This window comes from Rana temporaria, chromosome 7 (genome assembly GCF_905171775.1).
Source record: "Rana temporaria chromosome 7, aRanTem1.1, whole genome shotgun sequence".
Taxonomy (NCBI): domain Eukaryota; kingdom Metazoa; phylum Chordata; class Amphibia; order Anura; family Ranidae; genus Rana; species Rana temporaria.
Genome location: NC_053495.1, coordinates 124,466,250 through 124,538,338, shown reverse-complemented (window position 1 = coordinate 124,538,338; position 72,089 = coordinate 124,466,250). Strand labels below are relative to the sequence as shown.

The 72,089-nt window shown below is 46.3% G+C and overlaps 1 long non-coding RNA gene across 1 annotated transcript; it reads left to right on the top strand.

Annotated features, from left to right (window-relative positions):
• Window positions 1-36,960: 36,960 nt before the first annotated feature.
• Window positions 36,961-37,994, top strand: LOC120944845. The gene is made up of 3 exons (XR_005750503.1): window positions 36,961-37,021; window positions 37,126-37,240; window positions 37,898-37,994. It is a non-coding gene; the product is annotated as an uncharacterized LOC120944845 (long non-coding RNA).
• The last annotated feature ends 34,095 nt before the right edge of the window (window positions 37,995-72,089 follow it).

Here is a 72,089-nt window from a genome sequence, read left to right as displayed (position 1 = left end):
TCCGAGGTAAGCTGGCCAAGATGAGGACTCATGCCAGTGGCACTGGAGGGGGACCAGCCACTACTCTGATGCTCACTCCTGATGAGCAGGTGGTTGCCCAGTGTCTCCACAGGCATCAAGTGGAGGGAGTGGACGGCTTTGACTCCATTGAGGATGCCTTGAGGACAGGTAAGTGTGTTTTATCTCCTATCTGGTGTGTAGCATGTGTGGGGGTGGAAGGGAACATGTGACAAGTGTGTGGCTCCACCAACATGTGAATGTTTTGTGTCATCCACAGATGTGGAGGAGGGAGCTGGGCCATCTGCTGCCGGTGGCCATTCCACACCATCCCCCGAACATCAGTCTGAGTCTGACCCCCTGGGAAGCCGTGAGTCATTGGTGGAGAGGAGTGGCCACACCTCTCCTTAGGAGGTGGTTGAGGAGGAGACGGTGACCAGTGACAATGTGGTTTGCCTCTACTTGGAGGAGTCTCCCCCTTTGGCCGGGACCACTCAGACCTCCACCTCCATCAGAGGTAGCCCCTCAGGGTCCTCCCCCAACAGGTCTACCCTCTCAAGGGGCTCCCCTTATAGATGGTCCCAAGCCTCTCCTGGCCCCAGGAAGGCTACCAGACCCGACATCTGGGTGAGGTTGCCGTCCAGATGCGGCGAGTGGCAGACAGCATGGCCTCCTCTGCCAACATCACTGACAGTCTCCAGGATGTCAACGCCAACTGTGCTGCTGTGGTCACCTGCCTGGGGGATCTGCAGGCCACCACAGCAGGCCTCGTGGCAGAGGTCCAGACCCTGGCAGAGGCCGTACAGGACGATACTGCTGCCATCCAGGCGGAGGGGAGGCAATCAAGGCTGCTGCAGGCCGAGACCTATGCGGTCCTCACCCGCATCGCCCTGGCATTGGAGAGCAGGCAGCCAGCCAGGGAGAGACCAGGGGATGCTCCTCCTCCTCCTGGTTCACCCCCCCATCTGATGCTCCTACCATGCAGTTAAGGAGCCGGGGCCGTGGCACCAGACGTGGGCCACGACAGGGCTGATGAGTACTTTTTTTTTGTTGGATGCTCAGGTTATGAGTTTTTTTTGTTTGTAGACCCAGCACACGGTCAGTAGTGCAGGCTACAGTGTGACTGGTGTGTGAATGTGGGGGTGACACTCCTGCCGGCAAAGGGGTGTCACCCTCGGTCGTCGGGGAGAAGTTATCCCCATGACCGTGTGAATGTGGTATGAATGGTCAGCGACATAATTGGAGCCTTGGCGTGGCGTTGCTGCTCCCAAGTCCTGCATGGTGGAATTGGGCTAATCCAATGTGATGAGGATGTGGGGACAACCTGGTGCACACATCTGCTCATGGAGGATTGTGCCATCCCAGACACGACTCCACTTGTACGCTGAAAAGATACACTGGCGAGAAAATGCAGTGTTGCCAGTACCTTGACCAGTGGCTGCACTGCATGTGAGCAATCTGTCTGGCTGGTGAGGTCATCATGCAGGGCTGTGGCTAATTCCAGGATGGCATCAGGGCTGAATCTGAAGATGCGATACACCTCCGATTCACCCATGCCAAAGACGTTCATGCGCGTTCGGTATATCCTCTCCCGTGCCCTCCTCCTACGCGCCTGTGAAGACAGTAGTATAGCTATGACCATGGCTGCCCCTGGCATGTTGGCATACAGATGTGTTGTCCTGCAAGTGTGGATGCTCAGCTCGTCCATAACGGTGCTGCTGCAGCTGCCCTCCGGCTGACCTGTGCATGTCTGCTGCTGACTTACCCCTGCTTTATGAGGGGTAACTTTAGGCCGGACGTACAGCTTACGCGGGGCGCGCGTACCAGGCGCCGAGCGCACGTATGTTCGTGGATCGCCGTATCTCCCTCATTTGCATATTTGAATAGGAAATCAATAGGAGCGCCAGATGCGTCCAGCGTATATATGCGCCTACGCTGCACCAGCGTAGGAAAGTTACATCGGTCGGAAGAAGCCTAATTTCAGACGTATCTAGTTCTATGGATACGGCGCATAGTTACGCCGGCGCTTAAATACACTTACGACGTGCATCTTGAGATACGCCGGCTTAAGTGCTTTTTTTCACTCATTGATTATACTCAGTCAGCAAAAATACCAATTTGCCTTCTCTCTGTTGATGCAGAGAAGGCATTTGATCGGGTAGGGTGGCCGTTTTTGGAACACACTCTGATTTAAATAGGACTAGGACCAATCCTGTTACAGAAAATCCTGGCACTGTATACTCAGGCCCCATACACACGATAGAATCCATCCGCTGAAAAATCCCAGCGAATGGGTTTCAGCGGATAGATCCTATGGTGTGTAAAATCCAGCGGATCTGTTTCCGCGGATTTTTCTCCCATGCGATGGATTTCCAGCAGATAAATATTTGAAGACATGTCTTCAAATCTATCTGCTGGAATCCATCCCAACGGATTGATCCGCTGGTCTGTACAGACTCACCGGATCAATCCGTCCAAAGGGATCCCCCGCATGCGTCGTAATGATTCGACGCATGCGTGGAATTCCTTATATGACTGCGTCGCGCACGTTGCCGCGTCATCATCGCGGCGACGGCGCGACACGTCATCGCCAGAGGATTTCGGCGCGGATTTCGATTCGATGGTGAGTACACTCCATCGCATCAAAATCCGCGCAAATCCTCGAGAGGATTTATCCGTGGAAACGCTCCGCTGGACCGTATCCGCGGATAAATCCTCTCGTGTGTATGGGGCCTAAGCCAAGAGCAAGAATACGGATTAATCAATTGTTATCTTCTAACTTTCCTATTCAAAATGATACGTGTCAGGGATTTCCGCTATCTCCCCTCCTGTTCCTTCTAGTAATGGAACATCAGCTCTTAGACAGTTGTCAGAATTTGCTGACGATCTGTTACTTTACGTTACCAACCCACATGTCTCCATGCCATCTATTCTCTATGAATTTCAGCGTTTTGGAGCCCTGAGTAATTTCAAAGTAAATTTGTCCAAATCAGAAATTCTTAATATCTCTATCACCACATCAAGTCCAGGCTCTTGGGAATAATTTCCCATTTAAGACCTGTACTTCGACACTTAAGTATTTGGGTATAAAAACTCCACAAGATCTTAATAGGCTATATATAGAAAATGATTACCCTCTTATGCAGCGTACAATACAAGATCTTAAAAAGTACAATCAAGCCCAGTATTCCTGGTTTAGGAGGATCAATATTTTGAAAATGGATATAGTACCGCGTTTTCTCTATCTTTTTCAAACTATACCTATAGTGGCCCCCTGTTCCTTTTTTGTTACTCTACAATCTGCTTTTACAGGGTTTTTATGGGGTTCCAATAGACCTAGACTGCAAAGGAGAATTTTATCCCTCCCTAAAGTAAAGGGGGGTGTGGGGGAACCAGACCTATATTATTACCATGTTGCAGCGGTATTAACTAGACTAGTAAACTGGTTCCATCATTCTCACCTTAAACAATGGGTACATACAGAACAGTTAAGTACCCCTTTTGATCTCCAGGCATTTCCCTGGTTAGATATCTCTGTCCGGGGTCCAGTTTCTTCTTTGTCTTTTCTTACAGCACATTTATTGCGTACTTGGGATAAATTACAAACTCCCCTAAAGTGGGATTAATGACACCCCTGTTTGGTAATCCAGGGTTCCCTCCGGCAGTGGCACGGAGAAATTTTTTGGTATGGAATAAGGAGTCAAATCGTTGAATATCTCAAACTCTTTGTCAGGAAAATTTTCCATTGCTATCAAATTTGATTCCTATACATCAGCAATCAATTAAACACTGTCTGATAGTTAGGGTTAGGGGTTAGGGTTAGGGCTTAGGGGTTAGGGTTGGGCTTAGGGTTTGGGGTTAGGGTTAGGGTTTTGGTTAGGGTTTCCCATTGAAGAATATGGCTAGGACTCAGGAATTGGAACAGGGACCTCCCCCAAAGGTCAAAGGTCAGAAGGCGGGTTCCCAGGGGTCAAAGGTCACAGGGTGTGGCTGACCCACCAGCACCAAAGTGTACCGCCTACCCCAACTAAGTCGGGGAATGAACAAGTCGGGGAATGAACAAGTCGGGGAAAGCGTCTTAATTCCTTTCCTGTCAAGGATGTATTTAGAGAGCCATATACCTTTTGAGTCTCTTCTATTATAAGAAAATGTACCAGAACACATTTTGTCTGCAGTGTATAGGGTTCCTATTCTTAGAATCCAACCATGTCTCCCAGAGTTTGCCAATAAGTGGAATACGGACTTGAATGTCCAAATTAAATCAAAGGAATGGTAAAAAGCGTTTATCCTTGCACATAGTATGTCATTAGCAACTAAGGCACATGAGACAAATTTCAAACTTCTTTCTCGGTGGTATAGATGCCTGTTGTTGCTCCACCGCATATATCCAAATGTCTCAGACCTGTGTTGGCGCTATCATTCTGCTATGGGTTCACTATTGCATATTTGGTGGGAATGTCCTTCTGTGCATAATTTTGGGGATATGATACTTCAGCTTCATACTCGACTGGTGTAACTATTCCCAACACACCACAAATTACTTTGCTATCCATTTTACCCAGCTCTTATAAAAGCATTAAAAAAGACCTTTTGAGACATTGGTTGACAGCTGCAAGAGCAGTTATACCGCGCTACTGGCGGTCAGTATATGCTCCATCGTTGATTGATTGGGTGTCAGAGATAGACAATCTTGAGAGGATGGAGATTCTTTTGTCGCAGGAATTGGACACATATGAACAATGTTGCCAAAATTGGTGCCCTTGGAAGGTACTAAGGTAATCCCTTGAATTACGGAATCATATATGGGTTAGAGGGAGGACGTGAAAATGGTTCAGAGTTAGGTTGAGTCAGAACATTTCAGTTTGAGTAGCTATTTCTGGCAGTTTTATTTATTTGTTAAAAATATATAATTTTTCTTTTTTTTCCTCTTTTTTTTTATGTTTTGTATGTTGTGTGTGATATATCTAACACTACTGTGGGAGTTGAAGATAGGGGGCCAGATCCACAAAAGAGATACGAAGGAGTAACTGCTGTTACTCCATCGTATCCCTTGTCCTAACTTTGGAACTGATCCACAGAAGCAGTTTTCCAAAGTTAGGCAGAAGATCCGGCATGTGTAATTGAATTACACTGCCGAATCTTAGGATGCAGTACCGCATCCGCCGCTGGGGGCATTTCGAGTCGAAATGCCGTTTCTAGTATGCAAATTAGCACTTAAGGCGATCCACAAAGCTTTCCAGCTTCTTTTTTTCGCCGTAAGTTTTAGTTTGCAAGTGTAAAACTAGGGCTGGTGTTACAAAGTGTAAACTAGTCACACCATGTAAAAGCCCATTCCAGCGACGGCATTTGGTATGCATTCCCGAGGGAGAACTCCACGGCAATTTGTAAAAACAAAACCGGCATGGGTTCCCCCCCAGGAGCATACCAGGCCCTTAGGTCTGGTATGGGTTGTAAGGAGACCCCCCCACGCCGAAAAATCGACGTAGGGGGTCCCCCTACAATCCATACCAGACCCGTATCCAAAGCACGCTACCCGGCCGGTCAGGAAAGGAGTGGGGACGAGCGAGCGTCCCCCCCCTCCTGAGCCGTGCCAGGCCGCATGCCCTCAACATGGGGGGGTTGGGTGCTCTGGGGCAGGGGGGCGCACTGCGGGCCCCCCCACCTCAGAGCACCCTGTCCCCATGTTGATGAGGACAGGACCTCTTCCCGACAACCCTTGCCGTTGGTTGTCGGGGTCTGCGGGCGGGGGCTTATAGGAATCTGGGAGTCCCCTCAAATAAGGGGGCCCCCAGATACCGGCCCCCCACCCTAAGTGAATGGATATGGGGTACATCGTACCCCTATCCATTCACCTGTAGGCAAAAAGTAAAAGTTAGTAAACACACAACACAAGGGTTTTTAAAATAATTTATTATTCTGCTCCGGAGGCCCCCCCTGTCTTCTTTATTAGCTCTATTACCAGGGGGGGCTTCTTCTTCCACTCTCCGGGGGTCTTCTTCCACTCTCCGGGGGGAGGTTTCTTCTTCCACTCTCCGGGGGGGGTCTTCTCCGCTCTCCGGGGGTCTTCTTCTATCTCCGCCGCTCTCCGCTGTTGACTCGGCGAACCCCGGTTCTTCTGCAGATGTCCGGTGCCTTCTTCTTCAGCGCTGGCTGCCTGCTATCTTTGTGTGTTAGCTCAATTACGAGCAGGCAGCCAGCGCGGTCTTCTGTGACGTCATCTTCTTCTCTTCTGTTCTTCTCCCCTCTTCCGATGTTGCCTCGTCGCCTCTTGTCGCTGTAATGATGGAAGCGCGCCTTGCATCCCATTTATATAGGCATCACCGTCCCATCATGCTCCGGCAGGTACCCATACCAGACCTAAGGGCCGGGTATGCTCCTGGGGGGGGGAACCCATGCCGGTTTTTTCTTTGAAAATTGGCATGGAGTTCTCCCTCAGGAATGCATGCCGAGCGACGCTGTCATTTTTTTTTTTTTTCCCGACGCAACTTTTTTAAGCCGGCGCGATCCACAAAACTCGGCGTAACGTAACTTCGCGCATGCGCAGTACGGCCGGCGCGGGAGCGCGCCTCATTTAAATGGGACTCGCCCCATTTGAATAGGAACGCCTTGCGCCGGCGGAATTTTAGTTACACGGCTTGAAATTTCTAGATAAGTGCTTTGTGGATCGGGCACTTAGGTAGAAATTTTAAGGCAGTGTAACTTAAATGGGATTTTTTAAGTTACGCCAGGTTTTTGTGGATCTGGCCCAGTGAGTAGGAAATTATATATTTTTCATCTAATTGGACAAAGAAAGATTTGGCAGGAATATTCTTATTAGGGTCTAAAAAATCTGAGTGGTCTAGAGTATGATTATGCTTTTTTTTTTATATAACATAGGAGTTTATTGATGAGTAGACAGTCTCTAGTGGTATTTCCTTCTTCTTTTCTCCCTTTTCTTTTTTTTTATTTTCCTTCTTTTCCTTCTTTCTTTTTCTTTCTTTCTCTCCTCTCTTCCCCTTTCTGTAGGGACTTCTATAGTGTTGGTTATGTTTATATGTAATGTGTCTTATGTTTTATATATTATTATAATGGGGTATGCTCTTTATCATTACCTATAGGATGTGGATAATGTTCTTTTTGTTATGTAATTTAAAATTTTAATAAAATCAGACTTGAAAATAAATATCTTTGGAAATTCAATGTACTTTTTGCTGCAGACCGTGAAAATCTAATATTGTGTGCAAAATGTTTCAAAGGGCTCTATCTTTGTGAGTTAAGATCAAGTCCAAGGCAATGAATCTGCACACAATTAGAACATATGTTTTTGTAGTGGCCCATTTCTGCAGCATAGGCTACAACATTCAGAATTATGGTACTGATGAAGAAGTTGAATTCACAAAAAGAAAGGTTGAAATGTAAACTCAAACAAAAATTTGTAAAAAAAACTATAGACTGTGGTCTAAATATGCGTAGGCATTGTAATCTTTTACAACCATTGAATCCCTCACCATGATATCACAATGCATCTTCAGTAAATAAACATTTGTATCCAGTTTCTTACTTTCTGTGGAGCCAGTGATAAACTATCCTGGCCAGGATACATAAAGTGGTATTAAACCCATTGCAATGGGTTTTACATTGCAACTTACCAATTATTAGATGTGGTGGCTGCATTTGTTTTTGTTTCTTGTAGGCCTTTCTCTTTTTTTTTCACCTGGTGATCTGTCCAGTAACACAAATCCTGTAAGGCCTCATGCACACTCCTCATGCAAACTCCTGGCAGTTCCCGACCAGCTGCTGCAGTTGTACTGCATCAGGTTGGCTCGGCTGGGCGAAGCGACGTTACACTATGATCGGATTCGCTTCAGAACCGATCAGTCTCCAGGCCCAGGCCAATGATTTCTGGCCTGGACCTGGTGATCGGTTCTGGTGAATGAAATCCTTCCCCTGCCTGTGTAAGTGTAAACACAGGCAGGGGAAGTGATGTCACCTCCCCTCGTTTAACTCTTTTCATTCCAGAGAGAGGAGAGAAGACATCTCACAGTAAGTCGCACCAACACTACACTAACACAGTACACATAGGCACACTTGTTACCCTCCGATCACCCTCCAATTGCCCCCCAGGTTAACCCCTTCACTCCCTGTCACCGTGTCACCCAGTGCAGTGTTCATATTTTTCTTTTATCACTGTACTGGTGACATTTGTGACAATACTCAGTGTTAGGGTACTTAGTAGTAGGCCCAGATAGGTCTAGGGACCCCTCTAAACCCCCCTAATAAAGGTTTAACCCCTTGATCACCCCCTGTCACCAGTGATCACGTATTAGTGCCACGGGTGACGCTGGTTAGTTCGTTATATTTTTATAGCGTCAGGGCACGTGCTGTATATTTCCTAATAAAAGGTTTAACCCCCTAATCACCCGGCAGGTGATATAAGTTAGGTTTTAGCATCAGTTAGGGTCTGCATCCCCCCAGGCGGCATCAGATTTGTGCCAGTAGCGCTAACACCCACGCACGCACCATACACCTCCCTTAGTAGTATAGTGCCTGAACGGACCGATATCTTTTACCTGATCAGAACTATATTAGCAACTTCTGGTTCCGGCGCTGCATGGAGTAGTGGCTCTTCTCCTCAGCTCCTGCAGCGCAACCCCTAAAACTCCTAAACTCTTCCCGACCATCCGCCACTGCCCGCAGCCCCCTCCGGTGCCTCCCTGCTAGATTATGAACCGATTTGATGAAAAAAAGCCCACGATCACATTCGACCGCGACGGCCGGGCCAGTCCACTCACAAATTGAGTCCTCGGCTTCGGCCTGATCCGCCCTTGTGGTGGACGAACCAGACATGAAGGTGATCGGCGGTTCAGCTCCCCCTAACCCACAGACTGCCTCCTGCCCTCCACACCAGGGAAACACCAACATCCCCAATACTGAGCTAATAGCTCAAACAGTCGCAGATTTACTTTCCCCCATGATAGCGGTGACAGTGGAGAAAGCTGTGAATGCAGGGATCCAGCAGATCAAAAGGCAACTGGGAGAACACACCACCAGATTGAATGAGGCCGAGAGCCTTCTGTCCAATGTGGATGAGGAATTTTATCAAGCTATGGAGCAGGCCCAGGATAAAACTAACCAATATGTGCTCCAAAAGTTGGATGGCTTGGAGAACAGATCCAGAAGGTGCAATCTACACTTTGTCGGTATCCCAGAATCCCTCCAAGCATCTGCCCTCACAGAGGCACCTGCACGGTTGAACGGGCACACCGCATGGGAACCTTTACCGCAGAACGCAAAACTCCCCACCCGATCATCGCAAAATACCTGAACTATTCTGACAAAGCCTCCATCTTGCAAAAATTCAGACAGTCTAGATCTCTTCAAGTGGATGGGATGAAGGTCTTAATCTTTTCAGGCTACTCTGCCAAAGTCTCCAAGAAAATGAAAGCCTTCCAACATGTCTATACGGAACTCCACCAGTGACAAGTGAAGTTCACCCTGGCCTTTCCTGCAGTCCTTCTCCTCAAATTCCCCAATGAGAATTAACTCTCCTTCCAAGACCCCTCCAAAGTGGAAGTCTATCTGCGCATGCTACTCACAGACCCTCACTCCAACTCCTCTTCAAAGGTAACCCTGAACAATCGCCCGCTGGATCAAAGAAGCCCCAGGAAAGACTCTCCCAAACGCTTCAGGCCCTCGGGACCTGACCATCGCTACAATACTCGTTGACTCTGTAACTGTATACATCCGCCTAATCTGTCGATGGGCACCTGATAGTTTCATTAATTAATTGCTCAAGACTGGGGGGCACCTTCACGATGGTCACCCCCAGCCGAAGCCGTCGCCTATTTTGGCAGGCATTAATGCTCTAACGCATTTGGGGTACCCCAAATTTTATTAAGTTTAACATGTTCTTTTGTTATAGCTATTTATACCCTCATGGCCACTGCTGCTTTCATTAAATATCCTCCCTCTTACGCACCCGACTACTGTAAACCTCCACTGCATTATCTAGGGTCAGTAATGGGAGCTGACATGCAAAGTGTCTCTATATGGGAAAAAAGAGAAGTTCCTTAAATGTTTGGTTTATTGTTTCTTTAGTATTTTTACCCTCCCAACTAATACTCTGTATATCCTTCCTCTATTCTCCACCACCCCTCCACCACCACTTACTCGGACAACATTTAACTCCCGCTATAAGAACCACAATGGTATGTTTCACGTTGTCTAATCCTCTCCATAGACCAACATCTTTTAATTCCCAAACACCAGCTCATATCCTCCATTTCATCCCTCCCACATGAAAGTCACCTTAGATCTCCCGTCAAAAGACTTAAAATCCTTTGTCACCTTCAGAGGCTTCACACAGACATTGCCCTCCTCTAAGAGACCCATCTATCCACTCCTGATTTCCATCGCATAAGAAAACTATATATGGGCACGGTCTTGGGGTCCAGCGCAGTTGGACACAAGGCAGGGGTCCTCATCCTGATACACAAAAACCTTCCATGTGAAATCATCTCCACTATTCCCGATGAACAAGGGCATTTCCTCCTGGTACACATATGTGTTGAAAGCAGAGATCTTGTAATAACGAATATCTATGCTCCCAACAGCCCGGGTGCACAATTCTTTAGTGACATATCCTCCAGACTACTGAATATCCCACATATCCCACATTAATACCATCTTACACCCAAAAGATGACAGATCTCCACCCAAAACGCTCACATGAAAACCCCCATCCTCCAACCCGACTCTTTTTGCAGACACAATGGATTCACTTTACTTTCAAGACATTTGGCAACTTCATCACCCTGTAGACAGGGGGCCAGATTCTCATAGTTTGGCGTAACTTTGTGTGGGCGTAACGTAACCTATTTACGTTACGCCTCCGTAACTTAGACGGGCAAGTGCTGTATTCTCAAAGCACTTGCTCCGTAAGTTGCGGCGGCGTAGCATAAATAGGCCGGTGTAAGCCCACCTAATTAAAATTTGGAACAGGGGGGCGTGTTTTATGTAAATGTTCTGTGACCCGACGTGATTGACGTTTTTCACGAACAGAGCATGCGCCGTCCGTGGAAATCTCCCAGTGTGCATTGCTCCTAATACGCCGCAAGGACGTATTGGTTTTGACGTGAACGTAAATTACGTCCAGCCCCATTCACGGACGAGTTACGCAAACTACGTAAAATTTTCAAATTTTGTCGCGGGAACGGCAGCCATACTTAACATTGGTACGCCGCACTTACGCCACTATATAGCAGGGATAACTTTACGCCGGGAAAAGCCTAACGTAAACGGCATATCTGTACTGCGTCGGCCGGGCGTACGTTCGTGAATTTGTGTATCTAGCTGATTTACACATTTCGACACGTGAACTAGCGGCCAGCATAAATATGCAGTTACGATCCGATGGCGTAAGAGACTTACGCCGGTCGGATCTAATAGAAATCTATGCGTAACTGATTCTAAGGCCCCATACACACGAGAGGATTTATCCGCGGATACGGTCCAGCGGACCGTTTCCACGGATAAATCCTCTCGAGGATTTGCGCGGATTTTGATGCGATGGAGTGTACTCACCATCGAATCGAAATCCGCGCCGAAATCCTCTGGCGATGACGTGTCGCGCCGTCGCCACGATGATGACGCGGCGACGTGCGCGACGCAGTCATATAAGGAATTCCACGCATGCGTCGAATCATTACGACGCATGCGGGGGATCCCTTTGGACGGATTGATCCGGTGAGTCTGTACAGACCAGCGGATCAATCCGTTGGGATGGATTCCAGCAGATAGATTTGAAGACATGTCTTTAAATATTTATCTGCTGGAAATCCATCGCATGGGAGAAAAATCCGCGGAAACAGATCCGCTGGATTGTACACACCATAGGATCTATCCGCTGAAACCCATTCGCTGGGATTTTTCAGCGGATGTATTCTATCGGGTGTATGGGGCCTAAGAATCAGGCGCATAGATACGACCGGCCAGACTCAGAGATACGACGGCGTATCTGGAGATACGCCGTCGTATCTCTTTTGAGAATCTGGCCCAGGGAGTTCACCTTCTACTCCAACCCACATAAAGTCTTCACTAGAATCAATTATCTCTTCTGCACCAATAATCTCATCCTAATTATTTCCGGAGCAGACATCCACGCCATATTCGTCCATGCCCCCATATCGGTGACCTTTGACAACCCAGACCTTTTCCCTAACCCAAAAATTTGGCAATTCCCCTCCTTTCTTCATAATAACTCTGATTTCCAAAACTATATGAAAAAAAAAATGAATTATCCACTGCCAACTCTTCGCACAGTGACAAACCAAACCTCTTTTGGGAAGCCGGCAAGGATTTCCTCCAAGGCCGCATCATATCCTATGCTGTTTCTCACAAAAAACACACTCTGGCCAAGTACAAATTGGCTAGCTTCAAACTCCATACGGCACAATGTGCCCTATCTACCCTAGACTCACCCGAAAACAGATTTGCATGGCAATCAGCAAAAATAGCCTTTGACACCTGGGCGAAAGCCCTCGAATTGACAAAAGAAATAAAACACTGAGGCCTCGTACACACGGCCGAGGAACTCGACGTGCCAAACACATCGAGTTCCTCGGCGAGTTCAGGGATGAAGCCGCCGAGGAGCTCGGCGGGCCGCCTTCTCCCATAGAACAACGAGAAAATAGAGAACATGTTCTCTATTTTCTCGACGAGTTCCTCGGCGGCTCCATCGGGCCAAAAGTGTACAGACGACAGAGTTTCTCGGCAGAATCCGGCTCTGACCGAGTTTCTCGCTGAATTCTGCCGAGAAACTCTGTCGTGTGTACGAGGCCTTAGACGCTGCACTCCATAAATTTGGCAATAAAGCAGGAAAATTACTGGCGAGACTCTGCAAAGGTCCCCTTCGCCCTACACATATCACCTCCTTATGTGACGCCTCAGGCTCTATCAAAAAGTCACATCTGGAAATCAACAATGCTGCAATACTATTTGTCACTATATGCTTCCAACCCCATAGACAGCAATGTTGCAAGCTCTTTTCTTGACAAAATAGCCCTACCTGCGATAGCCTCCTCCCAACTAGAAACACTGAATGCACCCATATCCCTCTACAAAATTTCAACCACCATCCAGAATCTAGCCCAATCCAAAGCCCCAGGCCCTGATGGGTTCACAGGGGAATTTTTATAAAACCCTACAAAACATAATTTAACCTACCCTACTCAATGTTTACAAAGGTATTTGGTCAGGCGGCTCTTACTTACCTACGGGGAATCAGGCCATTATCAAACTGCTTTCCAAGAAGGGAAAAGACCCCCTTGGACCAGGCTCATACAGGCCAATATCGCTCCTAAATCTAGACGATAAAAAATTCTATCAAAAATATCTGCCACGAGACTTGCCACCATCATCCCCTCTCTGACACATTCTGTTGCCCCATCGGGGCAAACAGCCACTTTAAACTTACGAAAAGTCATGATGGTCCTAGACCATGCTAAATGTAATCCGGGGGGTGACTTTGCTATCATTACTCTAGACATGGAAAAGACCTTTGATAACGTCAGCTTTGAATGACTCTCGATGACCATGTCAGAAATGGGTTTCAAAAGTAGAGATGGCCTGGCGGTTCGCCCGGCGTTTGGTTTGCGGCAAACTTTGCTTATTCGCGGTTCGCCAAACAGGCGGACATCTGGTTATATTCGTGCCCAATTTTACATTGAGAAGAACTTTGACCCATGACACATCCATCAGGTGGTACAGGACAGCCAATTGAGACATTTCAGCACACGGATATACCCCCTACCTTATAAATATACCTGATCTGGTGGCCATTTTACATTCTGCTTTTTGTCAGTGTAGGGAGAGGTTGCTGTGTGGAGCAGGGACAGGCTGTATTGAAACAAATCGCTAGCTAAAAGGTCCACGAAAGTCCTTTTAAGGACTGGTATAGGTGTACTATTGTTTGGTGTGCAGTATATAGGGTGTAATACACTTATAATATACTTTCTAATATAGAAAGCATATTATAGTGGATTTGTATTGTGCACTGTGCAGCATTGTGACTGGTGTATTTGGGTACTGCAGATTTTTTTTTCTGTTTTGCTGCTTTACCTCTTGCTACACACAGTGACAAACGATATTGAAAAAAAGTTTTAGAACTTGTGTGATACATTCTGCTTTTTGTCAGTGTAGGGAAAGGTTGCTGTGTGGAGCAGGGACAGACTGTAGTGACACAAATCGTTAGCTAACAGGTCCACAAAAGTCCTTTTAAGGACTGGTATAGGTGCACTATTGTTTGGTGTGCAGTATATAGGGGTGTAATACACTTATAATATACTTTCTAATATAGAAAGCATATTATAGTGGATTTGTATTGTGCAGCATTGTGACTGGTGGTGTATTTGGGTACTGCAGAATTTTTTTTTTGTTTTGCTGCGTTACCTCTGCTACACACAGTGACAAACGTTACTGGAAAAAAGTTTTATAACTGGTGCGATAAACCAGTGGCCCCCCAAAACGACAGATTGAAGCGGGGTGTTATATAAAAATATACTTTCATAATAGTGTATTTGGGTACTGCAGAATTTTTGCCTCCTTCGCTGCATTACCTCTGCTACACACAGTGACAAAATTGACTGAAAAACACGTTTTATAACTTGTGCGATAAACCAGTGGCCCCCCAAAATGACAGATTGAAGCAGGGTGTTATATAAAAATATACTTTCATAATAGTGTATTTGGGTACTGCAGAATTTTTGCCTCTTTCACTGTGTTACCTCTGCTACACACAGTGACAAAATTGACTGAAAAACACGTTTTATAACTGGTGCGATAAACCAGTGGCCCCCCAAAACGACAGATTGAAGCAGGGTGTTATATAAAAATATACTTTCATAATAGTGTATTTGGGTACTGCAGAATTTTTGCCTCTTTCACTGTGTTACCTCTGCTACACACAGTGACAAAATTTACTGAAAAAAAGTTTTAGAACTGGTGTGATAAACCAGTGGCCCCCCCAAACGACAGATTGAATTGGCGTGTTATATACCTTCTTCCACATATACTGCGCTTCTCTAGAGACTTTTGTCACAGGGTCATTTAAAAAATGACAGGCAGAGGAAGAGGCAGGCCCTTCCGCAGGGGTGGTAGGGGTAGGGCAGGAGCACCAGGCCGGAGCCAAATTGGGAAGTGGCACAAGGTGCATTCGATTACATCAAAGGACGCTCCAGACTTGGTTGAGTGGCTCACCACCAACACCACCACCACCATATACCCTCCGCTTGAGTCACAGGAATTATTTTCCAATCCATCAGAAGGCATTTCCAATGCGCAGCCATTCTTGCCATTGGATCAGAAGGAGGAGGTAGGACTGCCACTCAGCAGTCTGACGACAGTACCCAGATCAGCCCAAGGAGGTTGGTCCCCGCTGTTGCTGCCTATTCCGAGATCTCTAATGTTAGTGGTGGGAAAGGTGATGGTCTACAGACATCACGTGGGTGCCCACAAGAGAGGAAGAGGAGGAGAGTTCAGAGGGAGAGATGGACCAGCAGATAAGGAGGAGAAGCAGGCCGTACTTACATTGCACAGGTGGGACAAACCAGACTGCTAATGTATCAGGAGTGAGCCATTAACCATGTACGGTCACTAGGGATGAGCTCCGCGTTCGATTCGAACGTATGTTCGACTCGAACATCGGTCGTTCGATCGTTCGTCGAAACTCGAACAAAACGGGTCGTTCGCGCCAAATTCGAGTGACGCAAAACGTCCCATAATTCACTGGGGCGTTGAGCGCTGATGATTGGCCAAGCATGCTGTATGTCCCGCATGCTTGGCCAATCACAGCGCTCAAAAAACGAAGAGCCATAATTGGCCAAAGCCAGGGTGGCTTTGGCCAATTATGGCTCAGGGGGATTAGTACACGCCCCCCACTATAAAAGGCAGCCTGCACGGCTGCCTAGTGTAGTGTGTTGGCGGTTCTAGAGAAGATCAGTCAGTCAGACAGAGAGAGATAGAGAGATAGAGACACAGTGTCTTAACTAGATAGATAGATAGATAGATAGATAGAAAGATAGATAGAGTAGGAAGTGTAGTCAGTATAGTTAAAAGTACAGTTTGTAGAGAATATATTCACATCCTTAGGCGTTGTCAATATATTTATAAACTGTACAGCTCAGCTAGTTTATCTATCAGGCAGGAGATTGTTCTACATGCAGCGCTCTAACGTGTTGTATTGCCTGCATTAGGGATTTACTTTAAATATAATTATTCTGTGTTATTTAACGTGTGCTAGTTAATTGCACACACAGACGCATTACCTGTTACTGCACGTGTGCAATTTATTTGCACAGAAGCGCAGTCGCTGTTAATGCAACTGGGCTATTGAATTGCACAGAAACGCAGTCGCTATTACTGCGTGTGTGCTGTTTAATAGCAACTAAAGGCAGTTGGTGTCACTGCGTGCGTGCTGTTAAATCGCATTTGACCGCAGTCGCTATTACTGCGTGCGTGCTGTTTAATAGCAACTAAAGGCAGTTGGTGTCACTGCATGCGTGCTGTTAAATCGCATTTGACCGCAGTCGCTATTACTGCGTGCGTGCTGTTTAATAGCAACTAAAGGCAGTTGGTGTCACTGCGTGCGTGCTTTTAAATCGCATTTGACCGCAGTCGCTATTACTGCGTGCGTGCTGTTTAATAGCAACTAAAGGCAGTTGGTGTCACTGCGTGCGTGCTGTTAAATCGCATTTGACCGCAGTCGCTATTACTGCGTGCGTGCTGTTTAATAGCAACTAAAGGCAGTTGGTGTCACTGCGTGCGTGCTGTTAAATCGCATTTGACCGCAGTCGCTATTACTGCGTGCGTGCTGTTTAATAGCAACTAAAGGCAGTTGGTGTCACTGCGTGCGTGCTGTTAAATCGCATTTGACCGCAGTCGCTATTACTGCGTGCGTGCTGTTTAATAGCAACTAAAGGCAGTTGGTGTCACTGCGTGCGTGCTGTTAAATCGCATTTGACCGCAGTCGCTATTACTGCGTGCGTGCTGTTTAATAGCAACTAAAGGCAGTTGGTGTCACTGCGTGCGTGCTGTTAAATCGCATTTGACCGCAGTCGCTATTACTGCGTGCGTTCTGTTTAATAGCAACTAAAGGCAGTTGGTGTCACTGCGTGCGTGCTGTTAAATCGCATTTGACCGCAGTCGCTATTACTGCGTGCGTGCTGTTTAATAGCAACTAAAGGCAGTTGGTGTCACTGCGTGCGTGCTGTTAAATCGCATTTGACCGCAGTCGCTATTACTGCGTGCGTGCTGTTTAATAGCAACTAAAGGCAGTTGGTGTCACTGCGTGCGTGCTGTTAAATCGCATTTGACCGCAGTCGCTATTACTGCGTGCGTTCTGTTTAATAGCAACTAAAGGCAGTTGGTGTCACTGCGTGCGTGCTGTTAAATCGCATTTGACCGCAGTCGCTATTACTGCGTGCGTGCTGTTTAATAGCAACTAAAGGCAGTTGGTGTCACTGCGTGCGTGCTGTTAAATCGCATTTGACCGCAGTCGCTATTACTGCGTGCGTGCTGTTTAATAGCAACTAAAGGCAGTTGGTGTCACTGCGTGCGTGCTGTTAAATCGCATTTGACCGCAGTCGCTATTACTGCGTGCGTGCTGTTTAATAGCAACTAAAGGCAGTTGGTGTCACTGCGTGCGTGCTGTTAAATCGCATTTGACCGCAGTCGCTATTACTGCGTGCGTTCTGTTTAATAGCAACTAAAGGCAGTTGGTGTCACTGCGTGCGTGCTGTTAAATCGCATTTGACCGCAGTCGCTATTACTGCGTGCGTGCTGTTTAATAGCAACTAAAGGCAGTTGGTGTCACTGCGGCTACTTTGTTACTTTACACTTGAGCCAAGTCGCTCTTACTGTGTGGTTGCTGTTTAATACCATCTGAAAGCAGTTGGTGTGACAGCGACTATTTTGTTACTTTACACTTGAACCAAGTCGCTCTTACTGTGTGATTGCTGTTTAATACCATCTGAACGCAGTCGGTGTGACAGCGACTATTTTGTTACTTTACACTTGAGCCAAGTCGCTCTTACTGTGTGGTTGCTGTTTAATACCATCTGAAAGCAGTTGGTGTGACAGCGACTATTTTGTTACTTTACACTTGAACCAAGTCGCTCTTACTGTGTGATTGCTGTTTAATACCATCTGAACGCAGTCGGTGTGACAGCGACTATTTTGTTACTTTACACTTGAGCCAAGTCGCTCTTACTGTGTGGTTGCTGTTTAATACCATCTGAACGCAGTTGGTGTGACAGCGACTATTTTGTTACATAACACCTGAACGCATAACTATGGCTGGAAGGACAAAGAGAGGCAGAGAGTCACGAGGGCAAGCAGGCTCTGCATCTAGAGGTAACGCTGGTGATGGATGTGGTGCATCCTCTTCAGCACGTGGCCGTGGCCGCTCGTCCTTCTTTTCGGGAGCTGGCCGTGTTGAGCCTCAACATGCTGAGAAATTAGTTGAGTGGATGACCAAGCCGTCCTCATCCTCCTCATCCTCTCTCACACAGACTGATTATAGTTTGTCTGGCAAAGCAGCTGCCAAGGCGTCCTCTACCCTCTGCACAATGGGATCACACAATCCTTCCCTAGTCCCACCGTGTCCTCCTGAGGAGTCCCCCGAACTGTTTCAACACAGTGTTGGGTACATGCTAGCTAAAGATGCACAGCGTTTTGAAGACTCCGATGACGGAACACTGATAGAGGAAGGCATTGATGTGAGCCCAGGGAGAGGGGGTGGCCGAGAGGGACAACAATCTGGGAGTGATGTTCCCCCAGCTGGAGCATACTGCCAGGTTGTCGCCAGTGATGATGAGGAGGGAGGGGATGATGAGGTCATTGACTCTACCTGGGTGCCTGGTAGGAGAGAGGAGGAGGAGGAAGAGGACGAGGCACAGGCACATCTTCAAAGAGGCAGGAAGCCCTCCAGGGGTCAGCTTAAGGGCACTACACCAACTGCATTACGTGGCGCTGCTGTGTCTCAACGGTACAGCAAAAGTTCTTTGGTGTGGGCCTTTTTTGAAACCTGTCCATCAGATGCTACCTTTGCTGTTTGCAACATATGTCTCAAGCGTATCTCGCGTGGCCAAAACATCACCCGCTTGGGCACCACATGCTTGTCCAGACATATGTCGACCTGCCATGCAGCTCGTTGGCAGGCATACCAGAAAGACCCACACCAAAGACCAAAGCGGTCCTCCCCTTGCCCTTCTGTGACCTCAAACCCCACTAGACCCCTAGTCCTCTCTGCAGCCTGCACCGAAGGTGTAGAAATAGGTGTGTCACAACGTAGTAGTGGTAGTACATCCGGCCAATCTACTGATATTACCAGACAAATTTCCCTGCCCCAGCTGCTGCAGCGCCGAAAGAAGTACGCTCCCAGCCATCCACATGCCCAGCGGTTGAATGCTAGCTTAGCAAAATTGCTAGCACTTCAACTGCTACCTTTTCAGTTGGTAGATTCTGCCCCCTTCCGTGAGTTTGTGGAATGTGCAGTACCTCAGTGGCAAGTACCCAAACGCCACTTTTTTTCACGGAAGGCGATTCCGGCTCTCTACCGGCATGTGGAAGGCAATGTCCATACCTCGCTGGACAGGGCGGTCAGTGGTAAGGTGCATCTTACCGCTGACTCATGGTCCAGCAGGCATGGACAGGGACGTTACCTGTCTTTTACGGCCCATTGGGTGACTCTGCTGGCAGCTGGGAAGGACGCAGGTCAAGGCACAGTAGTTTTGGAGGTTGTTCCACCACCACGCCTCCAAAACACTACAACTGCTTGTGACACACCTCTCTCCTCCACCCCCTCCTCTTCTTCTTCCTCTGTGGCCTCTTCCTGTGGTGATGTTGGCTCAGAACCAGCCGTGCTCCGTAGGCGTACGACGGGCTACGCAGGAATGCAGGCCAAGAGATGCCATGCGGTCCTAGAGCTGGTGTGCTTGGGAGACAGGAGCCACACTGGGGAAGAGGTTCTTTCAGCTCTGCAGGGGCAGGCTCAGAGGTGGTTGACGCCACGCCAGCTGAAGCCTGGAATGGTGGTCAGCGATAATGGCACCAACCTCCTCTCTGCCCTGCGACGTGGAAAACTCACCCATGTGCCCTGTTTTGCGCATGTTCTCAATTTGGTGGTGCAGCGGTTCTTGGGCAGGTACCCTGGCTTACAGGATGTCCTGAGGCAGGCCAGGAAAGTCTGTGTGCATTTCCGGAGGTCATATAATGCCACTGCTCGGCTGACAGACCTCCAGAGGGAATACAACCTGCCCAAGAACCGCCTAATCTGTGACATGCCCACCAGATGGAACTCTACGTTGGCCATGCTGCAGCGGCTGCACACGCAGCAGAGGGCCATCAATGAGTACCTGTGCCAATATGGCAGCAGAACTGGCTCAGGGGAGCTTGGTTTTTTTTCACCACGCCAGTGGGCCTTGATCAGGGATGCATGCACTGTCCTGTCACCATTTGAGGAGGCCACGAGGATGGTGAGCAGTGACAGTGCATGCATCAGTGAGACTGTCCCGCTTATTCACATGTTGGAGCACACCCTACGTGGAATAATGGACAGGGCCCTTGAGGCAGAACAGAGGGAGGAAGAGGAGGACTTCCTTACCTCTCAAGGCCCCCTTTATCCAGACACTGTTCCTGCTTGCCCACCTGGAACACAGGAAGAGGAGGAGGAGGATGAGGAAGAGGAGGAGGAGGAGGTGGATTGTATCAGCAGCATGGAGGTGGAGCCTAGCACTCAGCATCAACAGCAGCAGTCTTCAAGGGATCATTTACAGTCCCAAGGAACACGTGGACTTTTACGTGGCTGGGATGAGGTGGCTGAGGATCCTGTCGTCCTCAGTGACCCAGAGGACTGTGCCCCGAATGCCTCTGCAAACCTACGCTGCATGGCCTCCCTGATTCTGCAAAGCCTGCGTAAGGATCCTCGTGTACGTGCTATCAAGGAGAGGGATCATTACTGGCTGGCAACTCTCCTTGATCCACGCTACAAGAGTAAGGTAACGGATCTTATGTTGCCATCGCAGAGGGAGCAGAAAATGAAACTACTGCGGGAGGCCTTGCAGAAGGGTCTGTGCAATGCGTTCCCAGAACCGGGGGGATTACCAAAACCTGGCCCTGGACAACGTCTTGCTGAGGCTTCGGTGAGTCAGAGAAGGAGCGGTGGAGAAGGTGGCCGTCTGAGCGATGCGTTCAGACAATTTTTTTGTCCGCAGCTCCAAGGTCTGACCGGTTCCAGCAACCATCGCCAGCGTCTGGTTTACATGGTCCGGGAATACCTAGCGGCAAGATCCGACTTGGACACCTTCCCCACGAAAAATCCTCTGGCTTACTGGGTCTTGAGGATGGATCACTGGCCAGAGCTTGCACAGTACGCAATTGAGCTACTGGCTTGCCCTGCATCCAGTGTTCTTTCAGAACGTACATTCAGTGCTGCTGGAGGCTTTGTGACCGATCACAGGGTACGCCTCTCCACCGACTCTGTTGATCGACTGACCTTCATCAAAATGAATCAGGCTTGGATCAACACCGGCTACCAAGCACCTGATGCTGATGTTACTGAATAAGAATTTTGTGTTGAAATATCAGATCCCTTTGAGACTGCTGATGCTGAGTGACTGTCCTGTTGTGCTGCTGATGGAATATCCTTCTCCTCCTCACTTTTCATGCTGTTAGCTAGTAAGAAATTTTGTTTTTCTGTGCTCCGCCACCAGTGCCTAAGGCCTAATTTTTCTGCCCCTGTTTAACAGGGGCGCCTAATAACAATTTTTGATGCAATACTTTGCACGTGGCCTAAGGCCTAATTTTTGTGCCCCTGTGTAACGGGCGTCTAATAACAATTTTTGATGCAATACTTTGCATGTGGCCTAAGGGTCAATTTTTGTGCCCCTGTGTAACAGGGGCGTCTAATAACAATTTTTGATGCAATACTTTGCACGTGGCTCCTTGTTGCGCTCCAATTACAGATATTGGGAGGGGTTGCAGTGTTATGTTGCGCCTAATAACAATTTTGGATGCAATACTTTGCACGTGGCCTAAGGCCTAAGGCCTAATTTTTCTGCCCCTGTGTAACAGGGGTGTCTAATAACAATTTTTGATGCAATACTTTGCATGTGGCCTAAGGCCTAAGGCACAATTTTTGTGCCCCTGTGTAACAGGGGCGTCTAATAACAATTTTTGATGCAATACTTTGCACGTGGCCTAAGGCACAATTTTTGTGCCCCTGTGTAACAGGGGCGCCTAATAACAATTTTTGATGCAATACTTTGCACGTGGCTCCTTGTTGCGCTCCAATTACAAATATTGGAAGGGGTTACAGTGTTACGTTGCGCCTACGGACACATTTTTATGCCCCTGTGTAACAAGGGCGCCTAATAATTTTTGATGCAATACTTTGCACGTGGCTCCTTGTTGCGCTCCAATTACAGATATTGGGAGGGGTTGCAGTGTTATGTTGCGCCTACGGACACATTTTTATGCCCCTGTGTAACAAGGGCGCCTAATAACAATTTTTGATGCAATACTTTGCACGTGGCTCCTTGTTGCGCTCCAATTACAGATATTGGGAGGGGTTGCAGTGTTATGTTGCGCCTACGGACACATTTTTATGCCCCTGTGTAACAAGGGCGCCTAATAACAATTTTTGATGCAATACTTTGCACGTGGCTCCTTGTTGCGCTCCAATTACAGATATTGGGAGGGGTTGCAGTGTTATGTTGCGCCTACGGACACATTTTTATGCCCCTGTGTAACAAGGGCGCCTAATAACAATTTTTGATGCAATACTTTGCACGTGGCTCCTTGTTGCGCTCCAATTACAGATATTGGGAGGGGTTGCAGTGTTATGTTGCGCCTACGGACACATTTTTATGCCCCTGTGTAACAAGGGCGCCTAATAACAATTTTTGATGCAATACTTTGCACGTGGCTCCTTATTGCGCTCCAATTACAGATATTGGGAGGGGTTGCAGTGTTATGTTGCGCCTACGGACACATTTTTATGCCCCTGTGTAACAAGGGCGCCTAATAACAATTTTTGATGCAATACTTTGCACGTGGCTCCTTGTTGCGCTCCAATTACAGATATTGGGAGGGGTTGCAGTGTTATGTTGCGCCTACGGACACATTTTTATGCCCCTTTGTAACAAGGGCGCCTAATAACAATTTTTGATGCAATACTTTGCACGTGGCTCTTTGTTGCGCTACAATTACAGTATGTTTGAGGGGTGCCCTTTTTTCTACAATTTTGCTTTCCCAAAAAGATAATGCCACCCCCCCACCACCCCTAAAATAATCGAGATATTGTTCCCAGACAGCACGTGCGCAACCAGTATTAAATTACTTTGTTCTTATAATAATTTAATGTTGTGCAGGGACATTTCTAAACATGTGCCACTACTAGAGACACACAGCAGGTGTGATATTTGAAGGAATTTTTCATTTTTTTTTTTTCACTTTAAACATCATTAAAATCGCTGCTCCGCAAAAACGTCCGTTTTTAAAATATTTTTTTCGATTGATACATGTTCCCTGGGGCAAGACCCGGGTTCTGAAAGACGTTTACCAACATTAAATTGAATATTGGTCTTTAAAATGATCGTTTTTGAATTCGAACGTTCGAGTCCCATAGACTTCAATGGGGTTCTAAATGTTCGCGCGAACCCGCGGTCTGTTCGAACGTTCTGATGCGAACCGAACCCGGGTATGTTCGGCTCATCCCTAACGGTCACATCTGGCGCTCTCAGGATGCCAGTCCATGGCTCTGCAGTGTGGGCTTTTTTTAACGTGTCCGCTGCTGACAATAGTGTTGTCATCCACAGCCTTTGCAGTCAACGCATAAGTCATGGTAAGCCCAACACTCACCTAGGGACGACCGCCTTAAGAAGTCACCAGGCCTCCCATCACCGAGCCCAGTGGGAGCAATGCCATCAGAACCCACAAAGCCACACTCCAGGCTCTCACCGTCCAGCCTCTTCTCCTTCTCCTTCTCCTCTATACTCACAATTGTCCTCCACTCCACCTTCCATCATGCCGTCCTCACGTTTTTCTGCAAAAAGGCAGGCTTCCGTGGCATAAATGTTCGATCGTAAAAAAACGACGACGCCGGATAACCCTCTTGCCCAACGGTTGACCGATGGCTTGTCGGAACTGATAGCCCGCCAACTACTGCCATATAAACTGGTGGACTCGAAGGCCTTTCGAAAATTTGTGGCCATTGGAACACCACAATGGAAGGTCCCAGAAAGGAAATATTTCTCACAGAAGGGCTTTCCAGAGCTATATGGCCATGTTCAGCGGCATTGCGTTGTGTCAATAATCAAGCCGTCGAGCAGCAGGAAGATGAGAAAGTTGCAATGCTGGATGAATTCCCAGGGGGGCTACTCCACCTGAGACAAGTCAACAACGGGAGTCTGAAGAGGAGTCAGAGGAGAATGGTCTTGGGGCAGATGAGGAGGAGCAAGAAGAGCATGCTTTAAACCTTTCTGGGATCCCTGGTGTTGTCCGTGGATGGGTGGAGGAGAACGAGGATGACATTATCCTGGATGATGAGCAGGAGCCAGGCCACTACACCGCTTACAGTTTAGTGCAAATGGGTGCCTTCATGCTCCAGTGTTTTAAGAGGGACCCCTATATAAAAATCATAAAGCGCAAGGACCAGTACTGGGTGGCAACGTACTTAGACCCCCAGTACAAACAAAAAATGGCGGAAATGTTACCACCATCACAGAGGGCTATCAGAATGCAGCACTTCCAGGCCTTGTTTCGAGAAATGCTGCATTCTGCTTTTGCGTGCGCTGGCAGAGGAATTTCCACTCACAGAGAAACAGTTGCGGGTACCAATCCAACAGCGCCTGCAAGAAGAGGGCGGTTTGAAGTTGTGGTGGTCACTAATGATATAAGATCATTCTTTCAGCCGACCCATCGACAGCTGTCCTCCAGATCCAGCATCAGGGAACGCCTAGACCGACAGGTGTCTGACTACATCGGGTTAACGGCTGATGTGAACGCACTGAGAAGTGATGAACCCCTGGACTACTGGGTGGGCAGGTTTGACCTCTGGCAAGAGCTTGCACAATTTGCAATGGAACTGTTGGCTTGCCCCTCGTCCAGTGTCCTGTCCGAAAGGATGTTCAGCGCAGCAGGGGGGGTCATGACCGATAAGCGCACTCGCCTAGCTCACGACAGTGTTGACTACCTCACATTTCTAAAAATGAATGAGGCATGGATCTCGGAGGAATTAAACACATCTGACCAGTAGACCATGTTTGTTTCCAATTCCTCATGACAGGCCACAAATATCCGCCACCACCCATAACAATTCATGGTCTCTGTCTTTGGTAAAAACAGCGGCATAAAAGGACTTTTATGTCCATTGAATGCCTAATTTTTGGGGCCTGCACTTATTTATCCTGTGAATGCCTAACGTACCACCAGCCACAGAATACAAAGTTGTTTGCTGTCAGATGAACGCCTGTCGGCTAATTTTTGGGGCCTGTAATGGCCGACACTTACTTCTGTATCCGTTTTTTCGCTTAATACTTCTGGTAGGTCAGTGTCCATGTTGTGGGACTATTTGTGCACAGCTAGTAAGTATTTTGTGACTGCAAAAATCACCTGCAGGTTTTTAATGTTCGCCTGCCATTGAAGTCAATGAGGCCCGCCGCGAACTTGTGGCGGGCCCCGCGAACATTTGAGAAAGTTTGCGGTTAGCGTTCGCGAACCGCCCCGTCAGATGTTCGTCCATCACTATTCAAGGGCCCTTTCATCCACCTAGTGAATGCATATATATATATATATATATATATATATATATATATATATATATATCAAATATGTGTTCTTTGTGCAAAAAAAATATATTTTCATGCAAAAAGTTCCTTAGTGCAACCGTGGATTTCTGTGCAATATAAATAATCCGAAATTAAATGCTGATCACAGACAAAGTGCAAGATAGTCCACCATCAATCAAAAGCAATCCTTATATTTGCAGGTGTTCCAGTGTGGGTGCCCATGTTTCCCCCAGCCTCTCACCTTAGTTGGCTTAAAAATAAAGCCTCTTTTCTCCTACAGCAGACACTTTTCCCAGGGTATTCACACTCAATAGTAAAACAGGGAGAAGGAGAGGGCTCCATAGTGTAATATGTTCAATTATTTTTAATCCATAAAACACATCAATGCACTTACATTTATCAGACAACAGCATGTAAAAAACAAAACAAAGGCACTTCCGCTCTCGGCCGTGACCGGAAGTGATGTCACCACAGGCTCTCGTCCCTCAATACAGAGCAAAACAGCAGGCAGTAACAGAGTCAGACAAGCTGGGTCGGAGCAGGTAATCAGGCAGTTAAATACAGCAGGCTTGAAGCCTGGTCAGATAAACAGGCAAGGTTTGTCAGCAGGTAAACAACAGAAGATTAAGCAGGGTCAAAGGCAAGCCAAGGTCAGAATTGGAGATAACGGGTAGTCAAACAGAGTTGGGTCGGTACAGGTAATAAGCAGACAGGTTCACAGGATATTGATACAGAGCTGCAGATCAAACAGCAATGCACAAGTGCAGCTGCTGTCTTTTTAAAGGCCCATTGGCGCCAAGTAGCGCTAACGTGCATGCACGCCCTGGGCACAGGCACGCATAGGTACTGTTGTCTGGTCTGGACAGGAATGCGTGTGCGCGCACACAAGAAACTCCGTTCTGTACCAGCAGGTCCCTGACACATCTTCTTCAGCAGCAAATTGGAGCAGAGACTTCCGACACTGACTTAATAGACAAGCTCCTACAATATATAATAAGATATTACAATTAGGAATGAGCTTTATGTTCGGGTCGAACATGAGTTCGAATCGAACATTGGCTGTTCGCCTGTTCGCCGAATGGCAAACAATTTCAATTACAATCAGCGCATAAATAAAGTAAATCAATAATACATAAATAAATATTCCAAAGTGAAAATTCATTTAGTGGTAAAATGCCAAAAATATTGTGCAAAGTGGTAAAATACCAAAAAATATTGTGCAAAGTGCAGCAATACTGTGCAATATATGCATAGGACGAATAGTAAACTAAAAATATGTCTTCACAGTCTTCTTATGTAGCTCTTCTATAAGTTGTGCTCACAGAGCGCTTACCTTATGGCAGGTGTATAACAGCTTGTGCGGATATAAATAATCCAGGGGTGGTTCCTCTGCGTTGGTCTCCAGCTGTTGTCTGTCACTGTGGGTGTAGATGGTTTCACAGGATCTCTCCTCGATGTTAGCCCAAGTGTAAAGCAGAGAGACATCCCATAGTGAAGTATATCATTGAATTTTATTAAATAAAAACATAGAAACTTACATAAATGATTGTTAAGCAATGTAAAACAACGTTTCAGCGTTCAGTTCTTCTAGTGTTTCCTGGTGCATCAGGCCCTTACTAGTTACGCCCCATCACGTGGCTTCCTCTGACGAAGCCACGCGATGGGGCGTAACTAGTAAGGGCCTGATGCACCTGGAAACACTAGAAGAACTGAATGCTGAATCGTGGCCCCGCCCTTGATTATAATAGAACTGTCAAACAGCTTGCGCGTCATTTGGCCAGGTGCCTTCTGTGCAGGCAGGATCATGCGTCGTTCCTCGCTGAAGTGGAGAGCATCGCTGGAGAATGGATCACCGTGGGACATCAAGAATGGATTACAACGCTGGACAGACTGGATTACATCGCTGGAATGTTTTTTTTTTTTTTTAATAAAGGACTTGTCCCACGCCATTTATTTTTTAAATGGCACAGAGTTCCCCATAATATCCATACCAGACACCTGAAGGGCCTGATATGGAATTTGGGGGACCCCCATGCTTTTTTTTTATTTTGGTTCAGGGTTCCCCTTAATATTCATTCCAGAACTAAAGGGCCTGGTAATGGACTAAGGGGGAACCCATGCTGTTTTTTTTCAGTTACTTTTATCTGCATTGCCGGGATCTGACAATTCATTATAGCCGCGAGTAGTTTTAAATTACCTTTTTTCCTTTAGAAATGTCATTTTGTGCAGAGACTTTTCTAAGCACAGGAAACATGCGCTACTTTACAGGCATACTATAGACACCCACCAGGTATGAAATTTAAAGGAATATTTCACTTTTATTGTTTCATTTTAAGCATTATTGAAATCATTGCTCCCGAAAAAACTGCATTTTTTTAAAACTTTTTTTTGCATTGATACATGTCCCCTGGGGCAGGACCCAGGTCCCCAAACACTTTTTATGACAGTAACTGCATATTAACTGCAAAACAAACAACATACCTCTCAGCAAATAGCTTGAAGTGTCTTCTTTCCAAAATGATGTCATTTAAGGGGGTTGTGCTATCTTGGCATACTATGGCCTTCGAGACTGTGATAGGTAGTAAGGAGTGGAATAAAAAATGTACTCCAGAAATCCAGAATGTGTTGCTTGTTTTTTTGGGGTCCTTTACGCGGCTAGGCTCCAAAAAAGTCTCACACATGTAGTATCCCCATACTCAGGAGAAGCAGCAGAATGTATTTTGGGCTGTAATTACACATATAACCATGGCATGTGTGAGCAATATATCATTTAGTGACAACTTTGTGTAATTTTCTATTTATTTTTTGTCATTTTTCAATCACTTGTGACAAAAAAACATATTCAATGGGCTCATAATGCCTCTCAGCAATTTCCTTGGGGTGTCTACTTTCTAAAATAGATTTGGGGGGGGGGGGGTTGTACTGCCCTGCCATTTTAGCACCTCAATAAATGAAATAGGCAGTCATAAAACTGCGTAAATTCCAGAAAATGTACCCTAGTTTGTAGACACTGTGGGGTAAATTCAGATAGAATCGTCTATCTGTATGCCCGGCGTAATGTATCTCAGATACGTTATGCCGCTGTAATTTAGGGCGCAAGTTCTGTATTCAGAAACAACTTGCGCCCTTAGTACGGCGACGTAACGTATCTCTGTCGGCGTAAGCCCGCCTAATTCAAATGTGGATGATGTGGGCGTGTTTTATGTATATTAACTGTGACCCCCACGTATGTGACGTTTTTTTACGAACGGTGCATGCGCCGTTCGTGAAAAAATCCCAGTGCGCATGCTCGAAATTCTGCCGCAAATCGTCATTGCTTTCGACGTGAACGTAAATTACGTCCATCACTATTTGCGAACGACTTACGCAAACGTAAGGAATTTGCATATTCCTCGCGTAAATCTATGGAAGCGCCACCTAGCGGCCAGCGTAAATATGCAGCCTAAGATACGACGGTGTAAAACACTTACGCCGGTCGGATCTTAGGTAAATCTATGCGTAACTGATTCTATAAATCAGGCGCATAAATATGACCGGCCGAACTCAGAGATACGACGGCGTATCTGGAGATACGCCGTTGTATCTTCTATCTGAATCTACCCCTATAACTTTTGCTCAAACATTGTTTTTTTTTACCAAATGTATTTAGGCTAAATACATTTTGGCCTAAATGTACGACTAACATTGAGTTTATTCGATTTTTTTATATCGCAAATTTTTTTGGGTACAGCATTGCATGACCGTGCTTTTACCAGTTAAAGCAGTGCAGTGCCAAAAATTCAATATAAGCCATGTATTGCACATGTTTAGGCATGTTTAAGTGCATCTAGCATTTGAGCATTAGTGCATTCTCTTGGTCAGAATACTATCTATTGTGGCCATTGGAATGTATTAATGCTTAAACATTAGACGTGTCTAATGCCGCGTACACACCATCACTTTATGTGATAAAAAAAATGACGTTTTTAAAAACGTCACTTTAATTGACCGTGTGTGGGGGAAAACGTTGTTTTATGTCTTCTAAAAAACGACCAAAAAAAATTGAAGCATGCTTCAATTTTATGTGTCGTTTTTCAAAACGTCAACTTTTACTTCACAGAAATTGACCGTATGTAGCAAAAACTTCGTTTCAAACAACGTTTTTTCATCCGCGCATGCCCAGAAGCTACTTAAGAAGCGAGCTTCAATGGAAAAACGTGGTGGAACGTAACCTCGATTTGCTAGAACATTGTGAGAAAACGATGGTGTGTAGGCAACTTCGTCTTTGAAAATTGAAGTTTCAAAAACGTCATTTTTTACTTCACAGAAAATGTCGTTTTTTTTCATCACATAAAGTGATGGTGTGTATGCGGCATTACATTTAGGCAGGACTAGGCACATTTTATGCTCTTCAGCTCGTCTCCTGAACATGTCTTTGTTTTTGTTTTTTCAACCTGAAAACTCTCCTCTTTTATTATGCCTGTAAATGCATGGGGTTTACATAGAGGTGCTTTTACTGGCTGACAAAAAAGCAGTGTAGCAGTGGTGTTTTTTTTTATTATTAATATTATTAGACATACAAAGTATGAATTAGGTACATAAACTTATGCCGCGTACACACGATCGGTCAAACCGATGAGAACGGTCTGATGGACCGTTTTCATCAGACCAAACCGATCGTGTGTAGGCCCCATCGGTTATTTATCCATCGGTTAAAAAAATTCAATCTTGTTTTAAATTTAACCGATGGATACCTAACCGATAGAAAAAAAAAAACGATCGTTCATAGGCACGTCCATCGGTTAAAAATCCACGCATGCTCAGAATCAAGTCAACGCATGCTTGGAAGCATTGAACTTCATTTTTTTCAGCACGTCGTTGTGTTTTACGTCACCGCGTTCTGACACGATCGTTTTTTTTAACCGATGGTGTGTAGGCACGACTGACCATCAGTCAGCTTTATCGGTTAACCGATGGAAAAATCCATCAGACCGTTTTCATCGGATGGACCGATTGTGTGTACAGGGCATTAGAGAGCACGACATCAGCCGGCAGTATAACACAAGACAGAGTCACTTACAGCGTAAATGTCATAATAGAACAAGACAGTGGGGTAGATTCAGGTAGGACTTACACCGACATATCTTGATATGCATCGCGTAAGTAAAAATCTGTGTCGTCGTAATTATGCGCCGTACCCACAAAAATAGATACGCCTGAAATTAGGCTTCTTCCGACCGACGTAACTTTTCTCCAATGGCGTATTTTATGAGCATTTTTACGCTGGGCGCATTTTGCGCTCCCATTGTTTTCCTATGCAAATATGCAAATGAGGGATATACGCCAATTCACAAAAATGCGCGTGTCAGGCGCAGTTTGCGCGCAGCGCGCGCAAGTTGTACGCCCAGCGCAAACTTGATCCTCATAAAAGCAGGGGCAACTTAGCAACATACGTCTACAGGTCAGCTGGAGAGCAGCTACAGCAGCAGCGTTACGGATGAGCTGAGCAAGCTGAGCACCCACACTTGCTGGACAACACATCTGTGTGCCAACATGCCAGGAGCAGCCATGGTCCTAGCAATACTACTGTGTGAACCGACTCGTAGGAGGGCACGGGAGAGGATATACCGCACGCGCATGAACATCTTTGGCATGGGTGATTCAGAGGTGTATCGCATTTTCAGATTCAGCCCTGAAGCCATCCAGGAATTAGCCAGAACCCTGCATGATGACATCACCAGCAAGACACATCGTGCACATGCAGTGCAGCCACTGGTCAAGGTACTGGCAACACTGCATTTCCTTGCAAGTGGATCTTTTCAGCGTACAAGTGGAGTTGTGGCTGGGATGTCACAATCCACCATGAGCAGATGTGTGCACCAGGTTGTCCCCGCAATCCTCAGACGCATGTCCCACCACATCATCAAACCCACCCAGGAGCATCTGCGGGTGAAGGCAATGGCGGATTTCTATCAAATTGCAGGATTCCCACGCACCGTGGGGGCCATTGATTGCACACACGTGGCACTACGGCCCCCCCGTGACACAGAGCACATATACTGAAATCGGAAGCATTGGCATTCCATCAACGTACAGGTGATAGCCGATGCTCAATGCCTCATATGGCATGTGCGTGCCAAACACCCAGGGTCCAGCCACAACAGCTTCATATACCGTGAAAGCCACATCTCCACAGAATTTGAACAGAACGTGTATGGGGACAGCTGGCTGGTTGGTGAGTGACATGGGTGTCAGGCATGACTGTCCGCCCCCATGATGCAGACATCACGAGGGGCACATGCATGACTAACATCCTCCTGTCTTTTCCCTTCCAGGTGACGCGGCATATGCACTTGGACCCCATCTCATGACTCCATTCCGGAATCCCCAAACCACAGAAGAGCAAAGATACAATGATGCACACACATGTACCCGTGGAGTGGTGGAACGCACATTTGGCCTCCTGAAGTCCCGTTTCCGATGCCTGGATAAGTCTGGGGGGACCCTGTTGTATTCCCCAAACTTTGTGTGCCAGATCATTGGTGCATGTTGCATTCTGCACAACTACGCCATGAGAAAGGGCCTGGAGATTGACCTACGTGATGACCTGACCCCCCAACCACACAATCCCCCCCTAACTAACGCAACCCAGTCTACTGAGGGAAGAGCAGTCAGGAGTTGCCTCGTGGAACGTATCTTTGCACGTTAAACACACACATTAATCATGGCACAAGGAGAATGCATGCATGCACACCACTGTGGTCCCTAGCACACACCCCACATCCTCATCAAATTGGATTAGCCCAAGTCAACCGCACGGGACTTGGGAGCAGCAATGCCACGCCAAGGCTCCAATTATGTTACTGTACATTCATACACCATTCACACGGCAGAGGGTGACACCTCTTTGCTGGCAGGAGTGACACCCCCCCCACATTCACACACCAGTCACACTGTAATTTACACTCCTCACCGTGTGTAGGAACTACAATTTAAACAATAAAACTCATACTTTGAGCATAATCAAAAAAATAAATACAGCTCATACATTTTAGCGAGGAAAGGGTATTGGAACCCATGGATGGAGAGTGCTGCACACCCCTGATATGTCTTGAGAAAAGAGAAAATTACCCCTAGGGGCTTTGTGCTGCAGCAAGGAATAGAAACGTACCAAAAAATATATAAAAGTATAAATTTATTTAAATATGTTGTACGGAAAAAGCCCCAAACAGTAGGGACTCAAGATATGAACTTGGTAAAAAACATAAGTCATACATGGCAAATAAAAACACAAGGTAGAACAAGTACAGACATAGCATAACAGTACTGTAAGTATACAAATACTATGGGCGAAAAACACCCCTACGCGTTTCGACCTTTTATAAGTAGCGGTCTTCTTCAGGGAGTATTAGTTAGACGCTGCCATAGGTTCTGTAAGAAAGAAAATACATACAAAGAGAGATACATATAGATAAGTGGGACATAATAGCAGAAGAACACAAAGAGGGCCCGCCACCCACAGCCATATAGGTAGATGGCAGGATGCGGGTAAACCTCCTACAAAAGTGGACTAGTGTAGAAAATCCAGTTCTTTTTCAATTCTTTTCCCACCCTCCTCTTATTCACCTGTTTTCATAATTTCATTCACATGCACACACACCCATAGATCACTCATACACTTATAGTCACACGATTATTATCAGCATTTTTATTATTATTTTAATTTTCATTTGTATTCCTTTTTCACTGCAACATTCCCCATATTTCCTGTTCCCCTTTCATCCTTTTTCTCTTCTCCCTTTGTTTTCCATTTTTTTCTCTTTTTTTTTCTCTCTCTTTTTCTTTTGCTTTCCCACCTCACACTGCTGCTCTACCACATCCCTTTCACATACACTTCCACATTTCTCACTAGACCACACACTGCATTCTTCATTGTTATTCATTCAGTCACTTACACACCTTCTTTGTTTTGTTTTATGTACTTTTATCATACTCATTATTTTTGGTTTGTTTTCACTCTGTGTCCTATTGTTGTTTCCCCTCATTGCCACATCTCCCTTTCTCCCCTGTGCTTCTCCCTCATGCAATTTCCATGCCTACACATCAGGCTTCTTGTTCAGCCTGGCGTGTACTAATATATTTACCATTTTTATTCTCTAGACATGCTTCCCAGTCTTATACATATACGTGTATTTACATTACAGGGTCTTCACCGCAACCTTAGGAGGGGAGCGCTCCCCCGCACCCCAACTTACCCATCCCGGTGTACACGGTGGTGTCGGGCCCCCCTGTGACTCAGCCAGGCGCGCGTGCTCGTCCCCACCTTTTTGGCCTTGATCCGCCTTCCCCGGCCCCGTTGCCCCCCCCCCCTCCCTGTGCTCCTTCCCCACCTCGGTTTGCTCACCTTCCCCCCCCTTTTTGCCTGCCGCCCCCGCTGTCCCCCCCCCCCTCCGGCCCACCTCGGGGCGTGGCTTTGGCACGCTATCTGGTGACCTCTCGTAGGCCCGGGCGGTACCTCTCTTGGTGGTGCACCTGAATTCGGAGTCCTTTTCTACACTGACCCAGGGGAGCTCCTCTCCCCTTTTTCCACCCCTCTGGTACCCCCCGGGGGAGTTTGATGGTGCTGCAGTGGTTCATCTGGTCCGGGTCTACGCCTTCCATTGGACGTCTTGGGTGAGTGGCAGTGGGATTTTCTACACTAGTCCACTTTTGTAGGAGGTTTACCCGCATCCTGCCATCTACCTATATGGCTGTGGGTGGCGGGCCCTCTTTGTGTTCTTCTGCTATTATGTCCCACTTATCTATATGTATCTCTCTTTGTATGTATTTTCTTTCTTACAGAACCTATGGCAGCGTCTAACTAATACTCCCTGAAGAAGACAGCTACTTATAAAAGGTCGAAACGCGTAGGGGTGTTTTTCGCCCATAGTATTTGTATACTTACAGTACTGATATGCTATGTCTGTACTTGTTCTACCTTGTGTTTTTATTTGCCATGTATGACTTATGTTTTTTACCAAGTTCATATCTTGAGTCCCTACTGTTTGGGGCTTTTTCCGTACAACATATTTAAATAAATTTATACTTTTATATATTTTTTGGTACGTTTCTATTCCTTGCTGCAGCACAAAGCCCCTAGGGGTAATTTTCTCTTTTCTCAAGACATATCAGGGGTGTGCAGCACTCTCCATCCATGGGTTCCAATACCCTTTCCTCGCTAAAAATTTTTTGGGTGGCTAAACACCCGTTCCCCAGGGTTCACACCCATGGACTCAGGACATGAGCTTTAGGTCTGTTGTATTTATTTATGCATTTGGTTTTTTGATTCAATTGTTTTTTGACACACCATTGATAATCTGTTCAACATGAGTATCCAAAGACCAACAAACTTGTTACTGGTTCTCCTTCCATTACTTTTAAAAGGGCCATGTCCTTAAAAGACAAGCCAGTGCAGAGCGAATTTAAAGGGGCCACCACAAAGAAACACTGTCCCGCATTTGGAACCCCTCCATGCGGCCAGTACTTGCATTGTCCCCTTATGCGTAAGGAGAAATCCTTCCCATTACCCAACGGTGTGATGTTTTTTCCACACCATTTCGCTAACTGGCAGACCCGCGGAGTTGTCTACCTAATGTCATGTGAATGCAACGCATTCTACGTTGGCAAGACTAAACTAGAATTTTGACGTCGTGCAGCCAGGCACGAATTTAACATGCAAACTGGAAACCGTTACCTGCCCCTTGGCAGGCATGTGGTTTTTAAACACAATTACAAAATGCTTAAAACCACCTTCGCCGCCATTGATCGAGTTCACATACCGATCAGGGGCGGCGATTGGAACAAAGCCCTCCCCCAGTGTGAGCAAAGGGGGATTTTCATATTCCATGCCACGGTGTACCCAGGCCTGAACGAATCCATCTCCTTTGCTCCCTCCACGAAAGGGGTTTACATCCGGGAAAACCAACTTAATCTAGGACGCAGGAGAGTTATGGCCGCCTGGTATGGCGACCTACCTCTCATTCTACATGTTTGCGTCCTGTGTCCTCCCCGGTTTGTTCTTTGAAGGTTTTTTGTTTCCATCAGTATATGGTTAGTTTTTTCCCCTTTTGGATCCCCTTTCCAAGTGTGTATGTTTATTTACAATATGCTCAGCTCTCCAATTTAGTTATGATTTTATTATCATCTCTTTGTTCCGTTCTTATATACATTATTTTGTTTGTTTCAGACTAATATGTCCATTTGGTATATTAATTTCTTACACGATACAAATGTACTTTGCATCTGTTTCTGATGCGGAGCATTTACCCAAATATGATCGCACAGCAATCTGCATTTAACATATACTTTAATAATATTTTTTCAGATTTTTACCACCCCCCATGGACGTCCATTTCTTGGATTCCGGGCCTGGACCGTCACCACATCCGCATCCTTCCATCATCATCTTTCCCCTGGGGGCTCCATGGGTGCACATGGTTCGGTAGCCAGCAGGAGATTTTTCCTTCCCTGGGCCTCACGGCAGGCGGGGACTCTGCACATATCCGGGCTGGCCCCGGTTCTTGTGCTTTTTCTCTGGTGGCCTTCTTCCCGCTGGCCACTGGGGGGAGTTTCTGCGCCTGCCGGCGGCGTCCCAGGTCCCTAGCGGCCAGCACGCGCCCTTGCCGAGCGCGCGGGGTCGCGATGGCGTCATGGCGCCGACGCCTCGCGTGACCGCGCGCGGCTCACACCACCTGCGTGCCTGCGCATTACCGTCCTTGGACGAGGAGGATGGAGTTGGTACACCGGGGACCTAACAGTCCCTTCTGGAACGCCGGGGAGGCCACCACTTGCCGCCTCATGGCGGCCTGGGCGCGCTGTATTGCTGCGTGCGCGGTGGGTGGGTGTGGGTGGGGGGGCGACGGTTTGGCCGTGTGGGGGGGTGGGTGTGGCGTTCCCGTGGATGGGGGGGTTTCCTTGTGAGGTGGGGGGGGGGTGCGTGGTGGGGGGGATCTTCGGCGATGTTTACACCTGCCACAGCGGTGGGTGTGGTTCCCGGGCAGGGTTGGGTCCATCCGGGCCCGCCCCCTACTGCATCATAGGGTGGGGTTGCTACAGGTGTAGAGGGAGTGCACTCCCTCACCTGTTCAAGATATACCTTATATAAGCAGCCAGCCTCATTGGGACAAATTCAGATCCCACGGCGACTGTGTTTGGTGGTTATGACAGATTTTGGCTGCAGGAAGGTAAGTGGGAGCCTTGGCTCCCTTTTCCATTTCCTGCAAACCTGCCATCCACCCCGTTATCCCCATTATTATCTTACTCTTCTACTTCGTTTACTTTTCAACAGACGTCAGCACCTCCTTTAATAGGTGTCTCAACATCCCTCCTTAACAGGAAGGCTACAGCTTCAACCATTTTACCATCTGACCATCTTACCTCTGTGAGCTTTACAGATAGCACAGGTATTTTTTCACCTTTTCATTTGTTTCCATACTAGCCCCTTTCCCTTGCAGTTTCTTTTCCCACCCTCCTCTTATTCACCTCTTTTCATAATTTCATTCACATGCACACACACCCATAGATCACTCATACACTTATAGTCACATGATTATTATCAGCATTTTTATTATTATTTTTATTTTCATTTGTATTCCTTTTTCACTGCAACATTCCCCATATTTCCTGTTCCCCTTTCATCCTTTTTCTCTTCTCCCTTTGTTTTCCATTTTTTTCTCTTTTTTTTTCTCTCTCTTTTTCTTTTGCTTTCCCACCTCACACTGCTGCTCTACCACATCCCTTTTACATACACTTCCACATTTCTCACTAGACCACACACTGCATTCTTTGTTGTTATTCATTCAGTCACTTACACACCTTCTTTGTTTTGTTTTATGTACTTTTATCATACTCATTATTTTTGGTTTGTTTTCACTCTGTGTCCTATTGTTGTTTCCCCTCATTGCCACATCTCCCTTTCTCCCCTGTGCTTCTCCCTCATGCAATTTCCATGCCTACACATCAGGCTTCTTGTTCAGCCTGGCGTGTACTAATATATTTACCATTTTTATTCTCTAGACATGCTTCCCAGTCTTATACATATACATGTATTTACATTACAGGGTCTTCACCGCAACCTTAGGAGGGGAGCGCTCCCCCGCACCCCAACTTACCCATCCCGGTGTACACGGTGGTGTCGGGCCCCCCTGTGACTCAGCCAGGCGCGCGTGCTCGTCCCCACCTTTTTGGTCTTGATCCGCCTTCCCCGGCCCCGTTGCCCCCCCCCTCCCTGTGCTCCTTCCCCACCTCGGTTTGCTCTCCTTCCCCCCCCTTTTTGCCTGCCGCCCCCGCTGTCCCCCCCCCCCTCCGGCCCACCTCGGGGCGCGGCTTTGGCGCGCTATCTGGTGACCTCTCGTAGGCCCGGGCGGTACCTCTCTTGGTGGTGCACCTGAATTCGGAGTCCTTTTCTACACTGACCCAGGGGAGCTCCTCTCCCCTTTTTCCACCCCTCTGGTACCCCCCGGGGGAGTTTGATGGTGCGGCAGTGGTTCATCTGGTCCGGGTCTACGCCTTCCATTGGACGTCTTGGGTGAGTGGCAGTGGGATTTTCTACACTAGTCCACTTTTGTAGGAGGTTTACCCGCATCCTGCCATCTACCTATATGGCTGTGGGTGGCGGGCCCTCTTTGTGTTCTTCTGCTATTATGTCCCACTTATCTATATGTATCTCTCTTTGTATGTATTTTCTTTCTTACAGAACCTATGGCAGCGTCTAACTAATACTCCCTGAAGAAGACCGCTACTTATAAAAGGTCGAAACGCGTAGGGGTGTTTTTCGCCCATAGTATTTGTATACTTACAGTACTGTTATGCTATGTCTGTACTTGTTCTACCTTGTGTTTTTATTTGCCATGTATGACTTATGTTTTTTACCAAGTTCATATCTTGAGTCCCTACTGTTTGGGGCTTTTTCCGTACAACATATTTAAATAAATTTATACTTTTATATATTTTTTGGTACGTTTCTATTCCTTGCTGCAGCACAAAGCCCCTAGGGGTAATTTTCTCTTTTCTCACAGTTCATACATTGAGCATAATCAAAAAAATAAATACAGCTCATACATTGAGCATAATCAAAAAAATAAATGCAGCTCATACATTGAGCATAATCAAAAAAATAAATACAGCTCATACTTTGAGCATAATCCCCAAAAAAAAAAAAATATCGGAGCACAAGTTACCCAAAAATTGAGCATTCATCTGCTCTTCCGTTTGCCCAGGCTGGTGCCACAGGTGCCACAGCTCTGGCTCCTCAGTTGGTGGGAGGGAGCCTGGGGTGGGGGGGAGGGAGGAGTTGCATCATCCCCTGCTTGGTCACTCCTGGCAGGTGGTGCCTGCCTGCCCTCCATAGCGATGGCAAGGCCGGTGAGCATGGAGTTGGTCTGTGCCAGCATCCTAAGCTGGCGGGTTGTATTCTGATGCTGGTGCCGCCGGGTTTGCCTCCCCTCCTCATGCACAGCAGCAGTGTTGGCCTCTACAGCACCTGCCAACCTGCTCACCTCTGCTGTGAGAACTGCTGTGGCGGCCTGCTGCTCCACCATACATGTGACCATCGCCACACTGTTGGAGCTCACTTCCTGCAGGCTCTCTGTATTTTTGCTGCCCAGATCAGCATGCAGGGTGAGGGTCTGCTGCAATGATGCTGCGCATGCAGCCTGGGACTTGGCCGAGGAGGCCAGGCTGTCCGCCACCCGCCGCAAGTCTCCCACCATGCTCCTCCTGCAGCCCTTCTCGGAGTGCTCCGGGTACACCCCTCGTCTTCCGAAGAGCCTTCCTGGGAGAAGGAGAGGCTTGGGCCCGTCCAGATGGGGAAGACTGGGATGGGGTTGCCCTGGATGGGGTTGCCCTGGATGGGGTAGACCTGATGGTCGGGGAGGTGGTGGGGAGTCCAGGGATACTGGAAACCTCCTCTAGGTATATGGAGTCCTCCTGGTGGAGGTCAATGGACTCCTCCACAACAACCTCGAGAGCTGACCTATGGGCACTCCCCTCCACCAACATGCCCAGGATTCCCAGGGGGGCCGACTGGGCCACACGATGTTGCGGGGAGGGTGTGGGTCGTACAACAGCCAAAGACGGCCCAGCTTCATACAGCACATCTGCGGATGACACAAAAAAACACATGTTGGTGGACCCACACACTTGTCACATGTTCCCTTCCACCCCCTCACATGCTACACACCATATAGGAGATAAAACACACTTACCTGTCCCCAAGTTCCGATCAGTGGAGTCATATCCTGGAACGCCCTCCACCTGCTCCTGCGACAGACACCTGGCAATAATCTCATCCTCAGGTGTTAATCGCACTGCACAGGCTGGTCCTCCTCCCGTGTCACTGGCATGCTTTCTAATCAGGACCAATTTGTCCCGGACCCAACGACGCATGTCATTCAGTTTCTTCTGAATATCATCCCAACTCCAGGTCTCATTGCCAATGGCATTAATATCCAGGGCGATCTTTTTGAAAATTTCCCTCCTCTGTGCCTTGGTTGTATTTTTGCGTTGGGCACCATGCAGGGCGGCACTGTACTTGGTCAGTGCCGCCAAAATAACCTCCATCTCCGCTGGGTTAAAGTTATGCTTCCTCTTTTTCTCCTTCTCTACTTGAGGAGCTCAGGGGGGAAAAAAGCAGGATGTCATTTTGCGCCGCACGGGCGCATGTCTGGGCGTATTTATGCGCTCGGCGTAAGCCGGTGTGCCGGCATATCCCAGGAAGTAGGACCGGTGTAGTTGTGAGCATGCGCACAGGGAAGCGATCATACGTCCACGTGACTGCGCATGCTCCGTCTATGATACGCCGGGCGTAATCCACTGCTCAACGTTCAGCCCATCATTTGCATAAGGGAACACCCACTTACACTTGCGCCTTCAAATTTACGGTACGCCGGTGCAACGTTACGCGCAAGTGCTTGGTGAATACTATGCTAACCTCACAAAATTACGCAGGTGTAGCGCATATGAGATGCGCTACGCCGGAATAAGGATGCGCCCATTTACCTGAATCTACCCCACTATGTATTAGTATGTCACAATTGTCAAAAACAAAAACATGCAAGATGCAGCATATCATCTAACAATTAAAAAAATTTAGAAAGAAGGAAAGAAGTAAGGAGGACATCATGGATCGTAATACTCAAGGAGTTATACAATAAACAATTTTAAATCTATGGAAATAAGAGATATCTAACTAGGGTTCCAAAGGAACCACTTCAGCACAATAGTCAGAGTCGTCCCAAGCCTCCCACATTTTGTTAAACCTCAACATTGAGTAATCAAATGACATAGTAATGTGTTCTATCCTATGTATGTTTGCTATAGTAGACAGAAATTGGGAACCTGTGGGAGAGGTTGTCAACCAACAACATGGTATAACTCGCTTTGCTGCTAATAAAATAAAGGCCACCAGCATGTTTTGAGATACCTGGAAAGGGAAGACCCTACAAATAATATATAGGATTTAAAAAGTATAGATACTGTATGTTCAAGAGATTTTGCAAAAGGATTTGGACAAGGCCCAGAAAGGTTTAATCATGTGACAATCCCAAAAAATGTGATAACGGGTACCTAAGTCATTCCTACATCTCCAGCATTTCTGGGAAGCTTCTGGAGTGCAAGCATGTAGAATATCTGGGGTTCTATACCAAAATAGGAGAATCTTAAAAGCAGTCTCTGCACCACACAGCGTGAAACTTTAAAGGCAGATTCACAAATTTTACTCCATTGTTCCAGGGAGGTAGGTTGCTTAAGTATACAAGACCATTTACACATATATAAATGGCTGGACTCAGTCAAGGGAGTGGCCTTGTGAATGAGTCTATATATAGAAGAAATGAAATGAGGTTAGTGCAAACACCTAGCACACAAAAGTTCAAAGCCAGTTGGTTTATCTAAAGATAAGGCAGGAGATTTGGAGGAGAACAAATGTTTATTTTGTAAATATGAGTAAAAAAGAGTTTTTAGAATATGATATTTAGATTAAAGATCTGCAAAGAACAAAATTTAAGTGGCAGAGTTGAAAGACTCCTGCTTGGGTCCAGGGAAGAATATGGCTATGTGACTGACTATCAGGGCTATCCGTGTTAACCACTTTACCCCCTTCCTGACCAGAGCACTTTTTACAATTTGGCACTGCGTCGCTTTAACTGGTAATTGCGCGGTCATGCAATGCTGTACCCAAGCTAAATTTTCGGCCTTTTTTCCCACAAATAGAGCTTTTTTTTGGTGCAATTTAATCACCCCTGTGGTTTTAATTTTTTGCGCTATAAACAAAAAAAGAGCACCAATTAAAAAAAACAATACTTTACTTTTTGCTATAATAAATATCCCCAACAATGTTTTTAAAAAACAAATTTCTTCATCAGTTTAGGCCAATATATATTTGTATACATATTTTTAGTAAAAAAATCACAATAAGCATATATTGATTGGTTTGCGCAAAAGTTATAGCGTCTACAGACTATGGGAAAGATTTATGGCATTTGTATGGCATTTTTATTATAATTTTGTTTTTACTAGTAATGGCGGTTTTTAGTGGTATTGCGACTGATAGATCGGACACTTTTGACACATTTTTGGGACCATTGACATTTATACAGAGATCACTGCTATAAAAATGCACTGATCACTGTGCAAGTGTCACTGGTATGGAAGGAGTTAACACTAGGGGGTGATCAAGGGGTTAAATGTGTGTTCCCTTAGTGTGTTCTAACTGTATGGGGAGTAGGAGAGGAGACATATCGCTGTTGCTACTTACTAGGAACAAACAGAATGTCTCCTCTCCTCTGACAGCACAGGGATTTGTGTGTTTAAACACTCAAATCCCAGTACTTGCGCTTGTGCTAGCCATCACCCTCTGGCGGCTCTTAAAGGAAACCCTGTATGGGTTTCACCCCCTTTGTTACAGGTTTCACACTGGGGAGCCATTCTGCCCCCTTAAATAGACGCGATTCAGTCGGGAACCGGTTTAAGAGCACATTCAAAAGTGGGGGGCATGAAGAGAAGGAGTACTTTTCAGAACAATGTTTCTATATTGACAAGGTGAATAGCATAGGAGTTAAACACAAACTTTTCAGTTGAGGCATACATTTATCAGATGTTAACCATTACATAGAACATGGATGTACAGGACAGGTAATTCCCATTTCAATTTCAGACCTTCTATTTGGGGCACAACGGGATGACAGGAAATAACCACATGCAATTGTGTTGCTAAGTAACATTTGAGCAGATATGGAGCTCCAAGACATCCCCTAGATCAGGGATAGGCAACCTCAGCACTCTAGCTGTGGTGAAACTACAAATACCATCATGCCTCTGCCTCTATGAGTCATGCCTGTGATTGTCAGGGTCTTGCAATGTCTCATGACTGGATGGCCGAGGTTGCCTACCCCTGCCCAAGATCTTAAGGCATGGATTACCAAACCTGCAACTCAATGTGAGGCATTATTCCATGTGAAGTTATGAAAAGTTTGCTGAAGTGATTTTATTTGTGATAGCAGAATCAAAACTGGGAGAGTATCAAACAGATATAGCAGTTTTGGAAGTATAGACATTTTAATGATGTTGATTCTGTGAAAGGGGAAGGGTAGTTCAATGTTTTGACCTGCGGTTTATATCTGTAAATAAGGGAGAGAAGTTGGATTGATAGAGTGGGATAGTAGGGGGTAAATAGACTCTCAAATATTTAAGTGTGTAGGAGGACCAACAATAAAGAAAGTTTTGTTGAAGAGAGGTAAGGAGGGGCGGGGGAATGTTTATGGGGTGGGCCTCTGTTTTTGTAAAATTGAAGCCTGATAGAGAACCAAAGGATACTAAAATATTATGTAAGAAACAAAGAACTGTAAGTAGGTGGGTTTGTGTCAGTAGAATGTCTTTAGCAAAAAGGCAAAGTTTGTATTCCCATTGCCGCAAAGATACTCCTTGAATATCAGGGTAAGAGCGGATGGCAGTAGCAAGGGGCTCCATGCTGAAAATAAAAAGTAATGGGGATAAAGGACACTGCTGTCTGGTACCATTGCTCAAGGGTAGGGATGAGCTTCGAGTTCGAGTTGAACTCATGTTCGACTCGAACACTGCCTGTTCGCCTGTTTGGCGAACAATTTGGGGTGTTCGCGGCAAATTCGAAAAGCCACTGAACACTCTGTAAAAGTCTATGGGAGAAATCTAAAGTGCTAATTTTAAAGGCTAATATGCAAGTTATTGTCCTAAAAAGTGTTTGGGGACCTGGGTCCTGCCCCAGGGGACATGTATCAATGCAAAAAAAAAAGTTTTAAAAATGTTTTATGGGAGCAGTGATTTTAATAATGCTTAAAGTGAAACAATAAAAGTGAAATGGGGGTGTGTATAGTATGCCTGTGAAGTAGCGCCTTTTTTTCCGTGCTTAGAACTGTCCCTGCACAAAGTCCTTCAGGTCTGGTATGAATATTAAGGGGAACCCCGCGTCAAATTTAAGAAAAATGATGTGGGGTTCTCCCCAAATATCCATTCCAGACCCTTCAGGTCTGGTATGGATTTTAAGGAGGTATAGAATGTAATGCTCGTCAGTGGTGTCTCCAGCTTTCATATATAGGGGGCACAGGGACAAAAGTAGGGGGCAACTATAAAATGCAATTATATATATATATATCCTGGGGCCCTTTACTTCTGTTGTGGGGCCCTTTATTATGGATCCCGCAACGAGACCCTTTCACATGTTTTGCAGTGAGCCACCTTCCTACTGTATTGGGGCCCCCCAGGGTAGCAGAAAACAAGAGGTATGTGACCAGCACACCAGGAAAATATAAGGGTCCAAAGCAGTGGGAGAACTACCAGGGTTGCAAAGGTTGCACTTGTGACTTGGCCCTGGTGTTCTGCCACTGTGGGGTTCCCCAGCCTCCTTTCGATGTCCTGCCCCTGCTATTGACAGCACTGGTCTGGTGTCTGTCTCCTTGGCAGCGGCGGCAGTCTATTAGGACCTAGTGCTGGTGACATTATGGGTGCATGCAGGGGAAGGCTTGTACCATTGGTTGTAGAGAGCTGAGCTGAGTAATTCTGCATATCCTGCTGCATAAATTGTTTGTGAGGGGGATGTTTAGCCATACATGAGTCAAAAAGATTGTAGGATTTGATAAGCTCACAAAAATAGGTAGATCTGGATATGAGCGGATTGGTATGGAAATAAGCACGTCTTATATATGTATTTCTTACCACTGTCAGCTTAAACTGTATCGAGACTTATTTTTTCAATCAACCGTTTGTAAACAAACAAAAAAAGAAATAAGCACGTCTATCTTTGGTCGGGGACATGCACATATTAAAATCACCACCTATAATCATAAAGGTTAGTGAAAATGTTTGCATTTTCTCAAAACCTCTGTAAGAAATCCAATTTCCCCGAATTAGGTGCATATATATTGACCAAGGTGAAAGATTTAGTCATGTAAATGCAGTTCAGTAGAATAACCAGCTGTGGGGATCAAGGACAGAGGATTTGATTCGTATTGGACAGGAACGTATAATTAAAATTGCTACACCAGCCTTCCCAGCAGGATCAAAGGCCACATAAGCAGTGGGGAATTGAAGGAATCTTAAATGAGCTGCAAGTTCAAAAATGAGTCTCCTGGATCATGATCACATCAGCTTTAGAAGATTTAAACTCTTTCAAAGCAAGCCATCTCTTACTGTATGAATAGACTTTAAACCTTTTACATACATAGTATGATAAGAAAGAAATGCAATTGTCAATGAATCAGCAAGAAGAAAGAGCAATGCCCATGGTGTACAGGGTAAAAAGGTCAGTAGTAAACCAAAATTTAAAAAAATTGAGGTGAAAAAAGATGCACAAAAAACTAAAAATAACAACATTGGTATGAAACCTGAGGAATCCAAAGGCCAGAACTGAGGACAATGGAAAGGGCATGTTGACCTGCAAGATCTAGCAGGTAGGTCCCGTCGCCTTCTGGAAAGCGTATAACATAAACATGATGGAACAAAAACAAATCAGTAATTGTAGATATCCCATGGAAAATGGATTAAGACCCCTAAGGAAAGATTTGGTACATGTGGTTGATACTCAAGCAATCTATGTAAAGTAGACCAGCAGAAATGTGGAAAAGGAGCCATCAGGTAGGATACCTAGAGGAAGCAGCATGCTGAGGGGTAGAAGCTTTCTGCAATTTTTGCTATGTAGGTGTCCAGATCTTTCCAGGAGTGGAGAGTGGCCGTGTTGTTGGAGGGGGAAGTTGGAGGTCTTCCTCAGGGAGTCCCAGATTACGTAAAAATTACTCACTTTCTTTGAGATCCTGTATAGAGTAGCTGATCATTGTAAGCACCCCTGTCAGTTTGAAACCTTTTTTTTGAAACCCTGTAACTGCTACATCTTCAGAAACAACATATTGAGGTAGCGTGGATGGCAGCTGAGGAAATTGGCCGTATAGTAGGAGAGCTCTGGGAGCACACAGTGACCCACGGCTATTCACAGCAACTGAGAAAGAAGAATTTTGTTCCAGCTGGCATCGCTAACAGCTGGCCATGGCTCTCATTACGGCTCTCATTCCGCCTGCATCTTCAGCCAGCGGCTCTCCTCACAGGGCCTCTGGGACACAGTACTCCCAACCCAGGTGCCATGCCAGCAGCCACTCTACACCTGGAGAAACATTGATTTGCAGCCCAACTAAAGCTAGCAAGAAGCAACATACTCAGGCAAGTGAGTATACACAGCAGCCCTACTGATTAGACAGTGCTAGGGAATTCATTGAGTTTATTGATAATTTTCCAACCTCTGGGCAACCTATTATGGACACAACACTAAGGCCCCATACTCACGACCAAACATGTCTGCTGAAACTGGTCCGCGGGCCAGTTTCAGCATACATGTTCGGTCGTGTGTGGGCGCGAGCGGGCCGAATTCCAGGAAACATTTGCCCGCCGGGCCTTTTCCCAGCAGACAAATATTCCTGGACGTGTTTTAAAACCGTCCGCTGGAATCCTGCCCGCTCGGACATGTACGGTCGTCAGTACAGACCTACCGTACATGTCCAGGCGCCCGCCGTCCCTCGCATGCGTCGAATGACTTTGACGCATGCGTGGAAGCATTTTAAAGGCGGGCCGCCCACGTCGCTGCGTCATTGTCGCGGCGACACCGCGTCATCGACGCGGCGACACCGCAGACACGCCCCGCGTATTGTTTACGCGCGGACTTCTGTACGATGGTGTGTACAACCATCGTACAGAAGCCCTCTGGCAGACATGTATGGTGAAAACGGTCCGACGGACCGCTTTCACCATACATGTTTGTTCGTGTGTACCGGGCCTTAGGCCCCGTACACACAACCAGTTCTGTCCGTTGGGATTTATCCACGGATCAGTTCCAGCAGACAAATCCGGTTGTGTGTACGGCCTAGCGGACATTTTTCGGCAGACATTTGTCCAGCCGACCGTTTTTCAAGCGGATAAAAATTTCTTAGCATGCTAAGAAATCTATCCGCTGGAAACCTGTCCGTTGGACTTATCCGGTCGTCTGTACAGACTCACCGGATAAGTCCAACCGATCCCCATCCCTCGCATGCGTCGAAGTGATTCGACGCATGCGTTGAAGTATTTACCTTCCAGGGTCGCGCACGTCGCCGCGTCATCGTTGCGCCGACGGCGCGGCCACGTCACATCGTATGTTTTCCGCGGGGATTTTGATCTGATGGTGTGTACAGCCCATCAGATCAAAATCCAGAGCAGAAATGTCCTCTGGAAACGGTCCGGCGGACCGTTTTCATCGGATATCCGCTCGTGTGTACAGGGCCTAAAGGATATGTTGGTATCCTCGACGGGTTCCCCCCTATAGAGATATGCTGTCATGTGTGACACAGATCAGAGCAGAAGTGGAAGCGATAGGGGACAAGATCAGTCATGTGGAAAACAAAATAAGGGAGTTTGTCATGGCCCATAATGAGCTGATGCTCAAAATGAGATGGAGGAAGAATCTGAAACAGAAGCTAGTTTGTTTTGAAGGACAGGTCTCAGAGAAACTATTTCAAATTTTCATAGATTTCTGAGACTCTCCCACCTGCTGATCTTAGGCATTTTGTGCAGCAGCTTTTAGCCACTTTGCTACCAGATCGTGAAGTGATTGTGGATAGAGCACAAAGACTACCCAAGCTACTCCATTCCCAGGCCATGTCCCTAGAAATGTGATATACACTATACATACACTTATTTCATGTTAAAAATAACTTGATGCAACTGGCTCAGAAGACATAGAGCATGTGTCTAGCAGAAAAGTGTGGTCTCTTTCCGACTGATACAGAGGTACCTACTGACAAACCTCCTCCTGGACGGGTGTCTCCTATATGGGGAACTGCACATACTGTAAGTGAAATTGTTCAGCATATACTGTAATGCCCTGTACACACGATTGGTTCGTCTGATGAAAACGGACCGATGGACCATTTTCATTGGACGAACCGATTGTGTGTGGGCCCCATCAGTTTTTTTCCCATCGGTGAAAAAAAATAGAACCTGTTTTAAATTTTTCTTATGGTTAAAAAAACGATAGAAAAAAATGATCATCTGTGGGGAAATCCATCGGTCAAAAATCCATGCATGCTCAGAATCAAGTCGACGCATGCTTGGAAGCATTGAACTTCATTTTTCTCAGCACGTCGTTGTGTTTTACGTCACTGCGTTGGACACAATCGGATTTTTTAACAGATAATTTTTTATTTATCAGCATAAACAATAACAGTAAATGGTACATAGTACAGCGGTACACAAATCATGCTACACATAAGTGCAAATAGACAGAAGGTCATTAATCCAAACACAACATTGAAGCTACTAGTCCAAGGAACATAACTTCAGGTAACTGCAGTAGGAGTTATCAGGCACATTAGAAGCAGGTAGTCAACTAAAAAAGGGTGGTGGGGGTCCCTCAGAAGGAGAGGCGAAAAACAGGGTGTGACGGTATCGGTATGATATCCCCGTCAACGTTCCCTTCTTCCCATAACGAAAATCACCCCAATATTCCACGAGGAGGGATATCCCTGGAATCGCCCAGAAAGCCACACATGAGACAAGCTTACTGCTGGAACAACACAGACTTTAATGGTTTTTCTTCTCAGCTTTTTATACAGTCCAAGACATTGAAGCAACAATGAAATCTCCACCCCCCCCCCCAATCACACACTAAGGCCAATTACTAAAACATTCTAGACAGGTCGGCACCGACCGACAATTATTATGTCTAATCACTGCACATTCCTTAAACAACAAACCACCTTCACACACTGAGTTTCCTAAGCAGACGTTTCGTCTGCTTCCAGTTTGACACCTATTAACACCTCTGAGAGTCACTAGGTTGTAGACAGCGTTGTCACACAATTAAAGGCCTTTCAAAAGCTAGCCTTATTTAACATATGAACAGTCTTTACAGAGAGAGATACATCACACATGAAACACCTGTTACCTGTAACCCACAGCATTAAGTTAGCAGGGAGAGCATTAGACTGAAGCATATAGGCAATTGCATCACAATGGCCCCCCTTTTTCTCCCTGCTCTGGCAAACCCGGTTGGACCTTCCCTGGTCCAGTAGGGTTGACGGGTTCAGAGCTTTTAGTCCGAGGTTAACTCCGTTTGGCGTGACTGACCTCCCTTGGCAACTGCTTCAGACTCAGGTATGCCACCGGGTCGTCAGATCACACGCTGGTCAGTCCCCAAGTCTTTGTGCGATCTGCAAAGTCACCAGAAGTCAGTGTGAAGACGGCGAATGGGTCTGTGCGCCGCCATCTAGGTGTCCCGCTATGGGAGGGGCAGGTTATAGCTCTGAAGTGACAGTCACAGGAGATTCATAAAAAGAAAAAGTTATATTTGTTGAAATGCTGTAGCACCGGTGCTCAGAGTTCGGGGGGGGGGAATCAGGGCCCCATAGGGTCAGCCACCCTCTGCTCCCTCCGCAGCCGCCAGTTCTCCTCTTTGAGCTTCTCCAGCTCCCTCTCCAGTTCATGGAGCCTGGGGGGGTCAGCCTGCTGTGACCTCAGGCGGTTGTTCTCCTCCTCCATGCGGCTTATGCACTCCTCCAGCTCTATGTACTCACGGATCAGATCCTGCTTGCTCATGTCCTGCAGGCTCTCCACGTGGTCCTTCATCATCAGGAACTGGGTGGTGGTGTAAGGGGCCACCGGTGGGCCCTTGGCGAACATCTCGGCCCGCATCTGGGGCGCGCGCTGCGATTCCATCTCCTCCAGTCGCTTCTTCTCCTCCCAGGTCTGCTGGTTATATGACTTCCAGGACCTCTTCTTCTTGGAGGGTAGCTGGCGGTGCCTCTTTCTGCCCAGCCCCCTCCAAGGCCCCTCCGGCTCATGGCTGTCGCCCATGACCAGCTGACAATGGTGTTCCCTGTTGTCTGTAATAACAGATTGTACCATGAGGGCTTCGTAAGGGGTGCCCAATGGTTCTTCCTGACCCAGCTCCTGGGGATCCCAAGCCGAGTCTACACAATGGGCTGCTGCTGGTAGGCGGTACCCAGGTTGAGACCAATTTGATCTGGTGTTGTCATTCAGGGGGCAATTCTGCTTGAAGTGACCCAACTGTTTGCACCGGAAGCAGCGTTGTTCGTTGTCCTCCTGGCGTGGATAGCGAGGGCTCGATGTCATCGGTCTGTTAGGCGGTTGGTAGCTAGCGGCTGGTGGGTGTGAGGGCGCCATTGGTCGTGGAGGTTGTACCCGTGGTGTGACCTGGTTTGTCTTGCGAGTATCCGCATATTCATCCGCCAACTTCATGGCCTCTGGTAGAGTCATGGGCCTGCGATCTCTCACCCAATCTTTGACATCCGTCTGGATGTGATTGTAAAATTGCTCCAGGAGCATTAGTTGCAAAATGTCCTCTGCGGTGGTGGCCTGGCTGCTGTTAACCCAGTTAGAGGCCGACAGGGACAACTGGCATGCCCATTCCGCGTAAGAGTCTTTTGTGGTTTTGCGTGAGTCCCTGAACTTCTGTCGGTGGGACTCTGGGGTTACTGCATAACGAGCCAGGAGCGCTTCTTTAACCCTGGCGTAGCTATGGATATCCTGATCTGGCACGGTCCGGAAAGCATCAGAAGCTTTGCCTGACAGTTTGCCTGACAATATTGCAACCCACTCTCTTCTAGCTATTCGGTGCAGGTTACATTGTCTCTCAAAATCTGCCAGGTAGTTATCAATCTCACAGTCCTTTTCATCAAAAGCTTTAAAAGCGCTAAACGGAATCTTCCTTGCGTCTGCTGTGCTGTACTCACTGTTTGGAGAATGTGCGGCTGCTTGTTGGACTGCTGCCAGTTTTAACTGTAGCTCTGCGTCTCTTATTTGTTTATCCTTCTGTAGCTCTGCGTTTACTAACAGGTCCATCACTTTCAGCACCACATCCGGCGTTGGGTTCGGGCCGAACCACGCTAGCTTCTCTCTCATTAGCTTGTTGGCTGGTGATTCCTCTTCCTGAATCCCTGGTGTCTCCATCTCTTGTACTGCTGGCGTTGCTGCAATCACGTTCTCCTGGTCTAGCTCCATTACTTCTGCTATGATGACCCGCTTGGTTTTGTTGCTAGCAATCCTTCCACGAACTTCCAGTAGTTCTTCCAGTGTCTGCTTGGAATCCGGGTGTGAAGGGGAATAGAAGGGAAAATCCCACTGCTACCAACCAATTGTGACGGTATCGGTATGATATCCCCGTCAACGTTCCCTTCTTCCCATAACGAAAATCACCCCAATATTCCACGAGGAGGGATATCCCTGGAATCGCCCAGAAAGCCACACATGAGACAAGCTTACTGCTGGAACAACACAGACTTTAATGGTTTTTCTTCTCAGCTTTTTATACAGTCCAAGACATTGAAGCAACAATGAAATCTCCACCCCCCCCCCAATCACACACTAAGGCCAATTACTAAAACATTCTAGACAGGTCGGCACCGACCGACAATTATCATGTCTAATCACTGCACATTCCTTAAACAACAAACCACCTTCACACACTGAGTTTCCTAAGCAGACGTTTCGTCTGCTTCCAGTTTGACACCTATTAACACCTCTGAGAATCACTAGGTTGTAGACAGCGTTGTCACACAATTAAAGGCCTTTCAAAAGCTAGCCTTATTTAACATATGAACAGTCTTTACAGAGAGAGATAAATCACACATGAAACACCTGTTACCTGTAACCCACAGCATTAAGTTAGCAGGGAGAGCATTAGACTGAAGCATATAGGCAATTGCATCACACAGGGGAAAAGCTACGAGAAGGGAGGGGGGGAGACAGGAAACACTCAGAGAGATAGGGGGGAGGAGGATCAGACATTAGAAATATTACCCCTCAAACAGAGCAACGCACATCATCAGACTCACTATCTCCACCAGCGAGAGACCTAATCGGCAGTTGGTCGCTTCTCAACCCATTTCCCCCAGATTTTATTAAATTTCTTGGGACACTTACGGCTCATATAGGTTAATTTATACAGGGGGAGCACCTGGTCAATTATCAGCCTCCACTGTGAGACCGTCGGGGGTCTGGTAATTTTCATTTGCACAAAATTGTCTTCCGGGCATAAAAGGCTGAATAGAATACAAACAATTGCTTGTGTCTATTGGGCGTGACAGTGTCACATACTCCCAGTAGAAGGACTCTAGGATCATTGGCCACCCGCAGTCCACCAACATCGTTAATCTCAGCCACCACTCCTCTCCAAAAATCCTGTATTATAGGGCAAGTCCAGACTACATGTATAAAGGTCCCTACTTCAGCTCGGCATTTGGGGCATTGATCCGAGCATGATGGGTAGATCCTAGCCAGTCTTTGGGGGGTGTAGTAAGCCTTAGTAAGTGTAGAAACTTAGGGCCTAATCCACAAAAACCCGGCGCAACGTAACTTTTGCCATTTAAGTTACACCGCCGCAAAATCTCTACCTAAGTGGCCGATCCACAAAGCACTTACCTAGAAATTTTGAGCGGTGTAACTTAAATCCGTCCGGTGCAAGGCGTTCCTTAATCTAATGGGGCGAGTCCCATTTAAATTAGGCGCGCTCCCAAGCCGGACGTACTGCGCATGCTCCCGACGCGATTTTCCCGACGTGCTTTGCGCGGTTTTACGTTATGCCGAGTTTTGTGAATCGCGCCGGGTAAAAAAAGTTGCGTCGGGGAAAAAAAAAGATGCGGCGGGAAAAAAATGTTTTAAAAAGAAATTTGACAGCGTCGCGGGAAAGAAGGGTCTACTTTTACATGGTGTACTAACTTTACACTTTGTAAAAGCAGCCCTAATTTTGCGATGGCAAACTAATACTTACGGAGAAAAAACGAAGCGTAAAAGCTTTGTGGATCTCCGTAAGTGCTAATTTGCATACCCGAAGCGGCATTTCGACGAGAAATGCCCCCAGCGGCAGCTGCGGTACTGCATCCTAAGATCCGACAGTGTAAGTCCCTTACACATGTCCGATCTTCTGCCTATCTGTGAAACTGATTCTGTGGATCAGTTCTATAGATAGAAACAGGGATACGACGGCGTATCAGTAGATACGCCGGCGTATCCCTTTTGAGGATCAGGCCCTTAAGCTGTATATACCTGTCTCTGGCAGAAATCATTAACGGAAGGTATTGTTGAATCCCCTCGTCCCAGTCATCCGACTCCAGGTTCGGAATGTCGCTCTGCCAGCTATGGAAGAGCTGTGTGGTCTGGTTAGTATCTGAGGAGGATATTGTAAGATACAGGAACGAGAGAATTCTATCCACATATTGGAATGACAAGTATGACTCAACGCTGTGGGATGCAACTGTCAGGGCTTCGGGAAATTGTGCTTGGATAGCATGGCGCAGCTGCAGAAATCTGAAAAACATCCAATAGGGTAACTTAAATTTGGTTTTAAGTGTGTCATATTGTAGAAGGGTACCAGTCGGCATCACATGCTGAATCTTAGTGATTCCAAATCTGGCCCATACACTAGGATCAGGGACCTTCTGTAGGTGTGGAAATCGTGGATTTCCCCATAGTGGAGCATGGGGGGATACCACCTGAGCGGGACACATAGATCTAGACATCTGATCCCAGACCCTAACTGTGGTTTTCATGGACGTGGTCATATCGGCATGTGCTTTCAGCCCTCTGTAGACAAGGTTACTCAGCATGGTAAAAGATCCCAAAATAGCCGCCTCTAGGGTGATCGCAGGGTTTGACTTAGTCTGTGCAAACCACCATCGTACGGTCACCAAGACCGCCGCCCAGTAGTATTGACGAAAACAGGGTAAGGAAGGTCCCCCCCTCATCAACAGCAGCTGTAACTTGGATTTGGCTATTCTAGGGGAGCCGCCCGCCCAAATAAAGTTGCTAACCACTCGATCCACTTTAACAAAAAAGGCATTGGGAATAGGAAGCGGTGTGTTCTGGAATACATAAATGAATTTAGGGAGAAAGGTAATTTGTATGAGGTTAACTCTACCTACTAGGGAAAGGGGCAGTGTTTTCCAATGCTGACATTTAAGTGTCAGGTGTTGTAGGATCAGATTTACATTGTCCACTAGATAGGAGGAGGGATTGGCCTGTATTTCTATACCCAGGTACCGAAACTTAGGAACCCATGACAGCTGGGACCCAGTACGAGCAGGGGGCCAGGGAGAAGGGGATAGAGCGAAAAGAAGGGACTTCGACCAGTTGACATTGATGCCTGAGAACACCCCAAAGCGGTCTATCAGCGTTAGAGCCGCGTCAAGGGACTCCAGGGCATCAGGCACGATCGGATTTTTAACTGATGGTGTGTAGGCAAGACTGATAAAAGTCAGCTTCATCGGATATCTGATGAAAAAATCCATTGGTTAGTTTTTCTCAGAGGAACCGATCGTGTGTACAGGGCATATCTCTCCAACATGCCTTTACTTACCTATGGCTGGAAGTACGAGGGGTCTTCAAAAAGTTTCCTCTTTTTAAATATTTATTAGAGTTAAAAAAATTGCAGAAACTTTTTGAAGAACCCTTGTATATTCCCTTCTATTTGTACGTGTGCATCCCAAGGGTGTTTAACACCTGATTGCTATCTGCAGTTTTTACTGCTTCTGTGGAACTTATGTTCCTTTTTTCATAGTTTTGTACTGTTTGTATTTGACAGTTCTATTCTTTTTCTGATCCACCGCTCACTGTGTTTTTCGCCACCTCCCGAGAATGTTCTCTAGAGGATGACCGAATGTTCGACAGAATGTGCCTTCTTAACGTCTGGAAAACTTCTCACTGGCTCTATTTCAACTCAGGTACTGTGTGTAGCTCTTGTTTTTATTTGGCACATTATGGAGAATACCTAGCATTTTGGATCACTCCCTATGGTTCTTAACCACTTGCCGCCCGCCATATAGCCAAATTACGGCGGCAAAGTGGTTCTGTTAACCTGACCAGACGTCATATGGTGTGATCAGGAATCAGGATAACAACCCGCTGCGCGCATTGCAGGGTTCTTTTTGTGGCGTGTCAGTCTGACACACCGTAATCCTGATCTAAGTAAAGAGTCTCTGTCAAAGACTCTTTACCACGTGATCAGCAGTGTCCAATCACGGCTGATCCAGATGTAAACAGGAAGGGCCGTTGATCAGCTTTTCATCACACGCTTCTGACAGATGCGAGTAAAGGAGAGCTGATCAGCTGCTGGGAAACAAGGAGGAGTCCGCGCTGATTGTTTATTAGTGCAGCCCCCTCAGATGCCCGCCCAGGACCACCAGGATCCCGCTAGGACCACCAGGGATGGCCACCCCACTGGACCACCAAGTATGCCACCCTAGACCACCAGGGAAATGAGAATCAGTGCCCAGATAGCTGCCAATCAGTGCCCATGAAAAATGCCTGCAAGTGCCACCAGCAATGCCTATCAGTGAAATCTATCAGTGCCAGCCATCAGTGCCCATCAGTGCCACTTATCAGTGCCCAGCAGTGCCGTCTATCAGTGCCACCCATAAGTACACATCAGTGCAGCCTTTCAGTGCCCATCAGTGTCGCCTATCAGTGCCCATCAGTGCCCACCAGTGCCACCTATTAGTGCCCATCAGTGCTGCCTATCAATGCCCATCAGTGTCGCATATCAGTGCCACCTATCAGTGCCAGTGATCAGTGCCGTCTATCAGTGCTCATCGTCAGTGTCACCTCATCAGTGCCATCTCATTGGTGGTACATCATCGGTGCCGCCTTATCAGTGTCTATCAGTGCAGATTATCAGTGCCCATCAGTGAAGGAGAAAACATACTTATTTACAACATTTTATAACAAAAACATGGAAAAACATAAAAAAAAAAGTCTTTGGTCTTTTTTATTTGTTTAGCGAAAAAAAATAAAAACCCGCAGAGGTGATCAAATACCACCAAAAGAAAGCTCTATTTGTGGGAACAAAATTATAAAAATTTAGTTTGGGTACAGTGTAGCATGACCGCACAATTGTCATTTAAACAGCGATAGCGCTGAAAGCTGAAAATTGGCCTGGGCAGGAAGGTGCGAAAGTGCCCTTTATTAAATTGGTTAAACTGCTTTCACTTAAAGCGGAGTTCCGGCCACAATTTCACTTTTTAAATATAAATACCCCTGTAATACACAAGCTTAATGTATTCTAGTAAAGTTAGTCTGTAAACTAAGGTCCGTTTTGTTAGGTTGTTACAGCATTTAGACACTTTATAAAATAGAAATTGACTGGGGCCATCTTAAGTGTGGGCATCATGAAGCCAGACTGTATGACTTCCTGGATTTCAGCCTTGCAGATCTTGCACATGCTCAGTGCTGCACAAGCAGTGTCAGATCAGGTTTCAGCACCTGTGCTGTCCAAGTTACATGATTATTTGAGACTGGGGAGTGCACAGACTCCTGGAAAGTTACACCCACTACATTCCCAGGAGTCTGTGCGGTGTAGGTTAGGAAGCATTAAGCACCTAGGTGCAGGAAGTGGGAAGATTAACTATTCTGCCTAGCAACAACACTTTGAAGGCATCTAAAAAAAAAAAAAAATTTGTAAAGGACTAATGACATTTTTTTAAAACTACTGATGTAATGTTATATTTATGGGTGGAACTCCACTTTAATGCCCATGGGCCCAATAGTCCCTCTAAAACAAGAGCCACGTGCTAATTGTAGGCATTATGTGCAGCAGCTTAAAGTCACTTTGCTACCAGATACCCCAGATCGTGGCTCCATCTCAGCTCAGGTACTGTGTGTAGCTCTTGCTTTTATTTGGTGCATTATGGGACATCCCTTATCCTAGTGTTTGGGATCACTCCCCATGGTTCTTAAACTGCTTTTACTTAATGCCCATGGGCTCAATAGTCCCTTTAAGAGAAGAGCCACCTGCTGATCTTTGGCATTATGTACAGCAGCTTATAGCCACTTTGCTACCAGTTACCCTAGATTATGGCTCCATCTCAGCTCGGGTACAGTGTGTAGCTCTTACTTTTATTTGGTGCATTATGGAACATCCATATACCTAGCATTTTGGATCACTCCTCATGGTTCTTAAACTGCTTTCACATAATGTCCATGGGCTCAATAGTACCTTTAAGAGAAGAGCCACGTGGCAGGAAGCTGAACGACATCAATGGGATGTCATTTGCATCCAGGAGACACATTTCCATGCACACAAACTGCCAAAATGCTCTTACAAATGATACCCTCACATCTTTATGACCAACTCAGAATGAAAAAAAAAAGATGTCATGATTGCAATTAAATGCTCTGTGTGTCATTTTCTTCTCAGGATACTGTGATAGATACTTAAGGAAGATATAAAATCTTAGTCTGCGAGTTGAACACCACCACCTACACCCTGGCTAGCTTATATGCTCCTTAATCCGGAAAGTCCAAAAAGGCCATTTACTTCTTTGTGGGGATTTTAACTTAGGGGTGGATTGTAGTTATCGTGGATCTTGTCAAGGTTCAGGTCTTCAGTCAGTCCTACATAACACTGATCTCTTTGACAATTGGGTATGTAGTCATTGAATGGAAAAAGAACAAACATATTACTCTGCATCACATTAATCATACTCCCACATAGACTTGATTTTTTCTAATTTACAGCTACATCAGAAAGTGTCTTCTGTGGATATTTAGCCAATTACCTGGTCTGTTTTGATCCCTATTGAGGAGAAATTCATATTTGTGGCGCAATAATGTATCTCTCCTCACTAGAGGCCCTCAGAAATAGCTGAATCTCAAAGATTTTCTCAGTATATTTCACGCTGGATGCTGAAAAAGCATTTGATAGCATGCACTGGGGATACCTGCGCACTACCCTTCACAAATTTGCCTGTGTCTTGCAGTTTATTCCTTCTACACAAATGCATCTACTTGTGTGTATACTTCCAATACAATCTCAGATCATTTTGACATCACCAATGATACAAGCCAAGGGTACCCTCTTTCTCTCTTGATATGCTTGTTATTAATGGAACCTTTAGCGGAAGAACTTTGGCAGCACCCTTATGCCGCGTACACACCATCGCTTTCTGCGATGGAAAAAAACGACATTTTGAAAAACGTCAATTTAATTGACTGTGTGTGGGCAAAAACGTCGTTTTATGTCTTCTAAAAAACGACAGAAAAAAATTGAAGCATGCTTCAATTTTATGTGTCGTTTTTGGCCGACGTCGTTTTCTGTGTTCTAAACATTGACCGTGTGTACGTAAAAACGTCGATTTAAGCCCGCGCATGCTCAGAAGCAAGTTAGGAGACGGCAGCACTCATTCATGTAAAACAACTGTTCAGAATGGAATCAGCACATTCGTTAAGGTGTTTTTCAGCTTATAGACAAGAAAAGAAAGCGCTTCTTTAACCCCTGCATTTAACTGCTACCCAGAAATGGAGGTTTGTTGCGGCTGATCTTGTTACATAGTTATGACAAGCTTTTAATTAGTTTCTTTCTTGTTTGACAATGTTTATGTTTGGGTTCTGTTATTTAGTTGTATCTTCCATCTTAAACATTTTAAATATATATATTGGTCCACCTTTTTTTTTTTTTTTTATATTTTTGTCACCAATTTTATTTGTAATCTCTATTTTGTGTTTATTTAGGAGTGTGTGAAGTGTCTGCAACAACCTCATTTTTTATTTAACTCACCCACAAGCATGTTTTTTTACCTTGTTAATGTTTGCAATATTTATTTTGTAATGGGTCTGCCCACTCAATAATGATCTCTCAAATCTACAATAAAGAAACATGGTGAAATTTGGCTGAAAAATTAACATTTATTTTAGTCTTCATAAAAATTTCAAAAAAAAAAGGTGGCAACCCAAAAACACAACATAATAAAAACAAAGATGCCAAGGAAGGCAGCACTTTAGAGCATGCTTGATTTTTTTCTGAAAACAAGGGTCCCCGAAGCCACAAATACAGCCTGTGAGTCCACATTAAAATTCCATCAGGGGCACCGTATTATTTCTTGGGCTTTTTCTTCCCAGCAGCCTTCCCTGCAGTCTTCCCTGCAGCCTTCCCTGTAGCCCGAGTCCTTGGGGGCTGGGTTCCTGGAGGAGATGAGGTGGCAGGAGCCAGAGCAGCCTCATGAAGTGGAGGAGCAGGAGCAGGAGCAGGTGCAGGAGCAGGAGCAGGAGCAGGAGCAGGAGGAGCAGCAAGGACAGGAGGAGCAATCCGCACAATGTGGGTGTCGTCATCGAGCTGCCCCAGGGATGCCATGCTTATGGCTTGGAAGATGAGGAGTTCGCAGCGCACACGCTGGCTCTGCTCCAGATTGTAGAGCCTGGCTGCAATGAGCGCTGCGAACCCCTCAACTTCACTGGGTGGCTCTCGGATGGCTGCAGTAGCTTGGCGAAGCAGGCCCTGGGTCTCCTCCTCCTCCATACTCCTGAGCCGTTTATTGGGATTGCGGAATGGAGGGATCCGGGAGATGGTATCCCGCCGGCGTGCCTCCTGGGTCCCACTGGGGCCTGCCACCTCCTGGCTCCCAGTGGGCTCTGCCACCTCCTGCCTTGCAGTTGGCCCTGGCTCCTCCTGGCTCCCTGTGGGCCCTGTCTCTTCCTGGCTCCCTGTGGGCCCTGGCTCTTCCTGGCTTGGGTCTGCCTGTGTATCAAAAAAAGGAACATATTTTATTTGTGTTTGTCATTAATCACACACATTTTTAAAATCATGAGTGATGCAAATTGAATGTCAATATATATTACACACAGGGTCGCCATCCCTAATTATGTGGCCCCTTAAACACCTTCAGACATGGTCCCCCTGGAATTATGTGGGTTGTTGCATGCCTAATTTAGCAAATAAGTGGCCTTTTCCCCAAAAAATGTAATATTAAATTTAGTGTCAACTAGATAGTACTCAAAAAGGGTGTCTTCCATCTGGGACCCCTTGCAGGTGTATTGCGTTACTCCCCCCTACTGGCCTATCTGAAAATGCCACCCACTCCTTCATAAACATTATTAATTTGCCAATTTTGTCCCCATCATGTTTTGCCACTACTGACTATTGATCCTATCCCTAAACTTAGGAGATTCACATAGAATTTAGAACAATAGTAACATACATTTAACATTATTACTATACTTGTCATATACTAACTAAATTCATACAAAAAACACATACCATTCTCCATGGCTCACAATTGGGGTCCTCCAGGAACTCTTGCTCTTCCTCCGAGCTTGCCTGCTCTTGTCTGCAGGGAACACTGGAGGATTGGCTGCTGGGAAGCTGGGAGCTACCTCTTGGGGGAAGGGTAGACATGGATGCCCTGGTCTCAATGTGGTCGTCCAGGAACTGCAGCTGACTGTAGTACCACAGGGTTGGTTTGTATATGGAGTCAGCTGCAGCCCCAGACCTCATTGAGGCCAGGACTTGGACCCGTTGGGCCCTGTAGGTGCCCCTGATGGAATTTATTTTGCTTTTCACTGTGTCTGTTGTGGCGTTGGGGACCCTTGTTTTCAGAAAAAACAAGCATGCTCTCTTTAGCTTTTTCCCTGGCATCTTTGTTTTTATTTATTGTGTTTTTGGTTTGCCACAGAACAGGATGTTCCTTCCATTTTTGTATGAATTCTGTGAGGAAATCAGCATCCTTGAAGGGATCCATTCTTTCTGCACATGAAACAGAAGCCAAAACATAATGTAATTAAAGCCACTAGCTTACTTCCCCTAACTAGCCCACAAACTCATTCCCTCTTCACTATAATAAAGTCGGAATAAAAAATGTACGTATCGTCGTTATGAAAGATCGTGATTTACGCCTTCTTCCACAGACTATGCACGCCGTTTACAAACACGTCCCATCCCTTTTACACTACGCACGCGTGACGCTCCGCACGACACCCCGCCCCTGACGTTCGGTATCGTCCTTTCCACGCCCCTTCTCTGTCGTTTGGTGAGTGAGAAAAGATGGACAACATGGAGGTGTATTCCAGCTCAAGCCAGGAGGCAGGCCAGGCCCAACCACACCGCAGATTCCGCTGCAGAGCCTCCAACATGAGTTTTAATGAAATGGTGGAGATGGTCACCATATTGAGGAGGGAGGACTATGATGCCAAGCATGGCCCCTACATGCATCCCAATAAAGTAAAAGCACAAATTATGGAGAAGGTCATCCGTAGGCTCCAGCGGAAGTTTGGGAAAACCAGGAGCAGAGAGCACCTGCGCAAAAGGTGGTCGGATTTAAAAAAAAGGGAACCCCACCAACTTGACAAAATTAATAGGGTGATTCGAAGAAGAAGTAAGTTTTTTCCATGTGTATTAATTATTTTGGTGTGTTCTTTGTGCCATGTTTTTTATTTTTGCAGGTTGACCATAATGAATATTATGAATGTGGACGCATGATGCAGTCGTCGTAGTCGTCGTTCATTCGCTGACTTTCAATAATCCAATACCATATTAATGAGAAATGGCATCATGCCTAGTTTGCATGTGCAAAGGGGAGTTGAAGCACTGTATCTGAACTAAAATCGTAAATTTAGGAATTGTGGGCGAATGAACGACGACTCCTATGACCAATTAGTCGACACAAATATGAAAGTTGTGACATTTTTGGGGCTTAAAAAAAAGGTGTATTCAATTCTGGTATTGATGTAAATGTGTTTCAGCTTATTTTATAAGAAACGTAAATACCTTGAGATTCCCAAAAAGGAGCGTTTGCTACTCCTTTTTTTATTGAACATGTGTACTCAGTAGCACAATTGTTTGTCACAATCACAACCTATGTTGGGTCACACACAGGGGTGAGCAGATCCAGGGGAGACTTGGTTAGCTTACATATATAATAAAAAAAATTTGGTCAACAGATTTGACATTACTTTGTGAATGGATTAAATACTGGTCTATTTTCTTGATAATTGTTTAAAAATCAACAATATTGCCCTTTTGTTTATAATTTCGGAATATTTTTGGGTCATTTCAGGCCGCTCGTAATGTTTTAACCTCATGTTTTCCCTTTCTTCAATCTTGTAGGGCACAATGAAGCAGAAAGGCAGGAGGCACAAGCCAATCAAGCCACACCCCCGAGGGATGTAGATGAAGAGGAACCTGCCTCAACATCCGGTAAAGTAACATATACCACATTTTCAGTGAATATAGATATAGGCATACAATCTTTTAACACATGTTTTGGTTCCACATTTCAGGAGGAAATCGGGCTGGTCAGGGACTGGACACGTATAGTGCCCAGCTCCTCATCGGCGAGGTTCTCACCTGCAGGGCCCAAGTCGAGGACATACGTCTGGCCTGCCGTGAAATACGCCACAAAGCGAAGACGCTGGAACGGCAGCTTGAAAATTTTATTAATGTTTTGGGGAGGGTTTAATTGTTTGTGTTATTTTTATTTCCCTTGAATTTTAAAAACACCAAAACAAAAAAAAAAAAATATTTTGTACTAATCAAAAAAAAAAAAATGATTCTATTTTGTAATAATCAAAAAAAAGACAAAAAAAAGAAAAAAAGATTATTTTGTACTAATCAAAAAAAAGACAAAAAAAAGAAAAAATGATTCTATTTTGTAATAATCAAAAAAAAGACAAAAAAAAGAAAAAAAGATTATTTTGTACTAATCAAAAAAAAGACAAAAAAAAGAAAAAAAGAATATTTTGTAATAATCAAAAAAAAGACAAAAAAAAAGAAAAAAATAATATTTTGTAATAATCAAAAAAAAGACAAAAAAAAGAAAAAAAGATTATTTTGTACTAATCAAAAAAAAAAAATGATTCTATTTTGTAATAATCAAAAAAAAAAAAGTAAAAAATAAATAAAATTTTGGACTCCAAACAATTTGTGTGTAGTTATTGGTATCAATGCAGACTCATTCAATTACTCAGGCATATTTGTAGAGTTATTAAGATTTAACACTCATGTGAATTTATGACATCCCAAACACATGGCTGGATGAGAACCTAGGAAAAAGAAACATTACCCCCCAAAACTTACAAATAAAGAAAATCAAAAAAATAAACACTGTTTAATCAAACAAAAAGTAAATTTTATTCTTTAGTCAAGATCGGGGATTTCAATGGCCCCCCTCCCCATAAAATAGTCCACATATGATTGACGCACTGCACGTGCGGTTTGGGGGGCCAAGCCTCTATGGCTAGCCTGATGTCCCGGCTCCGGAGCCACAACATCAGCCTCATCAGGCAATACCGTCAGATAAGTTTGTGAATTTTTCTTTAAAAAATTGTGTAGAATGCAACAACATAGGATGATGTAATTCCATTTGTATTCCGCAAGGTTTATTGCTGTTAAAAACAATCGGAATCGGCTGGCCATGATTCCAAAGGCATTCTCTACCACACGTCTTGCTCTGGCCAGCCGATAATTAAAAACCCTCCTCTCATGGGTGAGGGTGCGTACGGGAAATGGCCTCATGAGGTGGGGACCCAAACCAAAAGCCTCATCTGCAACAAACACGAAGGGCAGACCCTCTTCGTTCTCCTCCGCAGGTGGCAATCCTAGGTCCTCCGACCGAAGCCGTTGGGCGAACTCCGTCTCCGCAAAGACACCGCCGTCCGACATCCGGCCATTTTTCCCAACATCCACGTACATGAACTCGTAATTGGCAGAGACCACCGCCATCAAAACAACGCTGTGGAACCCCTTGTAATTGAAGAAATGGGATCCACTATGGGGTGGGGGCACAATGCGGATGTGCTTGCCATCAATGGCTCCTCCGCAGTTCGGAAAGTTCCAACGCTGGGAGAAGTCCGCTGCCACAGTCTGCCATTCCTGTGGCGTGGTGGGGAACTGGATAGAAAGAAAATAAAAAATACATTCAAACAAACATTTTGAACAGAATATAGCTACAATTTCAAGGGATCCCACCAACAATTCCACAAAAAAGGTTTATTAAAAAATAACATGTGAACACTAAGCATATTAATCACCCCCTCTGATGTTAAAAAAATATATTTAGGGGGAGTGGGGGCCCAAGATGAGTTTCTCACCTGAGAAACAACCCCACAAAAAAGAAAAAATAATAAGAAAAATAATTATTTTTATGTAGTTCAAAAATCTAGGGGGGGGGGGGGGTTTGGACAATGGAGGCCACAAATAAACGGGGATATAGGGACACACAAAATGCAGCACTACAATGGAGGCCACAAATAAACGGGGATATAGGGACACACAAAATGCAGCACTACAATGGACGCCACAAATAAACGGGGATATAGGGACTATGCTAGGTGGGTTTGGCCACAACATAGAATGATGGACAGGTTGGCTAAATTAAATAAACATGTAGGGCTTTACAAATTGTGTAGAACAGCATACATAGAGACAAAGTGAGCATTCTGAGCATATTAGAAACATTTTTTTTTTACTTTTTTTGGGCCATAGTTTGACCATTGAAAGAACACCACTTACCTTAACATAGTCCTCCTGAAGAACCTGAATGATGGCCGAACAGGTCTCCGGGATAATGAGGCCCAGAGCCTGGGGGGAGATGCCCGTCGAGAACTTCAAGTCCTGCAGACTTCTCCCTGTTGCAAGGTAGCGCAACGTAGCAACTAGCCATCTGCTCAGCAGTGATGGCTTCCCGCATAACGTTGTCCTGCCTGGTGATATATGGCGACACCAAAGCCAAAAGCTGCTGAAATACGGGGTCAGACATCCTAAGAAAATTCCTGAAATCATCAGGGTTATTTTCTCGGATCTCCCGCAGCAGAGGCATATGAGAGAACTGGTCCCTGCGTAGCAACCAGTTCTTGGTCCACAACCTCCTCCTCACCCTGTTCATGGACCGTCGCTGGGATGCAGCACACATCCTAACAACAAGCACAGCACGATCTCGGCGACGAGTTCGTACCCGCAACATGGCTAGAAAACGGTCGTCAAATCAGATCAGACTAAAAATTACGCCCTGAAGTACAGAATGGCCTTTGAAGAACGACCTGCTAAACAGCACCGTGCACACAAAACGTAATGCCAAAACAAATACGTCCTTAGTACAAGCACTGTATCACAGATCCGACAACAAATAGACAAACTGTACGACAGAAAACGAAATTTAAAGCACAGTCACTGAAAATCACGAATCGTATCTCACCAAACTTTTACTAACACGCAGCAACACGATATCAGCAAAAGAGGCCGTCTTCCGCATGGAAACGACCCTTTATAGTGACGTCGTGCGTGATTGACGGAACTGCGCTGTGCTAGAGCGTTGTGAAAAAGCGATGGTGTGTATGCTACGTCGTTGTTCAAATTGAATTTTAAAAAATGACGTTTTTTTAAAGCACATAAAGCTTCGCATTTTTCCATCGCAGAAAGCGATGGTGTGTACGCGGCATAACAGTATATATTAGGAATTCAAGTAGCAAATTATTACCACAAAATTGGGTTATTTGCAGATGATGTGATCTTAACTGTAACCAATCCAGCTCCTGCCTGTCTTCTGTACAATCAGAGCTTGAAGCTTTCAGCCACGTCTCTTATTACAAACTAAATGTATTTAAATCCTCCACTCTTACTGTTGGGGTAGACTAGAAAGTAGAAATTGTTATTGAAGCTTAAAGTCCAGTTTCTCTATAATAGGGAAAAGACTTCTTTGACATACCTACTGTAGGTATAACTTTAACTTCCCCTTCTACATATGAGGCTAATTTCCCCACCCTTTTTTGAAGAATATTAGGCAGGAATTAGCCAACATTGAAACATATGAACTTTCCTGGTTTGGGCAGAGTCGCAGCTTTAAAAATGCTTATGTTCCCTTATACAGTATTACCTCAATCTTTCTGTCAGATAGTCAACTCTCTTTTCAAACATTTATGGCTAAAATCCCATTTTTAACTCTACATAAACACAAACTTAGAGGTCGATCTAAAGGAGTTGTTAAGGCAGAAGGTTTTTCTCTCTTAATGCATTAATCCCTCGGCCGTCCGGGAATCTCCTCCTGATTGGCTAAGACACAGCAGTGGAGAAATTGGCTCCTGCGGCTGTCAATCAAAGTCAGTTGGCCAATCAGAAGAGAGAGGGGATGGGGCCAAATGGCAGCTCCATGTCTGAATGGACACACAGGGATGAAGCTTGGCTCGGGTGCCCCCATAGCAAGCTGCTTGCTGTGGGGGAACTCAACAGGAGGGAGGGGCCAGGAGCAATGAAGAGGGAGCTGAGAGGAGGAGGATCCAGGCTGACCTGTGCAAAACCAACTGCAAATAAAAGGTAAGTATAACATGTTTGTTGTTAAAAAAATTACTTTCATTTCCCTTCTTTACAACCACTATTATACAGTAGAACTTCTGGACCAGCTTTCATGGTGGTTTGGCGATCTCTGTGAAAAATTGTGGGTATCTATTGATAAGGTAGTATTATGTAATACAGACTTATCTTCCGTTACTAAGTCCTTTGTACTCTAGGCCTCCATTTAGGCATGGGACCTTTTACTTATAGTAAATTAATGTTTCTGTGCCTGGAGTTATAAGTAATATTACAGGCTCCCATTTTATTATATATTTTTTTAAATAACAAGCATGTCATACTCACTTGCTCTGGGCAATGGGTTTGCACAGAGCAGCCCTGATCTTCCTCTTCTTTGTGTCTCCTGCTGGTGCTCCTTGCTCCTGCCGAGTGCCCTCAAAAGCAAGCAGCTTGCTATGTGGGCACCGGAGCAGACTAACTCCCGAGCCGCTGCTCTGCGTGTCTTTTCACACACAGAGCCGAGGCTCGACCCCTCTCCTTATTGGCTAAGATTGCCAATAAGGAGTGAGAGTCCTCGGAGAGCCGAAGCTCTCGTGCACATAGCTGGATCGTGATGGGGTTCAGGTAAGTAATGGGGTGGGGGGGGGGTGAGGTGAGCTGCTGCAAACAGAAGGTTTTTTACTTTCAAACGTTGGAATGCATGAAGGTTAAAATCCTTGAGTCTTTAGAACTACTTTAAGCTTTAAAATTTACAAAGTTTATAAATGAAAAGAATGGAGATTAGTTTTGTTCTGTAAAACTGAATTTTCTTATTAAATAGCTTTTTCATATTCAGTGCATTTGCAACAAAGCTCATGGGATGAGCAATTGTGCTATGCAAAATAATTTATTTACTTCTATAAATGGGAATTATAACACAATTTGCTTTACCAAGTATCACTGTGTTTTTTTTAGCTTCAGCAATGATTACTGGGGTAGATTCAGGTAGCAATTACGCCTGCGTATCCATAGATACGCAGCGTAATTGCTAATTTGCGCCGGCGTATCGACTTTTCTGTATTTAGAAAGCTCGATACGCCGACTGTAGCCTAAGATATGACTGGCATAAGGCTCTTATGCCGTCGTATCGTAGGCTGCATTCTTACGCTGGCCGCTAGGTGGCGTTCCCGTAGTGGTCAGCGTAGAGTATGCAAATTGCATACTCACGCCGATTCACAACCGTACGCGCACCCGGCGTTCGCATTTTACGTCGTTTGCGTTTGTTGGTTTCTGCATAAGGCTGCTCATGCTATTAGCAGGAGCAGCCAATGCTAAGTATACCCGTCGTTCCCGCGTCGCGATTTTAGAAAATTACGTTGTTTGCGTAAGTGAATCGTGAATGGCACTGGACGCCATTTACGTTCACGTTGAAGCAAATGACGTCCTTGCGACGTCATTTACCGCAATGCACGTCGGGAAAGTTTCCCGACGGAGCATGCGCACTACGTTCGGCGCGGGAACGCGCCTAATTTAAATGATCCACGCCCCCTACGGGATCATTTAAATTATGCACGCTTACGCTGGCCAGTTTTACGGAGTGCCCGCGCAAATTACAGAGCTACTGCTTCGTGAATGAAGCGTAGCGCAAGTAATTTACGGAGGCGTAGCGTTAAAACGGTACGCTGCGCCTCCGTAAGAGTGCGCAGCCCTACCTGAATCTACCCCACTGTCCTTTGTGGAGCTACTATGCTTCTGTTGTTACTGATATTAAAGCAGTATTAACCACTTCAATGCATGGGAACTTTCACCCCCTTCCTGCCCAGGCCAATTTTCAGCTTTCAGCGCTGTAACATTTTCAATGACAATTGCCCAGTCATACAACACTGTACCCAAATTAAATTTTGATCATTTTTTCCACACAAATAGAGCTTTCTTTTGGTGGTATTTGAACACCTCCAAAAAGAGTGACAATTTTGAAAAAAAAAATAAAAAATTCTCTTTCGTTCATGGATGGACACCCTGCCCAGGGTGCAGTCCCACTGACTATATCCTCTCAGCCTGCACCAAGCAGTTCAGTTTTTTTCTGCCTAGTCTAGGAGAAGACATGGCTCCCTTCAGGCCCAGGGCTTGGAGGCTTTTAGTTTGAATTCATTTTTTTGGATTTTTTATTTATTTATGTAAGTTTTTCCTGCGATCTTCGATTAACTGCCGACTGGGCGACAGGCTGGATCCCAGATCCTTGTATTCTTCCCAGTTTCGGCCATCAAGCGTGTGCCGACCATAGCTACGCAATGGGTCGTCCACGACATGCCCGTCGCTCTACGGGTGGCCGGTGAGCTATACGCTCCAGGGGTTGCATCGGACCGGTCTACTCGGCCGAGTCGCAGTAGCCTGGCCGACAGTCACCTCCGTTACCATGCGGTAGATGTGCTGTCCAGGATGCTTCCAGCATAAACCCACAGGAAGGGTAAGTAGCTACTACCTTGCTTTAGCAAAAAGACAGAGCTGGGCATCCTTGGAGAGGTGAGTAAAGGGCCTTATCCCCCTTCTCCCCTCCTCCTTCTAGGCTCTTTGAGCTAGCTGCTTGGCAGGGGTTCCTCAGGACACCTGAGCTGCCAATTGATGCCCCTGCACCCGATTTATCGGTGGATGCTATGCGGCAATCCTAGATGCCTACGTAGCCTAGGTGGAAGCAGCGTGTGGGAGAATGGGGGCTAGAAAGTGCCCCCGCCATCTGCTGGGGACAACTCAGATGCGTTGCCGGGTCCAGCTAGCACTCATGACCCTGGCCCTGAGGTATCTGAAGATGCGGACCAAGAACCCTCTTGAAGAGAGTTTCTTGAAAAGATGGACCTCGCCCCCGATTGTGGACCCTCCTGTGTCCAGATTAAACAAGCTCCACCATACCAGTGGAGGGGGCTCCCGCCTTCAAAGACCCTGCGGATGAGAAGGCTGAGGCGATCACCCGCAACCTGTACACGGTAGTGTGTTTGATGGTATGACCAACTATAGTTGGGGCCCTGGTGTCTCAGACACTCACGTAAGGGGCAAAGATGCTGCTCAATGGGTTACAAGTGTCAGGCTTCCTCGAACGAGGTAGCCCTAGCTGACCTACTAGTACAAGGCCTAAAATTCATTTGTAAATCAGCCTTGGACACTATTCCTCTGCTGACCAGAGCTTCAGGTCAGGCGGTGGCGTTATGCCGTCTACTTTTGGTTAAGATTTGGTCCACCTACCAATCTTCCAAGAAAGCCCTGATGGACTTGCCCTGTAAGGGCGATAGACTTTTTGGAACTCCCCTGGATGACATAATTGAAGATGCTACAGGAGGTAAGGGCACACTGCTCCCACAGTCCAAAAAGGGGAAGGAGCCACGCCGTAGGCAAGGGCCCTTCTTTACCGCACACAAGCGTTTTTTTCATCCGCCCAGTACGGCGGGTAAAAGACCACAGGCCGATAAAGCGCCTGCTCAGGGACTGGGACATCCCTGGTTCCCAAACCCAACAAACCTGCAAACAGAACTATGTCCGCATGAAGGTTTGCCCCCACCCATCTCTTGGGTGGGGGGACATATTCGCGACCTGGTGGACATCTTAAGTCCCCCAACCGGTGGGTTTGCAAAGTAGTGTTTTCAGGGTACAAGATAGAACTTCTATCTTGCCCACCAAACAGATTTTTTTCCCCTTCAACTGCCAGCTACAACCGACTCGTAAGGGAGTCCTATTTGGGGCAGTTCAAGACCTGCTGAAACGCGGGGTGGTTATTCCTGTCCCAGTACAGGATCGGTTTCAGGGGTTTTACTCCAATCTGTTCATAGTACCAAAGAAGGAGGGCGTTCGCCCAATTCTGGACCTCAGGGCCCTCAATTGCTTCGTGAAGGTACAGGGATTCCGGATGGAATCGGTTCGCTCTGTCGTCACTGCCCTCCAGCCAGGGAACTCTCTGGCATCCTTGGAAATCAGGGATGCTTATTTACATGTCCCCATATGCACAAAGCATCAGAGACTTCTGCGCTTTGTGGTCGGGGAAGAACACTATCAGTTTGTGGCTCTCCCCTTTGGCCTGGCATTGGCACCAAGGGTGTTCACCAAGGTGCTTGCCCCAATTCTCACCCTACTAAGACAACGTGGCATCGATATCGTGGGCTACTTGGATGACCTGCTTCTGAGGGCCGCTTCAGCCTCAGAATTAGAGGTGAGCGTGTCTATAACCTGTCAGACCCTCAGACACTTTGGGTGGCTACTGAACATTCAGAAGTCAGTAAGGGACCGACTCAACGCCTAGTATATCTGGGATTGATTCTGGACTCCTCAGAGGCAAAGGTTTTTTTCCCTGTGGAAAAGTGACAAACCCTTTGGGCTGCGGTGCAGCAGTTGACATCCCAGAAATGGTCGTCACTCCGCTTTTGCATGCGAGTCCTGGGCCTTCGAGGCCCAGGACTCGCATATGGTCGAGCCTTTGAGGCTGTACCATATGCGCAATCTCACACACGAGTGCTACAGAAGGAAATTCTGTCCAAATGGGACAAGTGCCCATCATCCCTGGATTATCAAATCCGGGTGAGCCACCTAGTCACGACCTCCCTAGTTTGGTGGCTGACCTCACCGGCACTTCTGTCCGGGAAGTAGTTCCTTCCTTATCACTGGATAGTCATCACGACGGACGTCAGCCTTACCGGTAGGGGGGGTCTGGGGGGTTCAGTCGACCCAGGGTTTCTGGTTTCCAGAGGATTCCCATTTGCCGATCAATGTCCTGGAACTTCAGGCGATCAGGCTGTGCCTCTCCACATGGTCTCAGAGGCTACGAGGGCGTCCAGTCAGGATCCAGTCAGACAATGCCACGGCGGTGGCATATGTCAACCATCAAGGAGGAACAAGAAGCTTGGCTGCAGCGTCAGAAGTCGCTCACAGCCTAAGGTGGGCAGAAAGGAGCGTACTGGCCCTGTCGGCCATATATATTCTGTTTCAGCTCCTTTGCTAAAGATGGGGCACGCCAGGCGTAGATCTCCTGGCGTCTCGACTCAATCGGAAGGTATTGAGGTTTGTGGCCAGGTCAAGAGACCCATGGACGGACGCGACAGACGCGATAGTGGCGCCGTGGAGTCAGTACCGGCTAATCTATGCCTTCCCTCCTCTAAAGCTCCTGCCTCTTCTGCTTCGCAGAGTGGAGGCAGAGGGGATTCCTATGATCCTAATTGCTCCGGTTTGGCCTCGGTGTCCTTGGTACGCCGATTAAGTGCGGCTAGTAGCAGATGTCCCTTGGCATTTACCGCTGAGAGAGGACCTGCTGCCACATGGTCCCATACTGCATCCTGCTTTACAGTCGCTGCAGGGGGTTCGGCATGTGGCCCCTCCGGCCCATCCCCCACTACCTCCGCGGGGATTTGAATAGCAGACGCACCTTGGCGTCTACCGCTACGAGAGGACCTGCTGTCGCAAGGTCCCATAGGTCATCCTGCTTTACAGTCAATGGCTTTAACGGCATGACCTCTAGGTGCCTCAGAAACCACCGTTTGAGAACATTATGGAAGTTCCCTTTGTAAGGAGTTAGCTCGGTAGCGGGGTGTGTGACCCCTTGGATGGGTTCACTACACACTGAATTTATACAGACAGGCAGTCGAAGACGGTTGAAAACAAAGATTTTGGTTTATTCTACCATCTTGCTGGAAACAAGTGCAAGCATCCAAACAGCATAAACAAAATCAAACATAAAATAAACC